This window comes from Vigna unguiculata, chromosome 1 (genome assembly GCF_037176805.1).
Source record: "Vigna unguiculata cultivar grain cowpea cultivar isolate G323 ecotype 2 chromosome 1, ASM3717680v1, whole genome shotgun sequence".
Lineage (NCBI taxonomy): Eukaryota > Viridiplantae > Streptophyta > Magnoliopsida > Fabales > Fabaceae > Vigna > Vigna unguiculata.
The window spans coordinates 24339269-24411357 of NC_140792.1; the positions used below are offsets into that span (position 1 = coordinate 24339269).

General features: G+C 35.1%; 4 protein-coding genes and 1 pseudogene across 10 annotated transcripts; 2 read left to right on the plus strand and 3 right to left on the minus strand.

Moving 5' to 3' along the window:
- The first annotated feature begins 11085 nt into the window (after positions 1 to 11085).
- ABCI11 (non-intrinsic ABC protein 14) lies at positions 11086 to 24297 on the plus strand. 7 transcript variants are annotated; one of them, XM_028086757.2, is made up of 11 exons: positions 11086 to 11245; positions 11323 to 11380; positions 11679 to 11758; positions 12054 to 12105; positions 12193 to 12326; positions 14405 to 14519; positions 14639 to 14725; positions 14890 to 14938; positions 20040 to 20124; positions 22033 to 22107; positions 23860 to 24297. In XM_028086757.2, the coding sequence occupies exons 1-11, from the start codon at positions 11172 to 11174 to the stop codon at positions 23861 to 23863; spliced, it is 813 nt and encodes a 270-aa protein (XP_027942558.1). In that variant the 5' UTR covers positions 11086 to 11171; the 3' UTR covers positions 23864 to 24297. The 7 variants fall into 7 exon arrangements, 4 of the variants coding, with proteins under 4 accessions (XP_027942558.1, XP_027942550.1, XP_085526744.1 ...); XM_028086749.2 differs by lacking the exon at positions 23860 to 24297 and adding an exon at positions 23370 to 23780; XR_003606634.2 differs by lacking the exon at positions 20040 to 20124 and having other exon boundaries at positions 23844 to 24297.
- Positions 22964 to 26256, minus strand: LOC114189284 (protein LAZY 1). The gene is made up of 5 exons (XM_028078002.2): positions 26179 to 26256; positions 26034 to 26100; positions 24677 to 25446; positions 23821 to 24115; positions 22964 to 23162 (listed from the first exon to the last, which is right to left on the minus strand). The coding sequence occupies exons 1-5, from the start codon at positions 26182 to 26184 to the stop codon at positions 23143 to 23145; spliced, it is 1158 nt and encodes a 385-aa protein (XP_027933803.2). The 5' UTR covers positions 26185 to 26256; the 3' UTR covers positions 22964 to 23142.
- Positions 26257 to 35113: 8857 nt separating this feature from the next.
- On the minus strand, positions 35114 to 36638 carry LOC146888800 (uncharacterized). The gene has a single exon (XM_085665214.1). The coding sequence runs from the start codon at positions 36513 to 36515 to the stop codon at positions 35589 to 35591; it is 927 nt and encodes a 308-aa protein (XP_085521340.1). The 5' UTR covers positions 36516 to 36638; the 3' UTR covers positions 35114 to 35588.
- Positions 36501 to 38335, minus strand: LOC114169447 (uncharacterized). The gene is made up of 3 exons (XM_085665218.1): positions 37225 to 38335; positions 36898 to 37121; positions 36501 to 36821 (listed from the first exon to the last, which is right to left on the minus strand). Exons 1-3 carry the CDS (start codon positions 38227 to 38229, stop codon positions 36560 to 36562), a joined length of 1491 nt encoding a protein of 496 aa, XP_085521344.1. The 5' UTR covers positions 38230 to 38335; the 3' UTR covers positions 36501 to 36559.
- Positions 38336 to 41185: 2850 nt separating this feature from the next.
- LOC146888801 (uncharacterized) lies at positions 41186 to 45395 on the plus strand (annotated as a pseudogene).
- Positions 45396 to 72089: the final 26694 nt, after the last annotated feature.

Here is a 72089-nt window from a genome sequence, read left to right on the forward strand (position 1 = left end):
AAGTGCAAAGCATTTGAGTGGAGGATCCATGCTTAGTTAGCAGGTAAGTGTTTACTAGGATAGAAACCTCAGAAGAAATCCTTTATTAAGAGAACTTAAAAAAAAATCAAAGTCCTCCTTAATGTCTCGTGCCTTTACTCATTGAATAAATTGCATTTAAAGACCCAACAAATGGGGAATGTGTGCGTCTAGAATATCATTGGGTGAATTTAGATTTGAGATTAAATGCTAGCTCATCATTCTGTTTTCATTTACTATTTCTTTTCATTACATTTTCTTTGCTTGAGGACAAGCAAAAGTCTAAGTTTGGGAGAATTTGATGAGCAGATAAAATATATGTGTATTCATGCATTAGTTAGTCAATTTTTATTCATTTGTGTATTATCGGACTAATTTCATCATGCATTATCTTGTTTTGGATCATACATTTGGGTTTGTTCATTGTTTTGCAAACAAGTCTGAAGGGAGTTAGCTAGATTCAAATATGGTGTGGACTGACAAGGATTTAAAGAAAAAATAAAATACAAGAAAGAAAGAGGGGGAACGGTTAGAGGAGAGAGAAACCTACCTCAGCAAAGGGGGAGAACATGGAAAAGATAAAAGGAGGATGATCGTTCATGAAAAGCTATTATTCTTCGTCATCTTTATCATTCGCTTCTCCCGTTACTTTTAGTTTTTTTTTTCATTATGCATAACTAATTTTCCTTTTTGTTGAAGGATTGATATAAGACTCTAGATTATAGGTTATACTCGTTACATTTGATGTTTTGTTAATGTTATTTATCTTAGTGCTTTGTTTATGGCTTTATTGTTTATTCTATAAGAAATTTCACAATTGAGAAATTGGAGATTGTTTACGTTTATAAATAAGACATGTTATGTTTTGTCACAATTGGGAAATTGGGCATATCTAATTAGTTTGCAATAGAAATGATTATTGATATTTCATGATTCTATTGAATTTTTGTAAACTGACCTAAGGGATTAGGGGTTTGAATTCAATGAATAGATTTTACCTACTAAGGGATTAGGGGTAAAACAACTCTGAGTAAACTCAAGTGGATGATTACATTGCTTGCATCAATTGAAAATGAGTAGAATTCTATGAGAAAGGGTATGAAATCTATCCTATGACAATTCTTATATTGATTGAAGTTTTTGTTATAATTTTATGCTTGCAATTCTATTAAATCTTATTTGCTCAAATTACGTAAATTAGGAATCTAGTATTCAACGAGTCAATCACAGAGGACGATATTTTACTACTACGTTAACGATTGGTTCACTTGTCAAACGTTTATCAGTTCACAATAAGTAAGCTTGTATTTGGTGCATACTCCCTTATTGGTATCATCAATGATGTTGTCCTTTTATTAGGTTCAATCCACTCCTTAGGTAGGTTGTTGTCTACAGTTATTTTAGTCGAATGTTTTTCCTTTTGAGATGATTGATTTACTGCACCAGATTGCATTTCCAAGAGCATATCTTCATCATCTGCATTCTTTGACCTTTGATCTTGCATCTTTGGATTAGTTTAATCAAATACCACATGCATGGACTCTTCAACAATCATTAAACTTTTGTTATATACCCTATATGTATGACTATTTGTAGCTTAACCAAGAAATATACCTTCATCCGCTTTAGCATTAAACTTGTGAAGTTGCTCTTTGCCATTATTTAAAATCAAGCATTTACAGCCAAACACTTTTAGATGATTTAAAGCAAGCCTTCTACCTTTGAAAAGCTCATAAAGGATTTTTTTAAAATTGGCCTAATCAACACACGATTTAAAACATAACAAGTTATGTTGACTGCATCAGCTCAAAAGTACTTTGGCAATGAAGTTTCATTTAACATGGTTCAAGCAAGTTCCTTAAGTAATTTATTCTTTCTTTCACATAACCCATTTTGTTGTGGAGTTCTAGGAGTTAAAAAATTATGTTTAATATCATATTTTTCACAAAAATATTCATTTGAAAAGGGACAATTAAAATCACTATAAACATAAAATAATTTGTTCACTAAAACCGTTTATGGTTATTATGATATTTTTTTAACTGTGATATTTTTACCAGATTAAAGTATGGCTTATTTCCACCCGTTAGTAATGGAGATTTGGCTCTTTTATAATTGGTTTAGTAATGGAGATTTGGCTCTTTTATAATTGGTTTTTGTTGTATAATCTTGTGCTTTTCTTTCTAATCTTTCGTATCTTTATATTTATTAACTAAGTTTTTAGTTTTTATTATTACAAAAAATCTATGAAAATTAAAAATGCTTTAATTATATAATTATAAAAATGATTTTTAGATAAAATTTAAATGTTTTATAACTATTTTTACGTATTTTATTATAGACTTAAATATACATTTTGTCCCTATTTTTGTCAAAATTATTCAATTTGGCCCCTTTGTTCGTTGTTTGGTTAATTTGGTCCTCATTTTTGTAAAATTGCATTCAATCGAGTCTTTTTGGCAAACAGTGTTAAAATTGTTAACGACACAGTGACAACGTAGAACTGTTTGGGTTACATGTCAAATTTTTGCAGTGACGTTGGCATAGTGAAATTTTATGGCTGTTGTAAGTTTAAAAGTAAGTGAAATTAAATTGGGGAAGAAATTAAGGTTTCAAGGAAAACTGTGGCTAGCAAGAAACTTGTGCACAATCCAGTTGGTGATTTTGAATTCGTGTTTGTGAGGTATGTCTCGTCACCATTCGTCTTCCTTCTCTTGCTGTAATAGTTAGGGGCAACCAAGTTGCGGTGGGTCTCATATTCGTGGTTCCAAGGGTATGGGTTTAATCCCCATTTGCAAATGTGGAGAAGTTGGAGTGCTTCGAGTGGAAAAAACTTCGAAGAATAATGGTAGACAATTTTAGGGTTGTTCTAAGTTCAAGAGTGTTGCTTCCAGTGATATGGTGTGGTGTAACTACTTCAAGTGGTGTGATGAAGAATTGTATGATGAAAGGGATGGTATTATAGCCTAGCAAAGGATGAAGACTTCTGAACTGGAGACTTTCGTGAGGGTTATGAAGAAAACGATCTAATTTTTCTTAGGATTAGTTATTGTTGTTGTTGTAATCTTTAAAGTAATGGTGCCAGTAATGTTAAAAAATTAATGTGTTTAGGTGAGGATGTTGTTTTCTGGGTGTTGGAGTTATGAATGTTAAAAAATCAGTCATTGGCTCTGCATTGTAATTTATGAATGAAGTTATGAATGTTTTTTGTGTTCTCGATGAAACATGGTTGAGTAATCTTTATTTTGTTCTGGATGCATGAATCTTGATGTTCGTTTAAGTTGTTCAATTCGATCCCAACTCTGGTTTAAAAAGGTTCAGTTAAGTCCCTATTTTCGTTTAAGTTGTTCAATTTGGTCCATATTTTAAGTTTAAAATATTCAATACAGTACCTATTTTTATGAAAATTATTGTAATGGAGTCTATAATTTTATACCACACCCTGGCAATCAGAAGTGCAAAATATAGCAAAATATAATTCAATCCATATTTTGGTAAGACAACCTGCCAAGCACAAAAGCATAAATGGCAATAACAACTCCAATATTGCAGACCAATATTCATTTAAGTGCAATCAGAACCTGTTAAGTCATGCAATTCAGCTGTGAAACAAAAGTCAAGTGCTGGACAAAAGAAGTTAACAAAAGAAGTACCAATTATTACAAAATTACATCAAAAGAGGCCTAAATACATTTGACACAAAATGTGGTCTCCTAAGTAGGCCTAATTAAAACATAGAAAAGGATCTTCAAGTTGGTCTTTGAATCTGCAATTTATGCCTTGTGCTTGGTTGCCCAGCTTGTATTGAGACTTCTTGTGGTTGTTGTGTAGGTTGTGTTGGTTGTGTGGACTGCTGACTTGATGGTAGTGGTGGTTGTTGTGTAAGTTGTGTGGACTGCTGACTTGATGGGGGTGCTGGTAGCTCTGTAGGCTATGTTTGTTGAGGGACTTGTGGACAATTACTTATGTTATGTCCCACTTCACGACAGTCCCTACATCTCTTTTGATGACCACCTTTCCTCAACTTTGTATCATTTTTCTTTAACTCCCACTATTCCAATCTCCTTTTTTTCTTTGGCCTCCCAAGTAATCTCCTTTTGAAGGGGGGTTGCACATCATTATAGGAAGTCCTCTCCCAAAGCAGCTGCTCATTGACTGGATAGATTAATGAGTGGTATGTTTCTTCATACGTGCAAATTCTGAGCCAGTGTGGTATGAACTCCTCTACATTCAAATTTAAGAACCTCATTGCAGCAAGTGCATGACAACAAGGAATACCACTGAGCATCCATTTCCTACACGTGCATTATTATGTCAATGTTGACTTTGTACTTCTCTCCAATAAGTGAAATGTGCTTGACTTCAAAAATCTTTTCTCCTGACCAACTATCAAAGCATAAAAAGTTAGCAATAAGCCTGAATGATTAATATTAATTGTGTGAAAATGACTATTTAAATACCTTAGAATCTAGTTCTTTGTTAAGGTTGATTCTTCTCGCAACTTGCTTTTAATCTTTGGGTAGATTGAACCTTTCAAAGCTTTCACCTTCTTTCGATTTTTGGCCCACATCTTCATTAAATAAATTCGGTGTCCTCTAGCATTGATATAATTGGTTCAGTCCTTGCATCAATTATGACACTGTTGAAGGCTTTGCTCATGTTGTTTACCAAAGTGTCACAGATGGTTGGATTTGTGAACCTAGATTTGGACCAAAATCTGAAAATGAAAGTGTCACACAAAGGTTAGCATCATCATAGTGTATAACAGTATTGTCAATATGGAGGATAAAAACAAACCTTGGTGGAATGGCTATGAGGTATTTGTAAGCCTCAAGATTGACTTCTTTGATATTTCTCATTTCTCTTTCCCGAGCTTGGGGATAGGTACTTACAACAACCCGCCACATTAAATTCTTTAATTTCTTCCCACTGAATTTTTTCCTAAAATTAGCATACAAATGGCGCATGCAGAATCTTTGTTCTGCTCTAGGTAACAACTCCTGTATAGCAGGCATAAGTCCCTATCAAAAGAAAAAAAATGAAATATAGATAAGTCCATAAGCATAGTGCAAACACTTTAAAATATTGATTAAATCAGTACTGAAATTTATCTTTTGTTGGTCTGACATGAAAGTGATGGACTGACATACTTCTGGCCCACCTAAGTCTTCAATCAATAGCTCTATAAACCAAGTCCGTGTCTCTTTGTTCTCTACATCAACAAGTGCATAGCATAGTGGCAACATCTAATCATTACCATCTTGACCAACAACAGTTAATAACCCACCCCCATACCTTCCTTTCAAAAAATATCCATCCAACCCAATTATTGGTCTACATGACATAAAACTATCTTTAAACGCTTTTAAACAAGTGTAGAACCTTTTGAATGTTGCTTGACCCTACACGTCTTCCACTTTCAATTTTATTGTAGATCCAAGATTGGATTTCAGCAACTCATTTGCATAATCATAAATTCTCCTAATTTTTTTTTAAATGAACCTTGGACTTGGTTTACTGTCATTGCTCTTGCCCTACGAGCCATAGACATTGACACTCTAGTATTCGATTTCATAACAGCCTTGTTATGTATTTCATAGATTTTTAAACTTGGATTTTCTCTCAAGTCTGTCTCCAAAGTCCCACTCAACCACTTAGAATTGATTATATCAATGGTAAATTCCCTACTGCAAGTATGAACATCAATAACTTTCCTTAATTACCAGTTATGATGGGAAGTCAACAACGCACAATAAGCTAACCAAGGACAGTTTCCTTAGGCCCTCATGCATCTCACCCTAATTCTACGCTTATCATTTTTAACAAATCTTATATTTCTTCCACCATGAATTGCATACGTTCTAATAGTATCTCTATAGTGTTCCTTGTCAAGGAAATATGTTCCCATTTCCCACTTATAGTCTGCCATGGATTTTGGCATCACAAACATCCCAAAAACATCTCGATTGCTATCATCATCCTCTGATTCACAATCAGTTTCTCCATCACTCAATAATTCATCTGACAGCCACTGATCATCAGAAAGCCCTCTATCAATGTGTTTTAGCACATTCCCCCTGTGTTCACATTCACTTTGATTCTCTTCTTTAGTTATACCCACTTCAACTGCCACAAAACCCACATCATTATCAGAATTATTGATGTCCCCTATTACATTCACAAGAATATAAACAAAGTCCTCATCCTCAGTCTCCGATTCATCCCAACTGTGCACCTCGGCCTCAATATCCACCTCAGTTTCAAACACCCCATCCTGACCTCCTGCACCACCCAAGTCAGCATCACCTCCACCTCCCAAATCAGCCTCATCCACACATGTACCTCCCAAATTAGCTTCAGCCTCTCCTCCACCTCTCAACAATGGTTCATCCTCACCTCCTGATCCCAACTCAGCTTCATCCTCACCTCCTAAGTCAGCCTGATTCTCACCTCCACCTCCCAAGTCATCCTCATTCTCACCTCCACCTCCCAAGTCAGCCTCATTTAGACCTCCACCTTCACCCCCCAAACCTTCACCCCCAAGAACAACCTCACTCAAACCTTCATCTCCCTACTCAGAATTAACTTCAACAATCACATTTTCCAAATTATTGTCTATATCATCATCTACAACTACTGCTTCTGACACAATATGGACCATAAACAAGTGGACTTCTCCATTACGCTTAGCAACGTTTACCATATTAATTGACCCATTATCATCATACAACAATTACAGCCGTCTATCTACAACACACCACAATTCTTTAACAGCTAAATAACTCATAGACTTAAGTGTGTCTAACACCCCAAAATACCCCCATGTGTTTGGGTCACATGACCAATCATCAATAAATCTACCCACATATAATAGCCCACCATTCTAAACAAAATGTCCACCATGGTGGACCACAACCTTTAATCTTTCGTCACACATCTAAATATTAAAAAAATGATATGCTATCAATTAAACAGGGGACCACAACTGAAAAATGAATAAATAACGGGGAACACAAGGGGACCACCAAACACATAAAATATTACCACTCCCCACTATCGAAAGTGACAATACACTACACAAATCAACCAAAAAAGTACCATTTTTTAAACAATAAACCACAAAGCTATAAAACCTACCACAAAGCTATAAAACCCACCACAAACGAAAAGATAGTACACATCAACCAAAAAAGTACCACTTTTTAAACAATAAACCACAAAGCTATAAAACCCACCGCAAACCCACTGCAAACGAAAAACACTACACAAATATTTCTCAAGCTTACCAACCTGAACCTAGTTGACGCTCCAATATCGAATGATAACCTCCCACCGCAATCTCGAAGTGCAATCTCCAATCTCCAATCGCAAATCACTCTCGAAGCGCAATTTCCCCTCTTCACGAACCCTAATTGATGAACAAGAACCCTAATTTGATGAACAAGAACCCTAATTTTCCCTTTTCTCACCAACCCTAATTTTTCCCTATCTCTCGACCACTCGAATGCCCAATTTCTCGCTGTAGTAAACCTTCAATTTCACCTTTTAATTTTTTCACTTAACCCTTGCTTTATGTTATACGCAATTCATTTTATTTTATTTTCCTAAAATATAACTAATGAAACACTATGCCAACATGTGCCAACATCACTGCAAAAAATTGACACGTAACTTAAACAGTTCCACGTTATCACTGTGTCGTTAACAATTTTAACATTGTTTGCCAAAAGGACTCGATTTACAAAAATGAGGACCAAATTGACCAAACAACGAAAATAGGGACCAAATTGAATATTTTTGACAAAATAGAGACCAAATGTATATCTAAGCCTTTATTATAACTATTTTTGTTTTAATTAACATCTACTAGTATTTGTATTATATATTTATAACATTATAAAATTCATAAAAGTATGTTATAATTTTATAAAACTTTAATCTAAATTTTAGTAATATATTTAATTAATTTCATTATAATAATTGATTTTTAATTAATTTCATTATAATACTTATTTTTTAATTAATTTCATTATAATAGTTTATTTTTAATTAATTTCATTATATATTTTATTTTTAATTAATTTCATTATAATAATTTATTTTTAAATAATTTCATTATAATAAATCATTTTTAATTAATTTTATTATACTAATAATTTTTAAAAATATTTTTATTTTATTATCATAAAAAAGTGTATGCAGTAATGACAAATGTAAAACAATTTTAAAGATGTCTAATTTCCTATGATACAATGATACTTTAACTTAGGTCATGTGTTCATGTTCAATACTTTATGATACTTTATCGATTCATATAAATGAAGTATCTAATTTATAAAGTCGTAGTTGACTAGAAGAAAATAAATATTTGTTTGAATGATGACCACTTTTAATGACAAAAAAATTAGTCATTATAGTAACCAATTTAGGTACCAATTTATAAACTAAACATTATTTGCAACTAGAATAGTTCAAAAATTTATAATTGATTTCTACATTGATGACTAAAATAGTTTCTATTATAAATTAGTTTCTAAATTCGTCAATAACATAGTTGATCCTGCTTTGTATAACACCCTATTTCATTAATAACGCTAATTAAAGGAATGTCACGCGGAATAGTATTAGAAACAAAGTCCTCGATTGTAGACACTACTCCTCAGAATTATCCAAGAGAAACTCGAATAGGAAAAGGGCACACCACGATGCCTTAACAAAGTATGAAAATATAAATCAACAGTATTTAGAATTAAAGCCCAAAGACAAGGAGTACATAGGTCATAGCCCTAAAGAAAAGCCCAAATAAGCTTAAGTCCAGTCCAAGCAGACTATGCAGCAGACTATAACACCCTGATGATTACGGGAGTTCTCACCTCTACTCACATCAACAAGTTGATGATCATTGCAAAAAGAGAAAACCACACAACAGAACATACAACAAACAAACGAAAGGGTAAGCTGGAGTATAAAATAGTTTATCATACAAATACATGCTATTTCACAAGCCAATGAACATATATCAACCAATCATGTTATGACTTGCAAACAATACACTAAGACTCAGACTCGACTCATCCGGATACATATAATTTAGTCAGATTCAGCGGATGCTTGCACTTGTGGTTGATTTCTCTGCTCACCCACGAGCTAAGTGTTACAAGTGTTACAATGTCTCAATCCCCCACACACAAGGTTAGCCCTTAATGAGTTTCGGGCCTCCTGCTACTCTCACCATAAGAGTCAGTCCTCTCTATGTGAGACTAACTGACTCCTTAGAGCATCAAGATGCAACCTTACATTGAATCCTTACCAAATTATATAGATAGGGCACCACCATGAACTCCCACTAACAAGGGGTCATGGAATTACGTCCCGACCACTGAAGCATGACCCTGAAATCTCGCCTAGAGATTTCAAGGAATTACGTACTGACCACATACCAATCATATTCAAACAACCAAGTAATATTTATCATGCATATACATCTCATGTCAACCTTTATAACCAACCCCTTTTATATTCTAGGTCAAACCCATACCAATTCATCATCCTCCATCCATGAATATAGAATTCTATCTCATATCAATACCATGCCACTTTCATAACCAACCATTTCATGTTCATTACATGCCAAGAATTATCCAAGTTCATCATTCACAACTTATACGCCCTCCCACTCACGCATATTCATTCACCTCATGCCATTATATAATAACCCAATCAATCCATGCCAAGCATCCAAGAACAGAGAAAATATCAAACCAGGACGCACTCTCGCCCAACTCTTCGCTCAGGCTGAAGGGTCTCACTTAAGCGAGAGGGTCTCTCGCTCAGGCGAGCTTCTTTCGCCTAGGCGAGAGCTCAACACACAGGAACAGTGGCTTCTACGCATTCTCACTTAGGCGAGACTCCCCTCGCCTGAGCGAGACGCTCGCTCGCTCAAAACTGAGCTGGTCACTTGAGCCTCTGTTAATCTCGCCTAGGCGAGGCAGGCTTGCTTGGGCGAGAAAACCAGTGCTCACCACTGATCTCTCGTGCAATAGTCACCCACACACCCAAACAGTTCAAGCAGGCATTCCCAACAGTTCATATTCACACACAGTCCACTCAATCACGAAATCAATGGGAAAGCAGCAAGTTTTCACGGAATATACAAAAGGATCTAGCTTCCCTTACTTGGAATGAGCTAGTATAAGACCTTGACACCGAACAGCGGAACACCACAACTCTAGGAGAAGATTACAAAGCTAGAAAAGTGAAGCAGAACAGATTCAAACGGGTTTATTAGTACGAACCCTAGTAGGAACCATGAAAAGTAAGTTGAAGGGAAAAGAGCTGAAAGCAACTTACATGAGCGAGGAAAAAGAGTTGGACCTTTGCGAAGACGAAGACGTCAAACCCTAGCAGAGGGAGATGACTGCAGCTCTTAGGACAATGGATAGTTTTCTGAAAGTGGGTAGAGTGGTTAGGGTTAGGGCATATTAGGTCTGATTCTCCTTTTTGGGTGAGCCCTTAGGCCCAATAGACTAGGGCAGCTCTTAAATGAAATGGTAGAATGTATGTGGGCCTTACATTTTGTTAAAAATATTTGTGCATATTTATATAAAAATTAAATTTGGTTTCAATTTAGAGAAAGATAAAATTGCACAATTTTTACAAAAATTGGGACTAAATTAGACAAAAATTAAAATACAAGAACCAATTTGAGAATGAGAAAATGACACCTATCATAATAGTGACACATGGCACTGTCACTGCCACGTGGCACAGTGTTAGCTTGACACGTGGCACAATATCAGTTTGACACGTGGCAAAATTTTAATTTTTTTTAAAAAAATAATAATTCAAAAATAAAAAAATTCAAAAATAAAAATAAAAAAATTCAAAAAATCCTGACACGTGACACATCATTTAATAATATTACTATACTAACGGAAATGACTTAATTGGATCAAATTTTCTAAAATAAAAACTAAATTAAGATAAAAAATAATTAAGGGATCAAATTCAAATTTTACTTCTGAAAGTATAGTTTAAGCAAAAGGATAAAATGATATATAGATTGATAACCATATTTTGAGCAGGTATCTGCACAGACCCAGCTGAACCAGAAAGACAAAACGTAACGGAAATTGTACCGGCAGCCATCGGCTATGACCACCGCTTTAAAGCCACCAATTGGGTTGCGCCCCCTCCAACCACCACCGCTTTTCCCTGTTTCCAAATCGTGTGTTTCTCCCTCTCCTCTTTCTCAATTGCATTTCGTTGCGTCTAATCCTCTCTGAGCCATATTCTTAATTGCAGGCTAAAGTTCCCAACAACTCAGCTTCCCAGAATCAACTGTAGCCACTCCTCTTTCGAAGTATGCTCCTCTCCAGTTACTCTTCGGCCTTTGTTTTACCACTAACCGTTTCCATTATTGCACTTACAAGAACTAGAATTGATTTTGTCTCTTGTGAAATTTAATTTGGTAAAAATACATGTGCATGTTTGGATTGAATTTGGGATAACCTAAAAGGCCTTTTACCCTGGAATAAGCAATTTTTTTTTTCGTTTTTCATTTGATGTATTGGAATTTGTTATTGTGCATTGGATGGATTGGGACATTATGATGGAAACTGCAGGAATGTATGTTCTGAAAAGCTTTATTTTTGCTTAAGGTTCGAGAGGTTAGCTATCAACCCCCGGGGACTCAGCTTAAACTTCTAAATTCAGTTAGCTTTTCACTTCCAGAGAAAAGGTTCGTAATTGTATGTGTCTTTGTTTCATCGTATTACTAACTTCAAAATATGGGAGAGGTCATGTAACTTTAGTTTATTTTCATCTATTTTTTATTATTTGAAAATTGAAGTGGGTCATTCAAGACATATGAAAATAAACTAAATTTACATAACTTTTCCCCCCAAAAAGTCATTGAATCCGCTCCCTCAAAATACTAAGATGATTTTCCTTAGTATGAAAGTTTTAATGATTCGTCTTCCTAGTTTTTTTATTTTTTGTATTATGTGGCAGCTTATTTCTGCCATTTGCAACAGTTTTGGCCTAATTTTTGGACAGAGTGGAAGTGGAAAAACAACCCTATTGCAGGTTATACGTTTTATCCCTTTAGTTTATGTTTCTTTTAGGTTGATGGTGGTCATAGCTCACGAAATGGCCTTGCATTTCTCCATTTAGCTTCTTGCAGGTATATGCAAACCAACCTCGGGATCTATTTACATCCAAAAGTATGGGAATGACGGAAATCCTAGTCAAACTCCAGAGCCCTTGGTGCCAGAAAGGGTTGGTATTGTCTTCCAGTTTCCTGAGAGGTATGAATATAAACTAATTGAATATAGTAAAAGGTTTTGTTAATCTCTATCTTGCATTTGTTTTAATTTTGTGTTGTAAATCTTGACCACATATCAAATATGTTGTTTGAGTGTAAGTGAATTGGCTGTTAAGGTGAGTAATTGAGTGTGAAGAAGAGGAAGAAAGGGGATATGAAGGTTAAGGTTGTGGAAAGTGTGAAGGCTAAGAAAAGCAAGAAGGCTTCGTGAGTTGGACTATGTTGTCTATCAGTGATATATGTTAGAAATTGCTGCTTGTTGCAGCTCTGTGCAAGCCTATGTGGTTTTGCTTCTTGAGTCCTTTGGTGGATTTTGGTTTTTGACTATGTTACTATGGTGGTTGTTTTTATGTTGGTTCAATCTGTGTGGTTTGATGCTAAAATTACTATAATTGAGGCTTAGAATGTTGTTAAATCGGTAAAATCAAACTGTGGCATTCTCTTAGAAAATGGACTTTAAGACTTAGCTCTAACTTATAAAACCAGTTTTATAAGGTAAGTTGCATTTACTTATATACTATAATTTGTCATATTTGTATTTGATTAGGGATCTGCAGCACACTTCCTCACACCGGCTCAAACATGAGAATAGGGGCTGAATAGCAGGTTATACGAAAGGATCTGTTTGGATACCATCTTATAGAAAAGTGGATTTTAAGGTTAATTCATCCTTTCAATGTGTGATCTCTAACAAATTTCAACAAGTACAATGTACTTAAGTTATTTAGAGATTGCATGATATTGGAACCTAAAATTTCTTTCATCAAAGTTAGTGTTTCACTTTAAACCAACTAGTTTCAAGAAAATGATAGGAGAATGCTGGAAGAAAAAAAAAAAGAAATTAGAGTTTGACTCTTGGGATACCTGCAAATTTCTTGTGGCTCAGTTCTGTAGAAACGGAAACAAGAAGCGATTAAGCTTAAACATAGATGTGTTGCAGACCAAATTCCCCAAAAAATCATGTAAAAATGAGTACCAAAACTATTTTATTTTATTGATGACTGTCTATTTGTTTGGAGAAAGTTCTGTTAATTATTGAGGATTACGAAGGACCAAAGACAGACTTATCTTATTTTCAAGACTAGTTTGTTTGCCATTATTTCAAGATAGAGGTGTTTTCCAAGTTTCTTGTTGGTGTTTAGCACATGGATTTTGTTATGATTTTTTGTCAAATATGTGGAGGGACAAAGTATCTTTTATTTATATATTTTATTTAATATATTTCTACTGTTACCATATCCTTATTTAACCTGTTATGAACATCCTTCATTGCTTTCTATTTTTCTTTATAATTCTTATAAAGTGGACTTTAAGCTTATTTTAACCGCATAAAACTGACTTAGTAATGGAGTTTGTACTCCCATATATATATATATATATATATATATATATATATATATATACTTGGATAGGCTTTTATGTCCTTTTAGAAAAACAGATTTTAAGTCTAATTTAACCTTACAATACCAACTTTGTCATGTGAGGTTTGCATCCTACATTAGTAGACAATGTGAGATCTTCAACTATGATAAATGAGTTGTCTAGTACACAAGGCTCCAACCATTGTGAGACTTGGAGAGGATCAAATTTATGCAACCTTTACCCGATGGACACCTGCGGCTTTTTTTACTAGAAGAACCATGAATTTATGACCCCAGATCTCAAGGCTAATTTACTGACTCACCATCTTCTTGTTTTTCAAATAGTAAATATTTTTGTTGATGGAGAAAAAATTTATTATATCACTGTCTAACATTAAGATGTAAATTACTACGATATTTTAGCAGATATGGCTCTTGTCCAAAAACAGGCAGCAGCAGCATAATACCTTTTGTAGCATTAGATATAACTTTCATATGTTCTTCTTCTAATTGAAATATTTTGAACTTTGAAGAATAATTATATTTATTTTAATATAAAAATATTTACGGCATTGTACCTTCTCTAATCTTTTATTCAGAATGGCATGTTGTTTAATTGTCTACAATGTACACTTTGATCATTTCATTTTTGTTGGATTGTCATTTCTAAAGTGCTACACATTTTGTTGTTGCAACGTAGGTATTTTGTGGCAGATAATGTGCTTGATGAAGTCACTTTTGGTTGGCCAAGGCAAAAGGGTAGCCATCACCTTAGGGAGAATCTTACTCTAGGGCTACAGAGGGCAATTAACTGGGTAGTTATGCCTTTGTATGTGATTATTTAATTTAATTTAATATGTGATTGATGACTTTCTTCTCCACTAACGCATTTATATATTTCATGTGCTATGTTCTTTCTTGTTTGTTACTATAGGTTGGATTAAGTGGGATATCATTGGATAAAAATCCTCACTCCCTCAGTGGTGGTTACAAACGCCGTCTTGCCTTGGCAATACAATTGGTAAGATGTTCTTTTCTAAATTCCTGCGTGCTATTGCTTCATGCTTACACCTGACTGGCTCCTCAGTAGTATATGGATGCTACCTCATTTATTACATTTTAGATGTCAATCAAGCAAGCATGAATTGGCATATGGTTAATGGTTTTTCTAAATGTACTTTTCAGGTGCAAACCCCTGATCTATTGATATTGGATGAACCTCTTGCTGGACTCGGTATGACAATGCAACATATGACTTCTTATTTTGTTTAGCTAGTTGCTATTGTACTCAATGAAGTAATTGATTTCTTCTTCCCATTAAGTCAAATTTTATTAAAAATCCAGGCTTTGTTGAAATTTTGTTTCTAAATTTTTTGTAATGCAATGCAATTGTTATTTGGGGGTGTTAAGAACCAAAAACAGAAGTCAGCAATCAAAACCAGATTCACCAATGTTACTAAACAAAATCTCAAAACCCCCAACTGCAATTGAGGACCTACTTATTAGGTCCTTGGTCTCAAATGGCATAACTAGCTACCGAGTTACAACTAGCTATAATTTAGCCCCTTTTTTCCTTCTATAATAGACTAGTAAAAGTCATTTCCCCTTTGTCTTAGTCTTGTTCTCATTCTTAACAATATATCCTTCTTTTGGAACAACCTTGTTCTCATTCTTAACTGTTAGAAGTGGGTTTAAAGCCTAACTCAACCCCACAAAACCGGCTTGTAAGGTGAGGTTTGCACCTCACTTATATATTGTGAATTGGCCTTATCTCTAGTCGATGTGGGACTTCCAACACACCCCTCACGCCGAGGTATATTCATCTCGTGCATGGGATAAGAAATTAGTGGGTGGTCTGTTAGTGGCCCGATATCGGGTGGAATGTCCAAGAAAGTTCGCTAGGATAGGCTTTAACTTGGCTCTGATACCATGTTAGAAGTGGGTTTAAAGCCTAACTCAACCCCACAAAACCGGCTTGTAAGGTGAGGTTTGCACCTCACTTATATATTGTAAATTGGCCTTATCTCTAGTCGATGTGGGACTTCCAACATTAACAATATACCCTTCTTTTGAAACAACCTTGTTCTCAAGGTTAAAATCTGTAAACTGACTAGTGAAATCCGATTCTAAACAATCTTCCCTAGTAGTTCCTTCCACGTTTTCAAACTCGCAAATTAACTAGTTAATTTCTGAGTCTATAAGTTTGGTCATTGTTCACAAGTTGATTTGTCTGGGACTCATTTTTTGACAGACTTAGAGTAGAATTGCCCAAACTTGGTTTACTCATGATAGACTCGTGAGTTTGAGATTGAGCCATTGAGTCTGTGGTTGGGCATAAAAACGACAATTGACGTCATTTTGGTTTGCCTTTTAAAAATCCGAAAACCCAATCTTGAAAACGTGTATCATACCTCCATTTTCACGCATCGTTCCCCTTCTCTGACACTGTTCCATTTCTCTTTCATCGCATTGTGGTTTTGTTTTTGATCATGGTTCTGTTTCTTATTGTAGTTCTGCTTCTCTTCTCTCATCGCATTGTGGTTTTGAGATCGTTTTATTTATGAGCTTAGTGGCGCAAGTCCTATGTGTGGTTTTTATCTATCATTTTTTCATATTATAATATTTTTTCTTTTAACTTTTTTTGGATTTTAATTTGTTATTTTATCTTTTTCTTTATTTTACTTTTTTTATCATATGTTTTTTCTTTATTTCCTATTTCTGTATTTTAAAATTCATGTTTTTAAAGTATTTCTTTTCTATTTCTTTTTTAGTTGCAAAATGTTTATAATGTCCAAAATTGTGTCTGATTGAATTTCTTTTGATCCCAATGCAAATTGCATTCTCACTTCCTAGACCTAGAAGTAAAAGTGTTGTAGGAAATAGGTCAGTTGTCAGATGGGAACCTGGAGTAGATGCCTTGGGTAGTGGATAAAAGCTAAATGTAATTATCGCTCAAAGGCATTCAATAAACGAATTTTCAGATTCAAGCATCATCTTGCCGGTACTTGATGTGATTATGAACCTTGTGCCTTAGTGTTAGAAGAAATTGAAGTTGTAATGATGAAAGTTGTAGCATAGGTTAGTGAAGCTTCAATAAAGAAAGGAAAGTTGAATAACATTAGAGAATTTGATGATGAGCAGAGTGAACAAGTGGATACTACTCAAAGTAGTAGTATGATATTCAAAAATAAAGGAAAGGAAAAATTTAGTCATGGTATTCAAGCTACTTTAAATTGGTTGTACAAAAAACATTGATCAAGACAAAAATGGTGTACAAGTTGTTGAATTTTTCTACAAAAGTGTCCTTGCATTCAGTGTTGTTAGAAATTCCGCTTTCGCAAAAACCTCCATCTTATGATGATGTTAGAGAAAACATTTGAAACAAGCAATGTAAAAAACTGATCTAATCCTTGAAGAGTAAAATGATGAGTGGAAGAGAATAGGTTGGACAATTCCGCATGATTGTTGGATAGATAAAAAGGAATGTAACTTTTTTTGGTGAATAGTCCTAAAGGAACTGCTTTTCTTTATTTATTGGATACCTCATACATCTCAATAACCACAAATGTTGGATGATGTTGTGGGATTTGTAGAGAGAATGTGGTGAAAGTAGTTATTGATAATTCTGCAAATTTTAAGGTAGCTAGAGAATTATTGATGCAAAAATGAGAGCATTTGTATTGTATCTTAACAATATCTAACACTCTTTAACAAATTTTACAGCACCCAACATTTTAAATACTTTATCAACAATTTTTGAGATTCTGAGGTATCCAATGAATAAAGAAACACACTGCTCACCAAAAAATTATAAATTGAATGTCTTTTCTTGTTTGTCCACCCATCCAACGTAATTGTGCAACTTGTTCTCTTCCAATCATCCTTGTAATCTTGAAGGAGTATATGATTTTTTCCCATTGCTTATTTCAAAAGCTTCTTTCTAACATCAATGGAGGTCTATAGCCAACACCACATCTCCCAATCATCTCACATTTTTGCAAAAGATGAATTTCTAATAACATTGAATGAAATGGACTACTGTATAAAAATTTCATCAACTTTTTCTTTATCACCTTTATTGTATAATTCATTTAGAGTAGTTTGAACACCATCAATAGATTTATCCTTTCCCTTACTTTTAAATATCTTGCTACTACTTTGACTTTGTTCACTCTCTTAATCACCATAAATTTCTTCAAGGCTATTCAACCTTCTTTTCTTCAATGAGGCATCCTTACCCTTAGTGGCAACTTTCATCATTAATGTTGTGTTTGGAATGGGGTGAGGATTTGAGGGAATGAGTTTGCGTTGATTTGTAGGTAAAGATGAAGTTATTTGGATTAAGAGAAAAATGGTTTGATTTGAGTGGAAAGTTGATGAAAGTTTGTGTATGATGTGATTGATAAAATTTAATAAATTATAATTTTTAGTAGAGTAAATTATATGATTACCATTTTACCCTTCAATGTAAATAGAAGAAATGATATTAAAATAAAATTAAAAATGTTATTAAAATTAGAAAAATATAATTTATTGATATCATTAATAACTTAAAATAAATTATTATTATTCTCAATGATAATTTAAAATAATTTATAATATAGACTATTTAATTTATATCTCCACATTTATTTAAATTTATTTTATTTTATATAATTAATTCATTTACAAAAGATATTTATTTGCATAATAATATTAATTATTATTATTATTATATAAAACTAATTATTATAATAGTTAAAATTAAAATTATATATATATATATATATATATATATATATATATATATATATATAATAATATACAGTGTTTTCAATATCCATATAATTAATATATAATTATTATATATATTTTATTATATAGTACTAATTATTATATGCACGTAACATGTAGAAACCTATGCAGGGTGTGCAGTTAGGAATCTTTCCTGCATACATTTAAGGAAAAAAGAAACTAATAAATATAATAAATGTAAGTAAATTAAATTGTTAAACGAGAGGGACAATAAAGTAATTTTAATATGATGATCTGGCTTTCCCTACCCATCTCTTTATTTCAGAGAGCGCCAAGCTCACCTGCAAATCCACACTCACAAATCAGCACAAAAAGCAAATCCAAACACATTTTCAAGTCACTTTCCATCCGCATGAATAGTACTCATGCGGATCTAAACACAGCATAAAACTTTAATTTCTTTTGGCACTGGAACAAAAGGTTCCAAATTGTATCTAGTACTAACAAGATGATGTTTGAATTTAAAAATTCCTTCATTAAATGTCTTCGAACAGTAATAACATCTCACTTTTTTCTGTTACCTAAAACATTTGTTCCATATTTCCGTCCAATATTTGTTACTTCCGAATACTTTGTTTCCATTGGAGATAACTTGATTTCTTGGAAGAGCAAGAAACAAAATGTTATGACAAGATCTAGTGCAGAAGCAGAATATAGAACTATTGTCTTAGTCACTTGTGAACTTGTTTGGTTTAAACAATTACTTAAAGAATTGCAATTTGGAGATGACACTCAAATAACACTTATATGTGACAATCAAGTTGCTCTTCATATTAATTATAGTCCTGTCTTTCATGAAAGGATAAAAAATATTGAGATTGACAATCGTTTTGTTCAAGAAAATATTGTATCTAGAGACATGAGGAGTGAGTTTGTTAACTCAAGTGATTAGTTAGGAGATATTTTTGCTAAGTCTTTATAAGGACGTAGAATTGATTATATTTGCAACAAACTTTATATGCAACAACTTGAGAGAGAGTGTTAGGTATTGTTAGTTACAATATCTTATGTTAGTTACAATATTATGTATATGGGCTTAGCCCATATTTTCTTTATTGTTTGGTATGACCATTTACTTATTAGCAAGACCATTTACTTTTATTATGATTTAAATGAAGGAAATTTAAGAGATAATGGGACAAGGGGAGGAGAGGATAAGTTAGAATTGGGGCAAAGTGTTGTTAAAAGAAATTGTTAGATCCAGGAATCGACCTAACAGTCTCTCCACAACTTAAAACGATGAAACTAATTTTGGCCTAACCTTTTCTAACCACATATTGACAAACGTCCCCTCATCTTCGACGACCTTCATTTTTAGCGACCCCAGTTGAGCTTTCTCTTCCTTTACAAACTGTTTTTTTTTTTTTTTTCTGAATTTGTCTTTTCTTATTTTCCTTTTTTCATTTTGAATACAAACTGTTATTTCCCTTTTATTCTACTTTTTCACTATCTTTATTTTCCCTATAGTCCTACTAATAGGACCCATGAGCCCATAATGATGCAAATCAAGATGTTACATCTAATAATTTCCCACTGGTCAGATTGGAAAGCACGTGCTGATGTTGTGAAGCTGTTGAAGCATTTGAAAAAGGAACTAACTGTGCTAGTTGTTAGTCATGATTTGAGGTTGTTTCAATTTACTCTACTCTATTGATTTTCATTTTCTTATTACATTTATCTGTTATGCATTTATTTAACTAATGATTTGTGAACGTGATTTATAAATTCTTTGATTTTTGCAAAGATATTGTTGTAACGTGTGTTCCAAAATGATGTCATGCATTGATGGGTAAACACATGATGTTCATTTTTACATGACTTATGTGTATCAACATAGTTGCTTGGTTTTTACGCAGTAAATTAATGTCAATCAAAGAGTTTTTAGTGGACTTGGATTTCTGACCCTTGTTTCTGTCTTGCACTATGAAAAATTGTTTTTATGTTGTTGGCTCAAATTAAGAAAAGAAACAAACAAATTCTATTCCAAAGTTTGTTTTCCAAAATTGTTTGTGAAAGGGTTTCTTGTGATGGTTATCTAATGAACACTTAGTCACAGACTAGGATGAACACATCATTGTTGACAAACTCAACCCAAAGATCAAATACATAAAATATGCAGAAAGAGACAAGTAATGAAGAAGATGCCACAATCGAGATAGATTGATAAGCCATCGAAGATTATTCTCTTCAAATTATATATTCAAAGATAAAAATTGGATGTCCTTCCCGAAGATTCTCTTCACTAGCATAAAGCTTAAGACACAAATGACTCCAAACTAATTAGAAAAGTTAAAAGATGCCTACTTATGCTATGGACCTATGATTACTAGGATGATCTAACTATTTTGGTAAGAACTTCAATTCATCTTTTAATGTTTCTAAAACTTTATGTAAGGACTTTTGGTTATAAACTCAAGAAGTTTGCTAAACGTATCAACCAGAAGTTCAGTCCTAGATATTATTGACCATAAGAGGTCATTGAACATGTAGGGGAGGCTGCATACAAGCTGAAGTTACCTGAAGATGGCATAGTACACCCGTTTTTTCATTTATCATTACTTCAACCCATTGTAGCAGTTGAAGTTAATGTGCAACCACTTCCTCAATGTTTGACTGAAAATTGGGGGATATTGACTATAAGACAAGATGAAGATTACAAGTGGGAAGTCTTGGTAAAATGGAAAGACATGCCAACTTGTGAAAATTCATGGTCATACTTGTACAAGATGAAAGAGTCATTTCTGGAATTTCACCTTGAGGACAAGGTGAATTTTATGGGAGGAGGTATTGATACGAACCAGGCCAGGTTACTAAAGTGTATGAAAAGAGAAAGTCGAAACCCATTACTTGAGGGTCCACGAGCACACACGTGATTTGAGTGTACTAACAGTTTGGCTGAGTTGGTGTGAGGAGAGAGAGTAGAGAATCCCTTAGATCTTTTCGGTTTGAGTGAGAGGTGAGGGAATATATGGGAGGGTGATTGTGCTGTACGGATGGGAATTGACTTTAGCTGAGATGGCATTGAGCTCTCTCGAGAGTCATTGCTTTTCTGTATCAGATTTCATAAAGAATAATAATATACAGTATTCTCCGTATCTCTGTTTCCTCTCTATTCTTAAGCTTCCTATAATTTCTGGTATCTATCATTATAATTTTCAATTTTGAGAAAGTGATATGCATTAGTTGTTACAAGAGGATTTCTTGCAATATTGCATTGTCACCATGCCAATTAATAGTGATATAAAGGTTTTAACACGAAGGGAGTTGCCTAAAAACTTTTAAAACTGTAAGGACTTTCTGAAAATGTTTCAAATTATTCTGGCTAAATTAAAAACTTAATAAAACTATAGTAATTTACAGAGTAATTTAATCTATATAGTTTTTAAGGATTTCTTGTCATCTTATATTTGTATCTCACTTTCTATCACCATAAATTCTGCTTATCAAGAAAGAGAGAGTGAAGTTTACGTTTCTCTTTTTATCCCAACACTGTGACTTAATGATTTTTCTTATGGAGATTTGTGTGCATTTCAGAGAATTTGCAAGTCTAGTTGATCGATCATGGAGAATGGAAATGGGTGGAAACCTTAAAGAAGAATTTCTACCATTGTAATTATGCTCAATTGCCTTTTTAATCTCCGTGACATTTTATGAGTTTTGTACCTCTATCGTCAAGGCTTGATTTATTTTCTATTGTACCTTGGATGCTTAAACTGGGAATTCTGAAAAAATAAAAATATAGTTCTATAAATAGCTTTCTTGAGATTTGATCATTGAAATGGTCTCACGGCCTCTATGAAAATTAGTTATGAGTTCAGTTCTTGCTATTCCCATTTTAAAAATTGAAAAAATAAAAATATAATTCTATAAAAAGCTTTCTTGGGATATGGACATTAATATGGTCTGGAGGTCTCTTTGACAAGTAGTAATAGCTTCAGTTCTTGCTATTCCCATTTTAAAAACTAATTAAATTTCTGCATATATATGCCTATGGCATACTTGTTTTGCCCATGTTTCAAGCCAAAGGCAAACAAGTGAGGTAATTTAGAGATATAATTGTATAAAAAGCATATAACAATTTCCACGAAAGATAACGATAGGAACTTCTATTAAGATATTCAATGGAATACTAAGTGTTTTATTTCTTTTGCCTTAATAGCTAGCTAAGGGTGGGCTCCTCAAGTAATTATTAGATAACTACAATTTTAACATTTAAAAGGTAAGTTATGATTCTTGTGTTCTAACCAGTGGCCTGCACATTCATTTCATTAGGTCTATTTGAGGGTCAGTTGAATGCTCATAAAATCCTAGTAAAGAGAGTTTGTATTGACCTCATACCAAGTCCTAGAAATCTGTTCTTGTGGTTGATGATGCATATCTTTGGTTGCAATTGATTTGTTCATTTTCATTTGCGGTACTCTTCTTTGACACGGTAAAATCAAGTAAAATTAACAAACTAGTAAAATTAAACCAAACATGTCTATTTATTGAGAAACTGTCAAGAAACACACAGATTTATTGGTTGCATGATTACTTCAAGTACAGGCATAATACAATCATTTTTTTCAAATTACCAATACTAGTTTTACAAGTCTCACTTATAGTGCAATTCATCACCACTTTAGCATAGTTTAATTCAACTTGCTACAGCTCCAGCACCAAATCTACAATATAAAAAATTATGAATGAGTAATAATACGTAATCATAATCTAATTATACTTCAGTCATGCATGTATTATGATACTTCATGATATATTAATTTGCATTCAAAAATATGCTCAGGATTAGTTTGAGATTGATTGTATGTTGCATCTTATAAAACATTTTAATCAAAATACTTATTGATAGGGTGTTTGTGTATAATTTGTAGGATGTGTGGTGGGAAAGAGGATCAATACTAGAACCCTTTTTATCTTGATAAGTGTCCAATATATGATCAAAGTAATTGGCAGTAATGCTGAAAATATTAGAGGAAATTCAGAAAAAATGCTTTGGAAGATAATACAATCAGAATTGACACACAGACCTGCCCTCCCGGCTTAAACAACAATACGGCTCTACAAAATTCTGTTATGCCTCCCCACAATTTCACATCCTCTTATTTGACAGTTTGCTTTTCTCTGTTTCACAACAATACTCAACACTCCCTTGATCCAACCTCTTGCCCCCTCTCTTTGTTTGCCTTGTCATTTGTTTATTTTGGCAATTTTTACTGTATTGTTGTTGAGATGAGACTTTTTATGAATATGTAAAATGGTGCTAATGGAAGATATTTATCAAATTTGTGTGTAAGGAATTGCATTCTAGATGTATGTACTTACACTCTGCGTCTGTTCTGATCCAGTGCTCATTATTTCCAGTTGAGCTACTGCTTATTTGCCCAAGCTGTGGTGGGTTCCAATTGATCGTACGGTGTTGGGACCACTCTCTTGATTTGGTATCTGGATGAAATTTTTTGCCTTTGTCTGGATTTGTGGGCTTCCCATTATCATATTCATGGAAGAATTCATGAGAAACATTTTGCATCTCATCTTTGTGGGATTTAATGAAATCCTTTCCGTTTATGGGGCTTTCAGGATAGACTTTTCTGTGAAACAAACGTAGAGCCTGCATACCCTGATGAATGAATCAAATAATTTATGATAACGTCATAGTATTCAATGTATTTTCAAGACATTCATATTGAAATTGAGAGTTTGCTTTCATAGCTAAATTATTCTGGCACTTTACTTATCAGGACTGACATTTGGAACATTACTCTTTGACAAAGTTATATTTAGTTTAATTCCTTACCGGAATACCTTCTGTTCAAGTTCTTTAGATATGTTTAATAAATTTCAGATGTTCATATACCTATTTTCTTCAGATTCTCCTTTATGTATGGTGTTTTACTTTATTATATATGAAAACACCCAAGCAATAAATATGTTATTTTCGTATTGATAATTTTTTGCTAATAAATCTGTGAACCTGATGGTGATTCTCATAATCTGGTTTGTATTGTTTGTGTTTGGTTTCATCCTTTTTTACATTATTCCTAGTGTAGTGAACACATTCAATTTTCATTGGCTATATGTTACTAATATGATAAAGAAATAATCAAAGGTAACAAGTGGTAGAACAACCAAGAGACTTCTTGTTAAATGTGATTCAGAAGATCTAGTATAAGAGACCAACCTTGTGGAGTTTTTTATTTGTTGAAGCACAATCAGCATCTTTCCTGGAAGTGTTGCAGCTTTCTAAAGAACTGTAGACCCTTTTCAATACCTTTCTCATAATATGCCTGGCAGCAGACTTATGTGTTTCCTTGACTTGTGTTTCACCTCTTATTCCTGTCTCTATACAATCTTGACTTGTTGCCTTTGTCCTATAAAGTAGCTCAGCTAACGATGCTCTCTTTTTACTTACTTGTTTTGTTTCTGGTAGTTCAAATGAGGACCCCAGTAAATATCCTTGCAGTGGACATACAGCTTTGTTTCTGTAATCTTCAGCTTTGGGTCCATCTGTTTCCTTTGCACTAAGTGTGATAGTGCTAACATAGCTGTTTCTTCCTGATGAATCATGAAAACTTTCTTCTCTTTCAGCCTCTAGAAATTTCTCGAGCTCATAACTTATGAGCTTGAGTTCATTTTCTGTCACCTCTTCACTTCTCATTGGTATGTTTCCCGAAGGCTTAGCAAATGTTGGTGTTCCTGGTTCATTGGTGTCTGTTTCTGTACCAAGTGTTCCAATTGTTAGGAAACCTTCAAAGAGCTGAGAGCATATTGCTGGTGTTTCTTCTTGAGACTTATCTTCTCGGCTGTCAACCAATCCAGAATAAGATATTTGATTTTCCTGATTGTGTGACTTTGAGAAACTGGGCTGATTTTTGGAGCTGAAGCATGGCTTTGTATGGGAGTATTGATTGTCAAGTGTTGGCTTCACTGTAAGGCAAGTACAAGGGTTTCCTGAAATTTGAGTCCAAAGAAATTACTAAACTTTTGAAATTAACAATTGATAAGACATATGCATGCTACATATCTTGGTGAAACATTGATTCTTGGTATTGTTCTCCTGGTATCTGGAAAGAGGACTATGGAACTTGAGAGAAAAGGGATAATAGTTAGATGAGTTAAATGTGGACAAGGGAAGTGGAGAGTAATACATGTACAAATTTTTAATTGCAGTACGTTAGTGTTTGCAACCACGTGATAAAGTGGGATGCAGAGGTTTGAAGTACAGTAGTCGTCTTGATATGTTTAAAAGACCTACTGTGCAAAACACCTTACGCTTACGCTGAATCTCTTAAAATTTTGGTAAGATTATTCATAGACTAGAGATCAGAAAAATCAACGTAATGTTCATATTGTGCTATTTCATTGACTGACAGTAACCAATCAGTCACCAAATTTAGAAGTGTTTAGGTGTGACTGGTGACAGTCTTTAGCCTTCACTGAATGCCTTAAAGATTCTTATTCCTTTTCATTCATTTCCATTAAGAAAAATAGAGGAAAATTGGAATCTAAGAGATAAGATAATAAGGACAGCTTAATACCAAATGTGAAATCCTTGAAAGGTTCTATACTATTCTGCCGAAGTTTTCGATGCACCCATTGAAATAACTGCAATAAGGAAAGTCAGGGATGAAGCTGAAGGAATGAAGAAATTTTTAATTGTCAATGGGCAGAGTTTAGACTCACCTTCATTTTGGTCTCTTTTCCTGTTTGATAACCAAATTCTCTTAGTGACTGATTATGCTGGTAGATATATATATATATATATATATATATATATATATATATATATATATATATATATATATATATATATATATATATATATATATATATATATATATATATATATATATATATATATGTGTGTGTGTGTGTGCAAAGAAAAAGATCTCTAGGATTGGCAGGTTACGATTACTAAAGTGAAAAGGCAAAAGACCTTTTCTTTGTGATTTATTATGAGTTGGAACTAGATTTATGCTAGAAGAGTCTACGTTAGATGTGCCCATAGAGAAAAACAATTAGATAGATACAACAGTGTGGTTGGCTATTCTTTTCAAAACACCATCAAATTGCTATTTGTCTATATTTGTCTCTGTATGAACTTAATGGAGTTCGACCACTGACAGATGTAAATACGTAATGCTTGATGACAAATACTGTCAATTTTGAATCATGAGGCTAAAACACTATCAGAAAAATTTACTCTACTATGGTTACAAATGTATCTAATAATACACTATTACAAATTAGGGAAAATTTAAATTTTCAGTTGTTGAGTTCTTTCAGTGACATGCTATTGTTGGAAACATTGCTGTTTAATTCGAAGGTCCTACTTCTATTAAGTGATTAATTTATTCCTGTACTCGGCAAGATGTAAACCATCTTTATTGTAGTATCAGCTATAAACCGAGAAACTTTTTCTCTGTTTAACTTGAAAAATCCACAGTCCCAGTGTTTTGAATTTTCTGACGCTGTTAGGGAACCAGTAGAACTTGCTTAGACACTTCTAATGTTAGTTAGAATTAAAACGCTAGACTTGATTCTTTGCAGGGCTAGCGTGAGAAGTTTCTGGATGAGCTAAAAGCATTAAGAAAATATCTTTTCATGTGTGCCTGATAATATATTTATGTGCTTATATCATTGTCAATATTGTTATGATGAACATATAGATAGGAGGTGCAAGTATCAGCGTAAAGAGAGGGGCAGGGGTAGATGGTCAAGTGGATAAACGTTCAATCATTATCACATCGAGCCCAAAGACAACTGTGCTAATAGCTCTTTGACTATTATTGTGTTGATTTTGAATTTTTATTAACGTTCTTTATGATGCCTTGTGGTAACTCTTGATAAAACCTTTTATGTCTCTCTAATTTCTCAGATTTCCACATATGCACATTGCAGATTGATTAAAAGTGAAGTTAAAGTCTACAAGAAGAGAAAAATATTGTTCGTATGCATTATTAAAAAATCTTATATTTCCTGTCAATTTTATTTTAAAATTTTTGTTACAAGAAATACTTATAAATTTTGTTATGAAAAAAATTTGTGAGAAATATTATCAATTTTTTGTAAAATATTTTGTATAAAATATTTTTCGCAACAAATTTTGTAAGAAATACATACGAATTTTATAATTTTGTAGAAAATAATTATCCAAAGAAATTATTATTTAAAATTCTTAGAAAAAATAATAATAAAAAGTTTTTTCTTATAAATTTTTTTAACAAATTTATAAAAAAATTTTCGTATAATATGAAAAATTTTAGTAGTGATAGTTTGACACGTGATTTTAAGAAAAATATTGAATTTTAAACCTTGGAACGAGATCATATAAGGGATGATAACCCCTAGCCCTGCACTTTGTTTGATGTGACTTGATTTCTTACATCTTTCTCAATCAAGGAGCACTTCCCGTTTCATGCTATCCGCAGTTTAATCTTTTAGGCTTTTATCCGAGCCATTTTTGTTTGTAGTTATGCCATATGAACTGCCTTTTTTGACGTACAGCATGTCGAAGAGATAATTTCTGTTCCTGAAAGTTCAGCATCACGCCTAGATAGTGATCCCAGGGGAAAAGTGTAGTAACAGCTCAGGCGTGAACACAAACTGTAGTGAAGTTTCGGCGTAAACACTATGTAGCAATGTTTACTTTTAAGATATTCATGAAAGTGCTGCAGGGTTAGCACTTTCTTTACTAAGTACAAATAATTTTTACGGCCCATTCAAAGATAAACATGTTAGGCTGTTTCTTCCTGCACCTTTACAAGTTTCTTTATCACCTCTTTTCATTGTGGAATGGATTTTTCATAGTGCACATTCCTGAATGAACAGGAGGTAGCAGAAAAAACTTGTCGGGTGCATGAAGTCAGTGTCAATATACTATAGGAACCCTAGTTTCTCTAAGGATGGTAATTTGTAATTGAATTTACTCATGAACATACTTATATTATATCTGCTTTTTTATCCAAAATTTAGAACACCCTTGGTTCAAGATGGGCCCTTTCTTTCTAGTCAATTTATTTGGCACTGAACAATAATTTTCTTGAAAATAGTACACTACAGAAGACTGGATTGCTCCTGCACAATCCAGAAAAGTGCTGAATTATTGAGTTAAGTACGACTGGCTTACTGTTGATGGGTCATTCATAATATATTCTCCTTTGGATTGGTTGATATAAAGTGTGCAGCGTCAGCATCACACTTGCTGCATCAACTACATTTGTTTGTCACATGCTTACCTGCTTTCTCAGGAATGTTGTCTCAAATCTTGTTTAACTTTAATGCTTAATCTTTTCCTTCAAGTTGTTTTCATGACCAATATTTTCTTTTAACTCTGCATGTGGAACAAGGCTAAAATACTTGACTAACAATGAGGACGTTCCCATTTTAGAAACAATTTCTTGGCATCACGACACCAGTTCACTATGTTTCAACAGGGGAATATGTCCCAAGTCCTAGCCCAATAATTGCTTAGTCAGATAGGCTTATTACTGATTCAAACAAATCCCACTAATGAGCTCAACTTTTGTGTTATGGCATCTTCAAATTTAGCAGCAAGCTGGGCAGACTAACATGAAAATTGCCATTTGCTAGTAAGGACAGAGCCAAGTCAGCCATTCAAAAAGTGATATCCAAAACAAACACTAAATCTTCAGAGTTATGGGGTCACCTTAGTCAGTGCAGCAGGGTACATGTGTGACCCATGTAAAGGATAGATGGTGACCATGTGAATTCCACGTGACAAAGAAATTCAATTTGGTTTATACTTATAATTTAAGGAACATAATCAAACCCAGTCTCTTCTTACAACCACTGACTTATCTTCTTTCCATTACAGGTTTATTTATCACCGAGTCTGTTTCACGGATTAAAAATGTATTTTTGAATATAATTTTTAATGTTATAGGATTTGAACGATTATTTTCCGGTGTTATTGATTCTTGTAAAAGTTTTACCTTCTAATTTTATTGTATTTGTCTACATTTTCATTTTTATTGCGATGAAGAAGTGATGGAAATATACGAAATTATTATTCCAAATAAGCTCACCCTAGACATAGTTGTCATTTCATGAAAATTTTATTAAAAATAAAGCAAAAAGTAAAAAAATCGAAGGATCACACCAAAATTCTATACTTTGAACTTCATATACTAGGAAAAAGGCAAATTCTTCTGCATATTAAAAAAATCATCATTAGCCAATGCTTTTACAATAAAAAAAAAGGTCTTTAAATTTTAGAAGGTTTTTTTTTTTTTTTTGAGGATTTAGCATTAACTTTCTTTAGCCTACCCCTACTAGATTTTCTTATAGTTTGGAATCGGCTCATCATTCTTTTCAATATTAGAATCTTTTCTCTGATGAAATTTATTAGCTCATTAAGAAGTTATTTTCGATTCCTCTACAAAATGAGTTTCCTATGTCAAAGGATTAAGAATTGTCACTGAACCACTATGAGTTGAATGTAATTGTTGTAAACCTTGCAAACTATTCACAATGGGAGTGACATTTTCCAAAGAAACCATACTAGCCGAAGAATCAAATTCCACTTACACGCCACTATCTATATTCTTAACAAGAGAAGATCCATTCACAACATAAATATTAACATGATTAATCACCAATGGCTCAAGCTGTGACTGAGCAACAGGTTGCACCATAAAAGACTGAATCAAAAGTCTAACATAGGCTCCATCGCAGGTTCCACCACAGACTCTACTTGATCTAAAGAGCCTTTAGTCCCATCTTGTGCACCAACCACCTTTGGACGATAATGTTGTTGAATTTTTGTGCCAACTATTTTCTCCCACCAAAAATAACATTGACAGTGTTGTAACTGTCTACAATTAGATAGATCATGACTAATCATTTTACAATTTGAACAAAATGAATGCAATTTTTCATACTTCAGATCAACAATAAACCCAAATCTTGACCTTCCACCAAAATTGATTAGGAAAATCATATAACAAATCAACATCGATTAAGATATGTGCAAAGAAATCTCGAGACTTATTCTTAGTATAATCATCCAAAGATAAATTTCACATGCTATTGATAAAATCGCTTTCAGTTGTCAATACTCTAAAGGAAGGCTATGGATACGAACCCAACATTGAATTTTTGTGAGTTTCATGGAAGCCGAGACAAAATGAAGAATGTCCAGAGATAAATTTGAAGTTCCAACAACCAAAATCCTTTGCTTGTCTTCTAAAGAAGGAAAAACAAATTCATAGAACCTTTGCCAAGTGGAATTGCCTTCCATTAACCTAAATGCTTCCAAGGCACATCAAGTTTTTCACAAAGGTCTAAATGTGTAAGCGATTTATCCATTTTTGTTAACAAAATATACTCATGCAAATGACTTTTGGAATCCTTCAAACCAGCAAGACAAACTTCTTTAGAACTATGCATGAAGACCATATCTCCCTTTATACAAGGATAAGGTAATTGGGACAAAGGAATATTACACACATTATTAAGGACATGGACAAATGTACATTTTTGTACCCACACATTTAAAGAACACAAATTTGAAGAAGATTTAAAGAAAGATAATATTTTGTGATCTTGATCCTCTAAGCTACCCTTAGGAATATGAAACCATGAAGAAGAAATAATACTTATGCTTCACACAATAGCAGACCTCCCTCTAATAAACCACTCTCTAACCCATTTGTGCAGATCCAACTGCTTCCAACATACAATCACGAACGAGCACTCCATGTGATACACGATCAGTGCTCCACACGCAAAACCCTCACCTCTATAGGCCACCACTGAATCTTACTAGCCACCCAAAGTTAATATTCATTACACATGTAATTTTTCTTTTTTTTCATATTTTTATTTTAACTATTTTAAATTTAAAAGCTATTAAATGCAATCAAACATGTTTTCAAGTATCACAACTCTTAAAGCAAAATTTATTTTCTAATATGAGAATAATACATTCTTCTTCGGTTTAAATAATGGTTCTATATTTTCGAGAGTGTTTCATTTGGAGTTGTAAAAGGGATACGGAAAAGGGAAAATGTAACATATAATAGATGCAAGGAGAATGAGTGAAAAAAAGAGAAACAAAAAGAAAATAAAGAATGTCAAATTATTATAAAAACATTATGGGTATATATATATATATATATATATATATATATATATATATATATATATATATATATATATATATATATATATATATATATATATATTCTCTTTAGGGGATGATCTTCTATATAAATATTTGTGTTAGTTTAAAAGTAAATATAAATTGAATGATGGACAATAATAACAAAAAATTGAATGAAAAATGTGATGCGTAATTTTTTTTTTGAAGAATTTTGTTAAAATTGTGTTATTAAACAATGAGTTAATTTTTTATGAAATTACTTTTTTATTATTTACGTAATATATATTTATATTTTCAAATATTTTCTCCTCATGAAAGTTTAGAGGACCTTCCTAGGAGGATCACTAAGAGCCTGATTAGAACGGAGGCCTCTAACCCATCATTTTTTTTTATTTAACATTTCTTTATGTTGATTTTTCTTTTGTTGACTTAAGTTGAATTGATCTTGTTGACTTGCCTTGAGTTGACTTGATGACCCTATTGTTTGGTTGTTTTTGTAGTTTGAGCTAGAACTACCTTGTAGTGGAGAAGAGGCTTAGACTTGGGTCTACACACACTTGGCGCCTTTTGGGAGAGCTTGGAAAGCAAGGTTGGCCTTCTCTTCTTGAAGGTTAATGCCACACATGAGAAGGTTTGGTGGCCAAACTAGGTCACTCTCCACAAGAAGATTACATCTTTGAGATGACACCTTAGAGATGACCTAGCTTTAAGCACCTTTTTTCCTTGTATTTGCATTAGGGTCCTTTAGTTTGTGTTTTTGTAAAGAGACCTGTTCCCATGGTTATAAAAGGAGCTCTTCTAAACTTGAGTTGAGCATTTGGAGTATACACTATATTTGACTAACTACCTTTTGTTAGAAAATAATTACTCAAATAATACTAATAATAATAAAAATATAAAATAATATAATAATAATAATTAGAGCAATAATAATACTGACATGTATATAAATAAATGAATATTAATAAGAGATCAACAATTATAATAATAATAAGCGATAAAAAGTAGATGAGGAAAGGAGTAGAAATAGTTTGGGTTAAGGCACGCATAGCACTATCCTTAGAGAGAAAACGTCCCTACTGCACAGGGCGAAACAAATACACATTAATATGTGTTTCAAATCATATACGTTTCTCTCCCAAGATACAATAACCCGTCAGATCGATCGAGTGTAGCGAAGGATCTCCGAACCTTATGAACACCACTGTCTTAAAGATAATATAGAGAAGAAAAGAAGAACACTCTTGAGAAAACTCTAGTGTTTATTGTTTCTATTGTTGTTATTTTGTTGTCGTTGTATTTTTCTCATGCACCTAGGTGGTATTTATAGGTAGGAAAAGGGAGACAAAGGAGTAAATAGTAATAAGAATATAGCCGTTAGTCATAAAAAAACATTAACCCATAAATTAAAGGTTTATAAACACATGAATAATAGTAAGTTTTTCATTTTAATTATTTATTTTTTAAATTATATTAAAATATTTCTAACACCTTTGTGAGAGCTCTTCTTGAGAGTGTCTTCTTCCCCTAAGTCTTATCTTAAGCCTAGAGCTCAAGTGGAAACAACCCCACCTATCTTGAGTTTGATAAACATTGTGCCCCTCAAGTGGCGTGTATCATCGATATCTGCTCCCTTTTTAGTCTTTCATCATTTTACTTCTTTTCTTCCATTTTGGCTGTTATGATGCATTCTATGTTTGGTTTCATACTTTCCTTTCCATTCTTGATTTTAGTTTCATTAATTTAACTTCTCTTATTCTTTAGAGGCCTTAAAAATGTACTTTCACATAGAGATATCCTCTTGATTATTTTAATGTACAACGAGAATCTTCTTGAAGTTTTCTTCTTGATCAACACCATATTTGTTAAAGCTAAAATATGTTTTCATCAATTTATATGTAAGGACTCTACTTTATTTTTCCTCGAGTCCTAAAATGTTAAGAAAAACGCACAACACTAATATTTCACACTTTAGTTCTACATTCTGTTTTATTTTTAAATATGCTTGTGGTGTAATATCATTGGAATCGTCTCAAGTATGATTTTAATGAAAATAACACATTCTTGATGGCAATGAAATATGACTTCAAACAATCCTTGTACAGGATTACAATTTGATTAGTTTCACTACCCAAACTCTCTACTGGATTCCTAATTTTTTTTATTAAACATTAATTAACAATTTTATCATTCAAAATATCAAACAATAAAATAAATATTAATGAACTATATTAACTAACGAGTCAAATATAACATTGGCTTTAGACCTAAATAATTCTATATTTAACAGAAATAGGAAGAAGAAGCATGATGTTCCCATGTCTTAAAAAATTCAATGTAATATTTAATATTTGAATGAATTTTTCTTAAAGTGAAGTAATAATTCTAATAAGTACTCCAACACATGATAATTTACTCAATCACTACATTAAAACATAATTAATTTAAAATTAAATATAAGGGAAGTAGATTTCAAAATTATCATTTTATAATAACAATATTTAGAAGTATTAATAATATTTATAACATTGCGTAGACTTTTCAATATAGTTTATATAGAATAGGACTTTAATTTCTTTAGGTTAAATTGTTCCATTGGTCCCAAATTTCGTATGAAAATTTGAATTTGGTCCCTTATTTGAAAAAAGTGTTAAATAGGTCCCTAATTTTGGAAAGTTGTCTCAATGAAGCCCCTTCCGTTAAAAATGCAGAAACGGCGTTAAGAGCACAGTGACGTGGAAATGGTAGACTGAAACGTGTCATTTATATTTAAATTTATTGAAAAACAGTTCAGAATTGCTATATATAACTGCAATTAATCATCCATAAACCCCTGTGTTCATCTTGTTGCGTCTGCGTGTGGGGGAAATGTCGTGTGGACAGTGTTCATCCTGCAATGGTGGCGGAAATCAAAACCTAAGTGCGTCGTTTTGTGGTGGAAGTGGGTCTACAGATTTGGGCGTGTCAGTGATGTGCTATTGTGGAGAGAAAGCAACATTGAGAACTGCAAGAACATTGAAGAACAAGGGCAAAAAATTTTGGGGCTGCCCTAAGTATAAGGTGAGTTTAGGTGAGTTACATGGAAACTTTGGTTTGAAGAAGCTGAGGATTTAACGTTTTTTTATTGAAGGTAACATTATTTTGTGAATTTGGAACAGAGTGGAAGTGATCAATGTGGTGGGTGCAATTATTTCAAATGGTTTACTGATAATGAGATCGAGGAAAAGGGTTGGAGCAGTCAGAAAATTGAAGGAATGGGTGGTGGGAAGCTGAAAATTGAAGAAATGGGTTGTGATGGGAAGCTGAGTATCAAGAACGTTGAAGAAATGGGTTGTGGTGGGAAAAAGAATGCAGAAAAGGCTGCTGCAGTGAGGTCTGTGGTGGCAGAAGAAATGGAGAAATGTATGAAGTCAATTGAAAACACTGCTGCAGTGAGGTCTGTGGTGGCAGAAGAAATGGAGAAATGTATGAAGTCAATTGAAAATAGGCTAACAATGTTGACAGTGGTAGTTGGAGTTTTGTGTGTATTGAATATCATTGTAGTGTATGTGTTGGTTACAAAAGCATGAGTCTTTTTTTTAGTTCATGTACGTGGTTTGTGTTGTTATTGTAATGTTTTATTATGAATGAAAAGTTTTCGAACCTGTAGTTTCATTATTCGCACCTCTTTTATAAATTTATAAGTAACAAAATAAGGAAAAGAGAAATAAGCTTGAGCACTTAATCTTGATAAACAAATAATGACCCCTGGTTATATTGATAAACATGTAGTGCTCCAGCACTCAAACATTCAACATCACAAAATAAATATGGTCCACCATGTAAACCTGTTACAGCACCAAAATAATGGTCCATAAATGGATTTGATGATCCACACAACAAAAACAGCAGCTGCTTTTAAGTGTTTACAAATATGGTTCAAAATAGGAGTTCAAAAAAAAAAAACTACATCAAATCTTGATCCATGTCATGGTTTCCATATGCGTCCCCTCCTTGCATTCAGCTTGGGCCTAATGGGTGTTGTATGACGTGGTGCTTGTGATGGTCTGTTTGGTTGGGCAGATGAGGGTGGGTGTTGTTGAGATGATTGAGCAGAAGGCAGTGGTTGTGGGTTTGGTTGTTGAGATGATTGAGCAGCAGCCACTGATGGTGGGTTTGGTTGTTGAGATGATTGAGTAGCAGCCAGTGATGGTGGGTTTGGTTGTTGAGATGATTGAGCAGCAGCCACTGATGGTGGGTTTTGTTGTTGGGATGATTGAGCAAAAGCCACTGGTGGTGGGGGGTTCTGTTGTTGGGATGATTGAGCAGAAGCCACTGGTGGTGGGGGGTTGTGTTGTTGAGCTGATTCAGTAGAAGGCACTGTTGTTGGTGGGTTTGGTTGATTGGATGCTTCAGATATTGTCTTCAAATGTGCCTTATATTGGGAGCACTTGCTTTTGTTGTGACCAAGTTGCCTACAAAATCCACATCTTTTTCTTAATCCAGCATTTGTCATCTGCGTTTCATCTTTCCTAAGCTCCCAATCTTGTAATCTTCTCTTCTTCTTTGGTCTTCCTGGCATAATTCTCTTCTCAGGTGGCAACAAATCAGGATATGGTGTTATATCCCATAGATTCTGACCATTGATGGGGAATATGATTGAGGAATAGGTTTCCTCGTAGGTGCTCTTCCTAAACCAAGTAGAGATGAATTCTTCTCCATTAATCCCCAAGAACTTCATTGCAGAAAGAGAATGGCAGCACGGAATCCCACTTATGCTCCATTTTCGACATGTGCATGATGCCTCGTCTATGTTAACCACAAACTTGTCCCCAATTTGTGAGACATGCCTGACCTCAAAGATTTTTTCTGCTGACCAGCTGTGTACGTGGAAGAAAAATACGTTAGAAAACATGCATGTACATGTAAAGTATTACAAGCAGACAACCAAACACAAACTTACTTAGGGATCCAATTTTTTGTCATCTTTGATTCACTTTCAAACCTGCTATAAATCTTAGGACAGATTGCACGTCTATATCTTTGACACTTTTCTCTGTTGGCTGCCCATCTATTCATCAGGTAAAGTCTGATTTCTTCAAGCATCTTGATTATTGGCTTAGTCCTTGTACTGACCAAGACACTATTAAAAGCCTCTGACATATTGTTCACTATTGTATCACATTGGGCACCAGGAGTGAATCGAGAACGTGACCAATATCTATTACACAATACACAATACATTAGTGTGATTACATAATAATCAATTAAGATGTGTTATTCAAGTGAGTTCACACCTTGGCGGAATTGCAATCAAGTATTTGAATGCCTCAACATTCAGTTCTTTAATTTTCCTCATTTCCTGCTCCCAAGCCTCTGGATGTGTGGCAGATGCAGCGCTCCACATTAGTCGTTTGAGGTTCTTACCAGGAAATCTCTTCCTGAAATTGGCATACAAATGCCTCACGCAAAATCTTTGATCTACACCAGGAAGTAGATCTTGAATAGCAGGTAACAGACCCTGCATTCACAAAAGATGGTTATATTGAAACTGAAATCACAAAAGTTAATGTTCTAATACGAAACTGAATTGAAAGGAGTTGGTCTGATATTAATGTTTGTACCTTTTGTTGGTCTGATATGAATGTGCACCCTCCACATAGTTGTTTACCACCAAGATCTTCAATCAATAGGTCTAAAAACCAAGTCCATGCCTCCTTATTCTCCACCTCAACGACAGCATAGGCAATGGGTAGGATCTGGTCATTCCCATCTCTACCTATAGCTGTTAACAACTCTCCTCCGTATTTCCCCTTCAAAAAACAACCATCTAATCCTATAATAGGCCTGCAAGACATGAAGTTGTCCTTACATGCCTTGAAACATGTATAAAACCTCTCAAAAATGGGTTCACCTTCATTTTCCTTGACCTTCAGTTTAACAGTTGATCCAGGATTTGTTTTGAGCAGCTCATGGGCGTAGTCGTACAACCTCTTATATTGGTCTTTAAAGGATCCCTCAACACTTTCTGTTGCTAATGCCCTTGCCCTGTAAGCCATACCTCTGGAAATACCAATGTTCCACTTTCTACTCACTTCATCTCGAATCTCAACTCCCTTTGTCCTTGGATTCTGTCTAACTATTTTCTCAACTTTTTTACTTAACCATTTAGCATTGATCAAACGAAGGTTAAATTCTCTACTGCAGGTATGGGTATCAACTATTTTCCTCAACTGCCAAGACTTAACTGCTTGCATATAACCACAGTAAGCAAGCCATGGGCATTTTGCCTTAGCACCCAGACACTTCACTCGCACTCTTCTCCTATCATTTTTAACTATTTTAAGACTTCTACCATTTTCCAATGCGTAGCTTCTTATGGCTTCAACAAAATCCCCCTTCTCACTAAAATACGTACCTACTTCCCATTGATATTCGCTCATGCGTTTTGGCATTACAAAGGTTCGAAATCTTCCATATCCCTCCCTTTCTTCACTGTCACCTTCATCTTCCTCAGCTTCACCAATATCACTTCCCAATTCTTCGGATACCCATTCATCGTCTGACAACCCCCTGTCCAACGTTTGCGGTCCCTGCTCACTGTATTCACTTCCCTCACTACTATCCATGTCTGTTGTATCAGTTGCCCTCCAATTCCTACTTGGGCCAGCAAAGTCTTCTCCTATACCTCCAACTTCAACTTCTATGTTACCCACCAATTCTTCATGATCATCTTCCACATCACCTTCAACATTGATATCAACTAAACCTGCAGTACCAACCTGGCTGTCGTCACTGCTATCATTAGGACCAGAATCATTCCAACTTTCAACGCCCTCCTCTAAGTCTGCTTCAACTTCCTTGTCAACATCAACTTCTTTACCTGCGTGACCACTATCATGTCCCTCGACTTCATTAACTTCAACTACTTCATCTTCCCCCTTATCATGTTCTGCATGCAACTCAACACCACCATCATGTCCCTTATTCAACTGACCTTCGTTCCCACTGTCATTTCCCTTATTCAAGTCACCTTCATGCACACTCTGAACTCCTTTTTCTCCCTCACCTTCATGCACACTCTGACCTCTTTTATCTCCCTCACCTTCATGCACACTCTGAACTCCTTTATCTCCCTCACCTTCATGCACACTCTCAGGTTCTGGCACACCATCTATAGTCTCCTTCTCACTCATAATGTCCACCATATTGATGTCATTCCCACCACCTTCAACACCATCTCCATCATGGGAAAAGTATTCCAACATCTCTATAATTTCTGGTTCACACATCTTATGTATGACAAACAGATGAACCTCACCATTTAGCCTAGCTAAGGTAACCATATTCATGGCCCCACGATCATCACACAAAATCTCCAACCTATCCTACAATACAGAACCACCTCCCACACAGTACCAAAGTTCATTCTCTCCCATATACCCCATCTCCCTCAAAATACCCACAACCTCAAAATAGCTCCAGCGGTCAGGGTCACACGAAAGTCTAGAAACCTCACCCTCGTATTTCAGTTTACCATCATTAACGAATTTCCCTCCATGGTGAAAAACGACGTCAAACTTGTCGTCCCCCATCATGCACAAAAATATATAACCACAGACACCTATATAACCACATACACCTATATAAGCACATACACATATACAATAAAGTAAAAAACATCCAAACAGAAAAGGGAAAACAATTATCAAAGGGGGGGACCACAGGGGAACACAAATTCGAACATGGTGGTGGGTCATACACCGAACTTTAATAAAGTTCCAATATTTAAACCACAAACAATCACGATCATACTTCGCTTTCCTAATAAACAATCAATTAAACGGTGCATGCTGACAGGAATGGGAACTTCGAGCTGAGATGTTTAACTCACCTGACACTTCACCGCTTCCACCGAGATCGCAATTCCAATACGAACACTATGATTTCACCTCTTCGAAAGCCAAGTTTCCAGCACAAACATCCCACACCCTCGCGATGCTTCTGTTCGAAAGCCAAGTTTCCAACACCTCTTCCTCCGATTTCAAAAAACCCTAGACGAACCCTGAATCCCAATTTCGCCCTTTCTCTTTTATTACAACCGTTTCACTTTCAGTTTTATTACACAGCTTAATTATAGCTTAATCCCAAAAATATTTTCTTACATCATTTAATAAATTATTTATTAATAACAGTAATTATTAAACCATTTCATATTTCCACGTGTACCACATTCAATATGCCACTTCACTGTTCAGTTCCGTCTACCATTTCCACGTCATTGTGCTCTTAACGCCGTTTCTGCATTTTTAACGGAAGGGGCTTCATTAAGACAACTTTCCAAAATTAGGGACCTATTTAACACTTTTTCCAAATGAGGGACCAAATTCAAATTTTCATACGAAATTTGGGACCAATGGAACAATTTAACCATTTCTTTAATACCATATCAATTTAGAAAAATAGGCCAGACTACGAATATCAAACTACTATTCCATAAAATAATAAGTTCAAAATGATTACATATTTTTAAAATGAAAATTTAGAAAAGAAAAACGTAAATTGTTTTGATATATGTACAAGATTATCAAAAGTTAAAATAATTATTGTTTAATATGAATCAAAAGGACTAATTTTAACTTATGTTCACTAATACAAAAAAGCGTTATAACATCACCCCTATAACATTTGTCCAAAAAAAGCTCAACGTTAAAAATGACTGTAGCATTTTTGTAAATTATGGGACTTTTTTAACGACTGTCATAATTTAACGTCTGCTCAAAAAAACCCTAACGTCATTTAGAAAAGGACGTCAGACTGTTGTATTCCCAACATCCCTTAACGTCGGATCCCCCCACCACCGACGACACTTAACGTCGGACCCCCACACCACCAACATTAAGTTTTACTTATCTCTGCGCGAAACGCAGAAACCCTACGTTGTTGCATTGTTTCTGCGAGCGTTTCCCGTTGGCAACCCCATTCCAACCTCCTCCAGGTGAGTTTCGAACGTTTTTCACCATCAAACTTGTTAGGATTTGATTATGGATTGATTTTACACGTTTTGAAATGAGTATTTTGTGTTTTCATCCCCGATTATTTTGCAACGTTTTCAGATTTGTCCCACTTGCTCTGTGTATTTTAGAGACCAATGCAAAATGTTGTCGAAATTTTGTGAAATTTATGATGTTTGACTTCTTTGTATACGTGTTAGAATATTATGAAAAATAATTTTTTTGAATAGGTAGGGCCTCACCTTGTGAGAGTTAAAAGTTTGAGATTGATGAAGTTTTTTACGAACATAGTATGGATCGAAGTTGGATGAATGAGCGTCACGTCAATGAAGAGTATGAAAAGGGGGTTTCTGAGTTTTTGCAATATGTTCAAGAACACACAATCTCAAGTAACGGGACATATTTTTGTCCTTGTGTTCGTTGTCTTAATCAAATATGTCACGACGTGGGCACAATACGTGATCATATATTCATCTTTGGTATAATAAGGTGTTATACACTTTGGACTTGGCAAGGAGAAGTATTAGACAAGCCAACAACGTCACGAGGAACAAATTATGTAGACGACTGGATGAATGATCATTTAGAAGATATGGTACGTGATGTTGGGGAGCGGAATTTTTGAAAAGCTCATTTATATGATTCTCTTAAGTCTGATTCAAAGGAAGAATTATACCCAGGATGCACTAACTTTACGCGACTATTAGCAAATTTGAAATTATTCAGTTTAAAAGCAAGGCATGGATGGACAGATACAAGTTTAACATAACTGTTGGAGTTGTTAAAGGAAATGCTTCCAGAAAATAACACGTTATCTATCCGTAATTACGAGGCGAAAAAAGTTTTATGTCCAATGGGTTTGGAATATCAAAAGATACATGCATGCCCAAATGAATGTGTTTTATACAGAGACGAGTTTCCTTCACTAAAGGTGTGTCCAACATGTGGTTTATCACGGTTTAAAAAGAAAATTGATGGAAATAGTGGCGATGAAGACAAAGATGGTCCACCTGCTAAGGTGATGTGGTACCTTCCTATAATACCTAGATTCAAACGACTATTTTTCATTAAAGAAGATGCAAAGAACCTGAAAGGGCACGTTGATGGAAGAAAGTGTGATAATCTTCTTCGACACCTAGCTGATTCTCCACAATGGAAGAAGATTGATGAAACATTTTTCAGAATTTGGTGCAGAGCCAAGAAACTTAAGACTTGGACTTGCTACTGATGGTATGAATCCTTATGGGAACTTAAGTAGCAAACATAGTTCATGACCAGTTTTGCTGATGATTTACAATTTATCTCCTTTGTTGTGCATGAAGAGGAAATATATGATGTTGTCTATGATGATATCGGGTCCTAGACAACCTGGAAATGACATTATGTGTACCTAAAACCGTTGATCGATGATTTGAAACTATTATGGGAAGGAGGCGTCGATGTGTATGATTCATATTCTCAAGAATCTTTTTATTTGCATGCAATGTTGTTTTGCACCATAAATGATTTTCCAGCATATGGAAACTTGAGCGGTTACAGTGTTAAAGGTCATTTTGCATGTCCCATTTGTGAAGAAAACACGAGTTGTATTCAATTGAAGCACGGTCAGAAAACTGTGTATACAAGACATCGAAAGTTCATTCCTCAAAATCATCCTTATCATAGAATGAAAAAAACATTTAATGGAAGTTTTGAGGATGAAGTTGTAGCGAGACCCCGCAATGGTGAAGAAATGTACAACCAAGTGGAAAACATTGACATTGTGTTTGGAAAACATCCAAAGTAAAAGACCACGAAGAAAAGCATTTGGAAGAAACAATCAATCTTCTTTAATCCTCCATATTGGTGTAAACTTGAGGTACGACATTGTATAAACGTGATGCATGTTGAAAAAGATGTATTTGATAGCATCATTGAGACTTTACTAAATGTAAAAGGAAAGACTAAAGATAAAGTAAAAGCATAACAAAATTTGGCTGAAATGGGCATCCATTCTGAGTTACATCCATAATCAATAGAGTAAAAGCACAACAAGATTTCTAGAAAAGAGAAGCAAACTTTTTGTGAGTGTTTAAGAAGTGTGAAGGTTCCCCAAGGTTATTCTTCAAATATTAATAGCTTTGTTTCTATGCAACATTTAAAGTTAGTAGGTTTAAAGTCTCACGATTGTCATGTGCTGATGCAACAACTTTTACCAGTAGCTTTTTGAGCCATCTCACCTACTTTTGTTAGAGGTATTCTAACACGTTTGTGTATGTTCTTCAATGCCATATGCAAGAAAGTTATTGACCCTCGAGTGTTAGATGATTTGAAAAATGAGGCATTAGACTATGATGTCAATTGGAAATGTATTTTCCACCTTCATTTTTTGATATCATGGTTCATTTGATAGTTCATCTTGTGAGGGAAATTCAAGGATGTGGGCCAATTTTCTTGAGATGGATGTACCCAACGGAGAGATACATGAAGATCTTAAAGGGATATGTCAAGAATTAGTATCGACCAGAAGCTTCAATTATAAAAGGGTACATTGTAGAAGAAGCCGTTGAATTCTGCTCAAGTTATATGCCAAGTTGTGAACTAATTAGAGTTCCTAAGACTAAACATGAAGGTAAATATGAAGGTAAGGGTGTGCGTGGAGTGAAGATTCAAAGTGTTAGTAGATAATTAGTTGATCAAGCCCATTTGTACATCTTAAACAACACTGTAGAGGTGATTCCTTACGTTACACAACATATTGATGAAACGAAATCAGCACATCCACGAATGAGTGAAAAATGGGCACTTAATGAACATAAGAAAACTTTCTTATGATGGTTTAAGAAAAAGGTTTACGCGACTCCAAATGTTTCTAAAACTCTATTGAGGCTAGCTCGTGAACCGAACACTGATGTCATTACATATGGCAGGTACTACATAAACAATCATTGTTTCTATTCAAAGATGGAAGATGACAAAAGTAGAGTTCAAAATAGTGGGGTTACACTTCAAGCTAAAGTTGTACATTTTGTCAGTTCTAAGGACAAAAATCCAATTACGGCATCCATGAGTTACTTTGGAATAATACACGAAATATAGGAAATTGACTATGTAACTTTTAAAGTGCCAGTTTTCAAGTGTAAATGGGTTGATAGTAATTCTGAATTACTAATTTGGGTGTTGGGACTGATAGAGGCCGTACTCCACCAAATTAAAACAAATTAAATGTAGTATGCGAAAGTTGAACCAAGTCGTCTCCCAACGACCAATGTTCTTGTTCAAAGCTTCAATTTCCAGATTCAAAAACAACACAATAACATAAGGGGGGGGTTTGACAGATTTAGATTGTAGAATTATGAAAATATATTTCAACAGTTTGAAAATGTTAATAGAACGAATTAAAATCAGTATTGACTCCTTGAATTTGAATGCAATTTTACTCATCACAGGTCACGTAATTAGGGTGTTTGTGTCCCCCAATTCACTCATCCAGACCCACTAAGTGAGGGTTAAATGCGTGTTTTAAAATGCAATTAAGCAATGCATACATCCATTCATCTGTGACAGTTAATCCAATTCATTAAGCATGAATGAATCAACATGAACAGCCAACCCAATCTGAAATTAAGCATTAACAGATTAAAAGTAACCATTCACCACAAAATCAAGATGAAGAGAGACAAAACACGAATTCAAAACAGAACCTCAAAGTTCAATTGCATCTCCTTCAAGAAGTCAATATATTAAATTAGAAAGCCATGAAATTCGAATTAGGGTTCACCATAAATTGTGATTCAACCATTCAAATGACTTCAAATTGGTGCAGAAAACTTAAAGCAAACGAAAATGAGCAAGGAATAACAGAGGAACAACGAAAACAGCCACCAAAACCTTAAATGCTTCAATATAAATGTTACCCAAGGTGTACAAACGTGAATACAAGTAATAGGTGTTGTCCATGACTCATAAAATATCAAAAACGAGTGGAAAACGTGAAAAATCAGCTTGTGCCTCCATGGGTCACCTTCCAAAGCTTGAAAACATAAAAAATGGAGGTTGGAGAGAATGAAGAGGAAGAAGAGTGCGACTGCATGAAGGAGAAGACCTAAATTTCGTGGTCACATCAAATCAGCCACTCATATTTACAAAATTGCCATTATGGGCTGCGGAATTACAAAAATGCCACTACTGGGCCTCACGTGTTGGCCCATTCACTCAGATGACATGGGAATGGCGTGGAAACGACGTGGCAATGATGTGGCGACTCTCTTCAACTAAATATTAATGTCCAAGTTCCAAAATTTGCTTCACCCAAATACCTAAAAATAATTAAAAACGGAAATTAGGCCAAATAATGTGAAATTAGTCCAAATTCGGAACAATGACCCAATAAAGCCCAACAGATGAAAACACACTAAAGATGAACAATTAAGCACTGAACAACTGTCAAATGGGTACACAAAGACTAGTGGAATGGAGGAAAATAATGACTCATCAGAGACAGATGACATTAACTTCACTTTGGTGGATCTTAACAATATGAGTGATACAGATGAACCATTCATTATCGCTAGTCAAGCAAAACAAATTTTTATGTCATTGATCCAGCCAATCAGAAATGGTCAGTTGTATTAGAAGGAAGAAACATGCACATAAATGATGATGAAGTTTGTCTAGACATACTTGAGACAACGTCTTTTTCATCAAGAACGATTCAAGTCAAGGTTGATGATGTAACTGATGACATCCATGCTATTCGAAGTGATCACAATGAAGGCATATGGGAGAACACAATACCTTGATAGGTGTTTATTTAATAATATTTTCACATTTACAATTTTTTTTTTATTTTTCTTGTTGTTTTCATATAATAGAGGTTATTGAGTATATTTTCGTTGTTAACATTTCTTAACGATATTTTTCATGTATGACAAGCTCCGGATCAGAGAAAGAGGGACCTGGTAGATTTGTGACTCGGTTATCGGATGTCACAAATCAACGAGAGAGGATGTCATCCACATTGATCCTCGATCGGGTGAACCTAGTGCCCCATGGGAAAAAAAGTATCGTAGCTACATAGGAATGCTGACCAAAACGAAAGTTTCTATTGCAATTGCATGTTGGGATGACGTCGTAGAGGTGAAGAAGAACCTCCTATGGCAAGATCTTGTGGTATGTTTACTTAAACCAGCCATAGTATTTTTTTATGTTATTGTTAGCATAACATGTTTTATGTTTTAAACAACACAAATTTGAGATTACTCTAAACACTAAGCGAATTAGAAAGAAAGTTTTATCTCACATAGCCATTAGATGGAGGGACTTCAAAGTAAGGCTCACACATCTATATGTGTTTGGAGACAGACAACATGATACTCCTTGTGCTAAGTACAAAATCTCTGAGGAGGAGTGGATGCAATTTTGTTCATGTAGAGAGTCTGGAGATTAGCAGGTTTGTTTGTTAAATTTGTTTATAGTGACACTAGTCATACATTTGTGTATTAAAACTATTAAATAATGTTATGTGTGACAGGAAAAAAGGACAGCAACCCAACAAAGATAAAGGCTTAATGATACACCACACGTACTCTCTCGAGGTGGCTATGCATTATTGGAGAAAAAATTGAAAAATTCTTGTCCACAGTCTCTGGGACTTGAGTCCCCTGACCTAGTAGATGCAATTCCTAGGTACGAGATGTGGAAGGCTGTTCGGACTAAGTCCGATGGGCAAATGACATCACAATCAGCTCAAATCATATCTCAAAAAATAGTAAGTACAAACCCTATTTGACTATCATAGTTCATGTGTTTTCTCCTTTTGATTAAACTTTCTTTAGTGGTGCAGGATGAATTAATTAAGTAAGAGACTCAAGGTTTGTTTGTTGGCCATGGTCGGGACGATATACTCACAACGACAATTGGAAGACCAGAGCACCCAGGATGTGTGTGTGGTGTTGAAGGTTGATGAAGGATTATCTTGTTCCTTTTTAAGATTATTGAATATGGTGTGAGTTGATTAAGAAAGCTAAGCGAAATCCCCACTGGACATTAAGATAGCAAGCTATCTAGATGTGAAGGTTCCTTTCACAAAGCTCAAGAGAAGAAGATGATGGATTGATTCAAAACAAAAAGGAAATGGAAAGCGCATAAACCATAGAAAACCAAGAACCATTAAAGGAAGAAGAAAACATAAAATGGAAAGGAAAGAAATGGTAAAAATGTGAGAAGCACGCCACTACAAGGCTAGGCTAGAAGCCATGACAACCTTGAAGATGAGTGGATGTGTGCCGCCACTTGCTATGCAAGATAAGGCTTAAAAGCATTCACTCCCAAGGGAGGAAACTCTCACAAATGGTTGAGACACAAGAGTGTTTTTACTTCAAAATGTTCAACCCTTTTACATGTCTAGGAGCACCCCTTATATAGAAGAGTTTAGGGGCCTCTAAGCAAATAAAAGATACCTAAGGATGTCTCTACAAAAACCTAACTCTAGCTTCTAGAAACTAGGTCAAATAAGGTTACAAAAATGAGAGACAAAAGAGCCATCTATGGTGTGTGCAAGGCTAATTTCGTTCTAGCACAAAAGGAGACAAAGAATGTGTCTCATATGTCTCCAAAAAGTGGCCAAAGTGTGCTAAAAACAAAGGAGACCAAAGGTACATAGGTACACTTGCTTCATGACTTTTACTTTATGCTTTATGCCTTTGCTTTACTCTCTCCTCCACATCATTTATGCTCCCCAATCACCATGCGCCACCTAGCATTGCTTTCTTACTCCTAATTAACCTACAAAGCAAATAAACATAGATTAGCATGTTGGCTTAAGTCAAGTCAACTATAGTCAACAAGTCAAACCTAGTCAAAGGTTAACAACTCAACTAAAGTTGATTCAACTAAGTCAACTTAGGGAATCAAAAATAACAAACACAAATGAAAGGGATGAAGGATTAGTGAACTTCCTTTCTAAACATGCTTAGTCTTCTTAAGCATGTGCCTCCATCCTTGGTTGGGGTCAATCCTTCATCATCCTCTCCTCCTTGGAGAGAATTTGACCACAAATTCTTGAAGCCTTTGTAGATGGAGCTTGACTTAATTTGGGTGAGGTTTTGCGCCTCCCTTTTATGAGCTCTTGTTCCATCTTTTCTAAGGGTACTACCCCTAGCTTTGGTTAGGCCATCCCTCTTTTCTAGACCACTCTTCTTCTCATGCTTGTGCATTGGGTCTTCCTTTTGAGCCTTGCAAGAGAAGGAAGAATGGTGATTTTCATCTTGCTTTGGAAATCTTTTTTTAGAGGCAAGTACCACTTTGGAGGTAACTTGCTCTTTTTCTTTTTCATCTTTTCTCTTATCTTTCACTTTATTTTGGTCCTCATTTTCTTGATTGGGTGAGAGAGGTAAGAGTGTGAACTTCTTGCCTTGGAAGGAGAAAGCATAGGTGTTAGCATGGCCATCATAAAAGACTTTTCTATCAAATTGCCATGACCTACCTAACAAAATATGAGTTTCTTCCATAGGCACAACATCACATAACACCTCATCTTTAAAATTTCCAATTGAAAAGTTAATGAGGACTTGTTGAGTTACTTTAATGTCTTCTTTCTTAAGCCATGATAGCTTGTAGGGCTTGGCATGAAGGATAGTTTTCAAGCCAAGCTTGTCCACAACCCTTGTGCTAGCCACATTTACACAACTTCCATTATCTATGAGGAGGGGACATAGTTTGTCTTTAATATGACACCTTGAATGAAAAAGGTTTTGTCTTTGAGAAGGGTCAAGTTCCTTGGAAACTTGTCTTAGTTGGTGTCTTATCATTAACAATCCACCTTCAAGGGGTTTAATCCTTTCACTTGAAGAAGAAGTGTGGGAAGAAGTACTTTTTGGGGAAGGGGGAGAAGAATGTTCACTCTCTACTTTTTTTTTAAGGTTTAAGGCCATGGTTCTTTTGGTGGGACAATTTGAAGCTATGTGCCCATATCCCAAACACTTAAAACATTTTATAGAACTTGTCCTTGTACCTTGAGAAGAATTAGGAGTTTCATTAGAAGGCTTAAACGAATTAGTCCTAGGAGGTGGGTCTTTGGAACTCTTGAGTGGTGATTTATAATGTTTTCTTTCTTTATCTTTCCAAGTACTAGAATAGTAGTCATTGTATGAACCACTCCTCTTGGCCTCTTTTTTCTTTTGCAATTGAGTTTCAACTTTGATGGCCAAATGTAAAACTTTGTCAAGAGAGGAGTACTCATATAACTCTACTAAATCTTGTATGTCCATCCTTAACCCACTCACAAATCTAGCTACCTTTTCCTCTTCACTTTCAAATTGGAGTCCTACTTTTAGAAGCATGGACTCCATTAACTTGTAATATTCATCCACACACATGGACCCTTGTTGAAGACTTTGGAGCTTCAAAAGAGTCTCCCTCCTATAGTAGGAAGGAACAAATCTAGCGCGCATCAAATTTTTAAGGTCCTTCCAAGAAGTCGCGAGTGACTCTTGGTTAATATTGTCCATACATAATTGATGCCACCAAGTCATGGCATAATCCTCAAACTCTAAGACTACCAAATCTACTTGCTTTTGATGACTAACTACATGAATGGTAAAAATTTGGTCCACTTTTTGTTCCCACTCAATATAGATGTTTGGGTCATTTTCTCCTTTGAACTTAGGAATCCTTGGAGTTTGCTTCTCTTGTGATGGTTTGCGCCTAGAATGCCCTCTTTTCCTAGCCTCTCTTTCTTGCTCCTTAGCTTCAAGCCTTTGAATGTGCTCTTGGATTCTTAGGTCACTTTGCTCCTTGTCCTTTCTCAATTGTTCAAAGGCCTCCTTCCTAGACAACTCCAAATCCCGAAGCAATCTCATCAATGTATTATTTTTGTTTGGTGTAGGTGCATTTGATGAACTTGCCATGATTCCTACAACAAAAACACTCAAATCGGAGACAAATAAATGGATTAGAGGTTAGACAACATGAAAATCGAGACCAAATCCAACCCAAAATGTAACCCAAGTGTTTAGATCACTCTCCCGAAGTAACAAGGCAAGGCTAGCACTCAAAATCCACCAAAGGAGTGAAGCAAACACTTTTCAAAACTTGTTCAAAACCTTTCAAATGCAATACAAGTGATTCGACCACAACATCCCAATAGTTTCAAGAAAAGAAAACTACTAAGACAAAACAAAGAACACCTAGTGACAAGCAAGAAAAGCACAAAAACAAGGAAAGCTAAACTCTAAAGAAGAAAAGTTTGAGACAAAACTTTTAACAAGACTAAAACAATGAAAAACACTTTTAAGGACTCTATGGAAAGCATTTGAACAAGCCAAGATTATACCTCAAATTATGCATACACCAAGAAAGATCATAACCAAGTTAAAGCATGGAACTAATTTGCCAATATCACCCAAAATCCAAGTATAAAATTTGGTAGCATAACACCTAGTAAAAATGGCCAAATGGATTCACCAAGCAACACATTAGCTCTCGGCCAAACTGTTTTTGGTCATGAAAATATTTTTTTCTTTTCAAAACTAGGTACTTAAGATGATGAGAAGGATATTTTAGGGTGTCTTGAACACTTAATTCCTTAAAAATTAGGTCAAAATCAATTTCAAGGAGCATGCTACAACAAAAGGCATAGATCTCATGCAATAGCTCAAATACTTAGAAACAAGAATAAGAAAACTCAAAGAAGCATATGACATATGACTCAAGCAAAAGTTAGACACATTTAAAGACTCAACATGACATACACAAAAACACAAACATGTAGCTATCATGCATTTAAACTCATGGATTTGAGGCTCAAAGACTAAGCATCCAAATACATGTTATCCAACCACATTTAGGAGTAAGAAGAGTAACAAAAACAGTAGCCAAAACTGCCCAACATAACCTGAAAAACGTTGATTCGCGGTGATCTCGGCAGCTCTGACCTTTGCTCACTATTTCAATCATAACTCTCTCCACAAAACTCCAAATGCATTGGTTCTTTTTTTGTTAGAAACTAGACTAACAGAGCTTTCTTTTGACATCAAGAACGTAATTTTTGGATCACTGAGCAGGTGCAGTTTAATCTTTTAAAATCATGAACAGTTTCTGCCAGCATGGTTTTTGTGTGCAATGGAAGTGGATTTGAACCATACAAAGATAGCTACAACAAGACGAGGTTAGCACATGAAAAACACCATATTCAAGATAACCTAGGCTCTAGATACCAAATGATGAAGGATTATCTTGTTCCTTTTTAAGATTATTGAATATGGTGTGAGTTGATTAAGAAAGCTAAGCGAAATCCCCACTGGACATTAAGATAGCAAGCTATCTAGATGTGAAGGTTCCTTTCACAAAGCTCAAGAGAAGAAGATGATGGATTGATTCAAAACAAAAAGGAAATGGAAAGCGCATAAACCATAGAAAACCAAGAACCATTAAAGGAAGAAGAAAACATAAAATGGAAAGGAAAGAAATGGTAAAAATGTGAGAAGCACGCCACTACAAGGCTAGGCTAGAAGCCATGACAACCTTGAAGATGAGTGGATGTGTGCCGCCACTTGCTATGCAAGATAAGGCTTAAAAGCATTCACTCCCAAGGGAGGAAACTCTCACAAATGGTTGAGACACAAGAGTGTTTTTACTTCAAAATGTTCAACCCTTTTACATGTCTAGGAGCACCCCTTATATAGAAGAGTTTAGGGGCCTCTAAGCAAATAAAAGATACCTAAGGATGTCTCTACAAAAACCTAACTCTAGCTTCTAGAAACTAGGTCAAATAAGGTTACAAAAATGAGAGACAAAAGAGCCATCTATGGTGTGTGCAAGGCTAATTTCGTTCTAGCACAAAAGGAGACAAAGAATGTGTCTCATATGTCTCCAAAAAGTGGCCAAAGTGTGCTAAAAACAAAGGAGACCAAAGGTACATAGGTACACTTGCTTCATGACTTTTACTTTATGCTTTATGCCTTTGCTTTACTCTCTCCTCCACATCATTTATGCTCCCCAATCACCATGCGCCACCTAGCATTGCTTTCTTACTCCTAATTAACCTACAAAGCAAATAAACATAGATTAGCATGTTGGCTTAAGTCAAGTCAACTATAGTCAACAAGTCAAACCTAGTCAAAGGTTAACAACTCAACTAAAGTTGATTCAACTAAGTCAACTTAGGGAATCAAAAATAACAAACACAAATGAAAGGGATGAAGGATTAGTGAACTTCCTTTCTAAACATGCTTAGTCTTCTTAAGCATGTGCCTCCATCCTTGGTTGGGGTCAATCCTTCATCAAAGGTTCCATTGGTCTTCGAGATTACTTTGGTCCTCCACAAAGAAGTAATGAATCATTGAGTCAAGAGGCCTTGAGGAAGATGGAGCAACAAATGGAGGAAAGATTCAACTAACGCATGGGAATTATGGAGCAACGTTTTATAGAACAACTTCAACAACAACAACAACAACAAATACAAAGAACACTTGAAGAAAAGCTTCAGCCTCTGCAGCAATAGAACATGGAATTACCCACTCAAGCTCCAATAGGACAACGTGTGAGTACAAAAGGCTCATACTCTGGTGCAGATCATACTGACTACACAAGTCAGTATGAGCTATTGGTTGATGAAGACCCCTCGCGCGTAGTGGCCATAGGGTATTTGTAATGTCAACTTATGACTTTGATATGTGATTATTTTATTTGTGATGTTTAGTGTAACAAGCAAGAAGATTCATGGGAATGTGGATATTATGTCATGTCTTGGATAAGAACAATCATTCAAGCTGCAATTATAGATGAATGGATAGAGGTAAATTTTACTTCTGTCTTGTCTAGCTAATTGCACGTAATTTCACCGAACAAGTTGTAACCACAACATGTTTAATCCATCCTAAACTAACTTTATCGAATTCAGTAGTCCCTCGGTTAGTTTGGTCCTAAACTAAAATCTATAATCAAAACTCAGTTCATATCTAAGTTAGGTCACTAGGTGATGCCCTTCTCTCGGTTGTCTTAACATGTATGTTAATGGAGTGTCTTGGAGTAGAAGCATGAAGTTAAGGTTAAAAGTTGTAAGTGTTTGGTTTAGCTATGTAAATTTTTCTAGAGAGAAGTGAGGTCGACTTCTAGGGAAGGAAACTAGAGTAGTCTATAAACTAATATAGGATGACTTCAAAAGACAAATAGAAGGTGCACAATTTTTGCAACATCTCATTACAAGTCTCAAACTAGATTTACAAGAGGAGAGGGCCTTCATTTATAGGCCAAGAAACCCTAGGATGTATACAAAAAGAGAGGGAAAAATTAAAACTCAAACTCTCAAATTTGGAGCCAAAGGAGCCATGCTTCTAGTGTGAATTGCCAAGTGGCATGATCATGCTTTCCTTATGGCATACGCTCACAAGGGAGGAGCACTCTTGACCTTAACTTCAATTTAGCATCCCTAGGGTTCCTCAAGGTCCAAGCCAGCCCAAGGAAGCCCTAATTATGCCACACAGTTAAAGTTTAAATCTTAGGCCTAAAACTACACTACTAAGTCCAAAGCCCAAAACAAGGCCCAATATAAGGCCCATAAATCCTACACTACTTGGCCTAAAGTAAATTTATTCTACTTATTTACAGTTAATTTTGGCCCATGAGAATAAGACTTTGGGCAGCTCAGATGAAGCTCACTTTTCTTGTATGTGTTTAACAATAACTCTTATGCTTGATCCCTTAATTAGGAGTTTGCCATCATCCCTTCCCATTTGGAAAGGATTTGTCCTTAAATTTATAGGTTTTGCCTTATCATTTGTTCTAGCTACAAAAGGAATAAGATATCTGACATTAAAATTAACATTCACTTCATAGCCAAGAGGTAGATCTAGCCTATATGCATTATTGTTGACTCTTTTGAGAACTTAAAAGGGACCATCTCCTCGGGGATTGGGTTTGGACTTCCTCTCTTTTAGAAATCTACTTTTCTCAAGTGAAGCCATATCCCATCACCTTCTGCAAATATCATCTCTATCTTCCCCTTGTTGTTATGTCTAGTTCATCTCTTTTTTCCCCTTGTTGTTATGTCCAATTCATCTCTCTTTTTGTTGTTGTATTTGGTGTTTTACCCTCTCATGCAGTTTCTTAACGAAATCTAACGTAGTTACCCTTTCTTTATGACTAAATTCACTAGGATTAGTTAGAGGTATCAAGTCCAATGGAGTGAGAGGATTAAACCCATGCACAACTTCAAATGGAGAGACTTTGGTAGTCCTTATAACTACCCCACGCAAATTCTATGTGGGGGAGATACTCATCCTAAGATTTGTGGTTTCCTTTTAGGGTTGCCTTTAACATAATGGATAGAGATCTATTAACTACTTTTGTTTGCCCATCAGTTTGAAGGTGACAAGAACTTTAGAAATTAAGCTTTGTTCTTAGCCTAGACCAAAGTGTTTTCTAAAAATGGCTTAGGAACTTAGAATTTTTATCAAATGCTATAGTTCTTGGTAACCCATGAAGTTTGACCACAACTCTAAAGAAAAGTTTTGCTATGCTGCTTGCATCATCTACTTTGTGATTAAGTATAAAATGGACCATTTTGCTAAAATGAATACCACAAAGATAGTGTCAAATCCCTTTTGGGTCTTGGGTATACCAAGGATGAAATCCATGCTAATATCTTTCCAAAGGGATAGTTTTAGACTTAGCTTGTAACCATGCAATGCACCTATGATAATGTCTTTGGACTTCCTTTCTCATATGGGGCTAAAAGAATTTCTTTTAAAGCATACTCAGAGTTTTATCAACTCCAAAATGGCCCTTCACATGTTTCTTTCACTAGAATTTTTCTACAAGATCCTTGGGGTATACAAAGTTTTCCTTCTTTAAACAAAAACTCCTTAGAAACATAAAATCCTCCTCGTGTTCTCTTTTGGCAACTAGACAAGATGGAGGAGAAATCAAGTTCTTACTCAAAAAATTAGATATGTGATCAAATGTAAGAATCTAGGCTCCGAAGTTTGAAAACAAGTTGTGCATCCTAGACAAGGCATTTGCCACAACATTACTTTTGCCCTTCTTGTATTTTATCACATAAGGAAATTATTATGAAAACTCCATCTATTTTGCATGTCACTTATTCAATTTGTGATGGTCCTTCAAATACTTAAGCAGCTCATGGTGAATATGAATGACAAACTCCTTAGATACCAAGTAGTGTTCCAAAGTTTGAAGGGATCACAACAAAGCATACAACTCATTATCATAAGGGGGTAGTTGAGGGAGGCACTATGAAGTTTTTCACTAAAGTAAGCAATGGGTTGGCCTCCTTGCAACAACACAACACCTATGCCTACACCAAATGCATCACATTCTAGCTCAAAGGTTTTGGAAAGTTAGGTAAAGCTACAATAGGTGCATTAATGAGTTTTTCTTTGAGCTACTAAAGAGAAAGCTCGTTTTTTCCCTAAAAAAATGTGACATAATTTTTCGTTATCCCATACCCATCTCTGGAGAAAAAATTCATCGTCATCCCCATACCCAAACCAATGGATATCACATTTTTTTCTCATCCTCATCTCCACCGAGTCACGTGTATATACTCATACCCATACTCGTACCAATTTTCTTACTATTTCAATGTCAGTTAATTAATTTTTATAAAAATAAAAAATAACGGAAAGAAGACATAATAATATCAAAGATTCAATATTAAAATGATGGTTGTTTCTTCAATATCATATATTTAGAAATAAATTATAATTGTACACATTTCAAATTAGAATACCAAATAAAATTTCATAAGAGTCAAAACATTTATTAAATTTGCAAACATTAATGAAACCTAGTTGATAAATTTTAAAACTATATTTAAAAAAATAAAAAATAAAACAAATATTCAATTTAAAAAACATTTTAAATATCTGTTTACTTCAATTTTTAAAATTCTAATGAAATCTCTTTTTTATACACTAATAAAAATTTTAATACATCACTTGATCAAAATCACACAAAGAACAAAAGTTAAACTACTAATAATAGAATTTTAACATAGATCTTTAATCTTTTGAACTTCAATATATGTTGGATAGTGATAAAAATCCATGGCAATTACCTTAAATTATTATATTATAGAAAATAATTACTTAGAAAATAAAAATAATTAAATAAAAAATATCTTAAAGATACGAATCTCTCATGACAAGCCAAATAATAAGAAAAAATAAAAAATAAAAAGTGTGTAATATATATATATATATATATATATATATATGTATATATATATATGTATATATATATATATACATATATATATATATATATATATATATATATTACTTAATAGACTGTGAGTATTCTAAAAATTTAAGTGGGAACGAGGATATAGCGGGGATGAGTATTATGGCGGATATGGGGATGGGGATGGGGCAAATATGTACATCATCATTCCCATCTTCATACCCATTTGAAAAAGACAAGTATTCCCCATACCCATACTACAAACTTTCTTATGCAATCCCTCAGAACATGATTCAAGAGCCTCATAAAAGTGTTAGGTGCATTAGTAAGGCCAAAAGGCATCACCAACCACTCATATAATCCAAACTTGTTCTTCAAAATGGTTTTCACTCATCTACCTCTTTAATTCTTATTTGGTGAGAACCACTCTTTAGATCAATTTTAGAAAATATGGTGAACTCATGCAATTCAGCAAGCATATCATCAACCCGAGGCATTGGGTGCCTATATTTTATGGTGATATTTTAGTGGCTCTATAATCATAACACTTTTTCTACTTTCCATCTTTCTTGGGCACCAACAAAACTAGCACAAAACAAGGGATAAAACTCTTTTGAACCCAACCTTTCTCGAACGACTCTTGAATATGAGATTTTATCTCCTTTGTCTTTTATGGATTTATTTTGCATACATGTCTATTGGGTAGACTAGCTCCATGAATAAAATCTATTTGATGTTCTATACCCTTCAAAGATGGAGTTCCACTAGGTCTTCTTTAGGGAATACATCATCAAATTCTCTTAAAAGTTTTTTTAACTCAAGAGACAAAACCTTAGGTTATAAAGAAGTGGTAGTGCATGTGAGTGTTCCTATACAAAAAAAAAAATGAGGTATCGAGGTTGTTCAGTAAGAAGAACTCTTTTTATTAACTTTTCTAACAAAATGTTCTCTTTTTGAATGACCTCATGGGAAGGAACACCAAGCCCCCACACCTTAGATTCATCTTTAATACTTCTTTAGGGTTTTGTGGACTTTTTTCTTCTTTTCTCTCTTTATCTTTTTTCTTTTCATTCGTACTTGGTCTTCTATCACTTGGATTGGTGTTAGAGGATGAAACACAAATTTATGCTCTCTATGAGAGAAGGTGATCTCATTGGTAAGGTAATTGTGCATGGTTTTCTTGTCAAATTGTCAAGGCCTTCTCAATAAGACATGACAAACTTCCATAGGTATTATGCCACAAAACATATAATCCTCAAATTTGCCTATGGAAATTTTAACCTTCACTTGTTGGTTCATTGTGTTGTTTCCATCTTACTAAGCTAATGAAGTTTAAAAGGTTTGGGATGGGGCAAGACAGTCAAGGCCAACTTTTTGACCAACTTAGAGCTACAACAATTACAACAACACCCATTGTCTACAATGAGAGAACATGTATTTTCTTGAATTTTTCATCTTATATGAAAGATGTTGTCTCTTTGTGACGATAGTTGTTGACTAGGTTGATTGTTGAGAACCCTTATTGTAAGACCCAAAAATTGTAAATAATTAAATAAATAATTATTTAATAAATGTCGGTAGTGGGAACATTTATGGCATTTAATGCTGGTTTTTATGACGTGGAATAGTACTACCTTACATGGTTAAAGGTACATAGTTATTATGAGGGGACTTGGATTTGAGTTATATGTATGCCCTTTATGTGTTATTTTAATTGTTTACTATTTTAATAATATGTTTGATCATGATGAGTGATAATAAAGTCCTAGATTTATAAGAATTATCACAAAACATGAATTGGTTGAATTGGTTGTGCACTTGCTTTGAAATTAGATGGTTGTGTGTTTAAGTCTTGGATTATGCGAAATAAGATTTCTTTTTGCTAAAATTATTTTTGGCATGGATGAGAAGGGTCAGAAACCCTAGCCGTCTAAGGGCAGCTGGAAGGGGTTGGTAAACCATCTTAGGAGGGTCATTGAATAACCATTAAATTAATTTTAATGTAATTTTCGTTTTACTATCATTAAGATTAATCAAGGCATGGTTAAAAGGCCAATTAAGGGTGAGATAGTGGTTTTGTTGAGGTTGTCGTTGGTGCATATTGTGAGGAGAGAATTTTCAGAGTAAATCACGGTGCTTTAGTGAGTGAGAATGAGGGTTGAACTGTGGGTGAGAAAAGGAAGGTTTGTGGATCAAAAAGCTAACTCAAGCAATTCCAATTGGAGCAAGGAGTACCAAGTTAGGGGAGCTGGATTAAGTGAATTTAATTCATACTATTTTTAATTCGTGGTCTATGTACAATTGAATGCCTACATTGTGCCTGTCATGTATCATTTCGCATTTCAGGGTTTTGTATGAATGGCCTGGCAATGATGAACATCCGTCAGGCGACGCGGGCAATGGTGGCTCGATCTTGATGTTTTAGGGTTTCTAGAGTATTTTCATTCAAGGAAAATGGATTCTTATTTAATAATGGAAAGTTGGATGGTGATAATTGTAATATTTCGGTGTGAATTGAGGTAATTGAATGGAATTGGCATGAATATGTTATAAGGTTTGGAGAATTAGGAAATTCTAAGTTGGGAATAATTGATGTGTGAATTATCTTAAGGAAATTATATGTGCGCCATAAACTTGATGTTAGGCATCATAGGAAACCTGATTTGTTATTAAACTATGGAGATATACCTAGAATCGTAGTTGGGAAATTTATGAGGGTCTTCGTAGGCGTAAAAGGTTTTGGGATTTTACCTAGAAAGGTATGCACCGCTTGGCGACATGGGGTCTACCGCCAAGTGCCAACATAGTGAAAATTGCATTACATGGCTATGCGGTGCAATTGTTGGGGTTGGGGTCTGTTGGAGTCAAAATGGAGTATGAAAAATGGATTGGTGATACATTTTAGTTAGGATATGATAGGGATGAATATTTGAGGTTAATTGAGGTTTGGAGGAGGAGTGATGCAAAGGTGACATGGATGAGGCTAAGTTGAATCAGGATTATGAATAGTAGTTGCATAACTTAAGGTAGGATTAGTTACTCTTGAGAGTTGCCTACGTGATGGTAATTAAAGGTTGGACTGTAGTTGTCACGTTACATGAGATTATACCAATAATTAACTAATTGATGCATAGAAGATCAGATTTGAGGATTTGAAAGCAGTGTGGATCGAGCCTAGTTCAGCTTATGGTATTTTGGGGAGTGTTGAGGTAGGAAAAAGATGGGTTAGAAATTGTGCAGGACTGTGAGAAACCAATACAATTTGCTATGTTGGTGTGGCGCCTGGCGATGAGGCTTGCACTGCTAGGCGATAACTACAATTCCAGAGGCTACTAAAGCACTTAGCGTTTGGTGACGTGGATGATCCTGCCAAGTGACAACTTGAAGGAAGTGAGCATTGCAGCTTGTGGCGCTTAGTGGCTTGCGACTTTCGCCAGGTTGTCTGCATCTGGCTTTCGCCTGGCGGTTCTAGAGTAGTGTCAAGCGATAATGCAGTGGTAGAGGATTGTGTGCTTTGGATGTGCGTGTTCTACGGGGCTTGGGTGATACCTTAAGGATGACCTTTGCTGGAACATTCTTAGAGTTGTGTATCGAAATGGTATCCCTTGAGTTATGGCTCGAGATGGAGGATGAACATTGGACATTCCTTGAGTTGTGGCTCAAAATGGTGTGTGTTACCGGTGTGAGTGTGCGAGTTGTGTCTCATACAGAGGGTCTCCACTCGATTGAGCAATCACAGGTTGTGGCCAATGATGTGTTAATCTTGTGTCGAGATTACGAATTGTGGTTTGTATTTGGAACTCCATGTTCTGTTTATATTCCTCAATACTCATACTTCTTTTTTGGAGTTAATTGAGATTATCCACTAGCTCTCTATGATAGTAGGAGGGAATGTGTCTCCACTTATGGGCACTCTTCAATTCATTCCAATTTTGCACTAAGGTGGCATTGTTAATTCTTCTCTCCCTCTCTAGGATGTCCACCAATACATGGCATATCCCTGAAAACTAAGGGTGGCTAATAGCACTTTTCTCTCCTCACTCACTTGATGACAAGCTGATGAGTCCACAAGTGCTCCTATTTACCAAGCTTAAGAACACTTCTTTAAGGCTAGTAAGTGTCATTTTTAGTATTTTAGGGCATTTATAATGTAGATCATAGCTAGGTCGTGAGTTGTATTTTCTCTTAATTACTAAGTTTTAGGATTTATTTAGTGATAATCTAGAGTAGAGTAGTGTTGTCTTATGTTTTCTTAGTGTTAATTGATGTACAGTAGATTATAATTGATAAATAAGTAGATCCTTTAATTTTTTTTTCCTTGTCTTTGCATTTGCTTAAGCATTTTAGCATTTTTAGTTTAGTTTTAGTTTAATTCTAGCATAGTTATAGTAGTTCATTTAGTTTGATTTGTTGTTTTAAAGTAGGTTTTATTTCTTTAATTTTGTTATAACATTCATATATTACGTAGCTTTTCTTAGTTCAAATTGCATGCTAATTTTAGAAATTAGACATAAAACATCACAGTTAGTTGCTGCCAAGATTAGGGTTCAAATTGCCACGTTGAAAACTTAGAGAGTACGCTAGAAGAAAACCAAGATCCATTTGAACCTAAGTGAGGTTGCATTAGTTGTTGAGCATATGGCTTTATGACCCACAAAAGGTTGAACTTGTGAATTGCACTTGTTGTAGCCAGTGAATAAGTCTAATGGCCCATTTAAATAGTTGCAACAACCTCCTACAACCAGTGAAAGAGAAGATAGCTTCAACTTGAAGACTTGTTACTTGCTGAGTAGAGAAAAGAATTTGCACTGAGAAGTGAGGATTGCCTTGAAAGTTACCTACTATAGGAGTTTTGCTGACTTGTAATAGTAGGTTAGGTAAGTTAATGGGTAACCAGCTATAAAAAGGGAAATCTAAACTTAGAATAGTAGTTCTGGAATATTGGTGAAGGCAAAAGCTTGTGCATGAAGAAAAATCCTTGAGAAGCTCATGGAAGGGTACAAGTAAACACATTTCACAGCAATTTTCCTCCATTCATGATAGGTTGGATCTATTAGAGAATAGAACCCCACCAAGAGGAGGAGGAGGAGGAGGGCCACAAAGGAATAAAGGGAGAATAGAATGAGTAAGGTTAAATGTGCCACCTTTCAAGGGGAGGAGTGATCTTGAAGCTTACATGGAGTGGGAGCTCAAAATTGAGCATGTATTTTCTTGCAATAATTATAGTGAGGAGTAAAAGGTAAGATTTAATTATATGCTTTAATTTGGTGGAACAAGTTGCAAAAAGAGAGGATTAGAGATGAGAAGCCTATGGTGGACACTTGAGCTGAGATGAAAAGGGTCATAAGGAAGCGGTATGTACCTTCTAACTTCTAGAGGGACTTAAAATTGAAACTACAAAGACTTTGTCAAGAAAGCAAGGGAGTGGAGGAGTATTACAAGTAGATGCAAAATTCTTATCATCCAAGCCAAAATTTAAGAAGATCTTGAGGTAACTATGAAATGTTTCCTTAATGGATTAAATCATGATATTAGAGATGTTATTGAGTTATAGGAGTTTGTGGAGATGGAGGATCTTTTGCATGAGGTTATACAGGTAGAACAACAAATTAAAAGAAAGAGTACAACAAGAAAGAGTTTTACCAATTTCAATTCTTCAAACTGGAGGGATAGAGTAAAGAAAGAAGGTGTTGCCTCCTCTAGCAATTCAGCGCTTTCTAACGAAGGAAAAACACTTCAAAAGAAACATGAACATCCGCCAAAGAGGACCAGAGAAGTGAAATGTTTTAAATGTTTGGGCATGGGACATTATACCTATGAGTGTCCTACAAAGAAGGTTGTTCTTCTTAAGGATAATGGGGAGTACACAAGTCATTCTGAAGATAGTGGTGAAGTGGAAGAAAAAAGTGATAGAGAATTGAAAGCTAATGAAGGAGAGTTGTACATGATTAAGAAGATGTTGGGAAGTTAAGTGAAGACCGAGGAGGCATCTCAAAGGGAGAATATTTTTCATTCAAGATGTTTAGTTAATGGTCATGTATGCTTGATAATCATTGATGGAGGAAGTTGTACCAATGTGGTGAGTTCAAAATTAGTGTCAAAGATGAACATGGACAGTAAACCACATCCTTGGCCATACAAACTTCAATGGCTTAGTGAAGGAGAAGAAGTCCAAGTGAAACAATAAGCTAAAGTATCTCTCTCCATTGGGAAATTTAAGATAAGATCTTATGTGATGTGGTTTCCATGGAGGTCGGCCATATTCTTTTGGGAAGACCGTGGCAGTATGACATCAAAGCCATTCATGATGGCTTCACTAACAAAATTTCATTCATGTATCATGATAAAAAAAAAGTGGTTCTCAAACCCTTGTCTCCTAAAGAGGTGTGTGAGGATCAAATAAAAATGAAAGAAAAGTTAGCAAATGAGAGAAAGAGTGAAACACTTGAAAGGAAAAAAAAGAGTGAAAAACTTGAGAGGAAAATGAGAGAAAATGAAACACTTGAGAGCAAGCAATTTTATTTAGCAAGAGAAAGGGAGGTAAAGAGGGTGCTTTGCACAAGGTAGACCCACTACTTATTATTTTGTCAAAATTAGATTTTAAATGGTAACCAATTTGGCAAATTTTAATTGCCCTCTAGTATTAAGTCTCTTTTGCAGGATTATAAAAATGTGTTTCCAGGAAGTGTCCCTAATTGTTTGCCACCTTTGAGAGGAATTGAGCATCACATTAATCTCATTCTGGGAGCTTATATGCCGAGTAGGCCAGCTTATAGGAGCAACCCACAAGAGACTAAAGAGATTGAAAAATAAGTTACTGAACTCATGAGTAAAGGTTGGGTGAGGGATAGCATGAGTCCATGTGTTGTACATGTGATTGTGGTTCCCAAAAAGGATAGCTCATGAATGATGTGTTCTGATTGTAGAGCCATAAACAACATCACCATCAAGTATAGGCATCCAATTCCAAGGTTAAATGATCTTCTTGATGAACTTTATGGTGTATGTATGTTTTCTAAAATTGATATTAAAAGTGGCTATAATTAGATTAGGATTAGAGAAGGTGATGAATGGAAAACTGCCTTTAAAATTAAATATGGATTGTATGAGTGGTTGGTTATGCCCTTTGGTTTGACAAATGCACCTAGTACTTTTATGACATTAATGAATCATGTTTTAAGAGAGTTTATTGGTAAATTTTGTGTGGTGTACTTTGATGATATTTTGATCTATAGCACTAGTCTTGAGTTGCATGTGGAGCATTTGCAATCTATTTGGAAAGTGCTTAGAAAAGAAAATTTGTATGCCAATTTGAAAAAATGCATTTGTTATTCTGACCATGTGGTATTTTTAGGTTTTGTTGTGAGTGCTAACAGTGTAAAAGTTGATGAGGAAAAGGTCAAGGCCATTCAAGAATGGCCTACACCTAAGACCATGAGTGAGGTAAGGGGTTTTCATGGTTTAGCAAGTTTCTACAGGAGATTTGTTAAGGATTTTAGTACCTTGGTTGCACCTCTAAATGAAATTGTTAAAAAGAATGTGGGTTTTAAATGGGGAGAGAAACAAGAGGAGGCTTTTGCTGCCCTTAAGCATAAGCTAACTAATGCACATATTCTTGTCATGCCTAATTTTGCAAAATATTTTGAAATTGAGTGTGATGCATCAAATGTGGGTATTGGGGCTATTTTGCTACAAGATGGACATCCAATTGCTTATTTTAGCGAAAAGTTAAGTGGGGTTGCCTTTAACTATTCTACTTATGATAAGGAATTGTATGCTTTGGTTAGAGCTTTAAAGACTTGGAAACACTATTTGTTACCCAAAGAATTTGTCATTTACAGGGATCATGAGTCCTTAAAATACTTGAAAGGACAAGGTAAGCTTAATAAGAGTCATGCTAAATGGGTAGAGTTTTTGGAAAAATTTCCATAGGTCATCAAGTATAAAAAGGGGAAAGGAAATATAGTGGATGATGCCCTTTCTAGAAGGCATGTATTGCTTTCTATGCTTGAAACTAAACTATTTGGTCTTGAATCTTTGAAAGACATGTATAAGGATGATTTGGATTTTGCTTAAATATTTGTTGCATGTGAAAAGTTTTCTGAAAACGGTTACTATAGTCATAATTGATTCTTGTTTAAAGCAAATAAATTGTGTGTGCCTAAGTGTTCCATTAGAGAGTTACTTGTGACTGAATCACATAAGAGGGGGTTGATGGGTCATTTTGGGGGTTCAAAAGACTTGGGACATTTTGCAAGAGCATTTCTTTTGGCCTCATATGAAACGTGATATGCATAAGGTTTGTGATCACTGCATTGTATATAAAAAGGATAAATCTAAGGTTAATCCTCATGGATTATATACTCCTTTGCCTGTTCCTAAATATCCTTGGACTAACATTTCTATGGACTTTGTTATGGGGCTGCCTAAAACAAAGAATGAAAAGGATTTTGTTTTTATGGTTGTTGACAGGTTCTCTAAAATGGCACATTTCATACCTTGCAAGAAGGTTGATGATGCTTGTCATATGGCTGACTTATTTTTCAACGAAATAGTGAGACTTCATGGACTACCAGGGAGCATTGTTAGTGATAGGGATACAAAATTCCTTAGTTACTTTTAGGGGACCTTAGGGGTAAGGTTGGTACTAAATTGTTATTTTCTACTACTTGTCACCCACAAACTGATGGCCAAACTGAGGTAGTTAATAGAACATTAGGTACATTACTTAGGATTGTTCTAAAGAAAAATCTTAAGTGCTGGGAAGCATGTTTGCCTCATGTTGAGTTTGTTTATAATAGGGTTGTCCATAGCAAAACTAATTATTCATCTTTTGAGATTGTATATGGATATAACAATTTAACTACTCTTGATTTGTTGCCTATGCCTAACATTTCCATGATTAAGCATAAAGAAGCACATGATAAAGCTGACTATGTGAAGAAGTTACATGAGCAAGTAAGGGTCAAATTGAAAAGAAAAAGGAAAGTTATGCAAGGCAAGCTAACAAAGGTAGAAAGAATGTTGTCTTCCAACCTGGAGATTGGGTTTGGGTGCACATGAGAAAGGAAAGGTTTCCAGAACAAAGGAAATCAAAGCTTCAACTAAGGGGGAATGGTCCATTCCAAGTGCTTTAAAGAATCAATGACAATGCTTACAAAATTGATATGCCTGGTGAGTATAATTTTAGTTCCACCTTCAAGGTGTCTGGCTTATCTCTTTTTTATGTAGACGGAGAATCTAATTTGAGGACAAATCCTTCTCAAGAGGGAGAGAATGATGGAGATGTGACAATGAGCAAGGACAAGGATCCACTTGAAGAACTTGGAGGACGTATGACAAAGGCTAGAGCAAGGAAAGCAAAAGAAGCTCTATAGCAAGTGTTGTTCATATTATTTGAATGCAAGCCTAAGTTTCAAGGAGAAAAGGCCAAGGTTTTGAATTGCATCATGGCCCAAATGGAACAGGGCTAATATACCAATTTGTTGCAGTTTCTTAAGTTATTAGTTTGTTTAAATAAAGGGCCCAATGCTTTGTAAAATTGGTTAACCAAATTATGTTTTGGTTTAACTAATTAATGGGCTTTAGTTCTGCTTTATTTTCAAGTTGTAATAAAGGCCCATTTGGCAACTTAAGAACCAGTCTTTAGAAGACCAAGAGGACCTTTGTTGAATGCTTTTGGATGACTTTTGGCTGCCACAAATGCAGTTACAATCAGTTATTAAGTAGTGGATCATTATTAGCTTGAGCATATTATTATTAGCTTAAATTAGATATAATTGCAATTAATGGGTCTTTTGTAATTATGATGGTTAAGGCTCCTATATAAGTTGTTCTATTTTTATGAATGAAAACAAGTTGAGTTTTGTTCAGAAACTATCTTTTCTATCTATTAGTGAGAGTGGTTCTAGTAAGTTCTTGAGTCATTCAAGAACCCTTGGTTGTATCAAGGGACTTTTCTATCCTTTGTGTGTTGCCTCCTTTAGAAAGAGTGATTCTTTCCTTCCACATTTTTATTCACCTCTTATTTCTTTCTTCTTCACCATATTTTCATAAAGAAAACCCAATTCTGCCCAGAATTATCTCGTGGTCATAACTCTCATTCCACTCATCCAAAATCATTGATTTTTAAGCCTAAACTAAAGTTCAGAATGTGAACTTTCACGACGTTTTGGAGTCATCTCAATTGATAAAAAAACCTCAGATTCATACTATAACCACGATGATTCAAAACAACTTTTAATCGAAGTCCAAAAACTCCCTAAGTAAGAATTATTGGATTATCACTTCTTTAATAAATAGATAAAATATAATCAAAAAAAAAATCAAGGAAAGGTTTGTCCTTTGCTCAAAATAAAGACAAACTAGAGAAGCTTGAAAGAATCAAAAAATTTCAATTTATTTTTAGAACTCTTTGAAAAGATCAAGATATCAATGATTCTAAATTATTGTCCAAACTAAAATTTCAGCCACTCTCTTGTTTACCTTTTCAATAATTTTCCAAGTTTCCTACAAGGTTCTAATCCTAAAGATCCTAAGGCAACCCTTGTGCAAATGAGTTTCACATCAATTCACCACTATTTTAAGTGTTCTTGGAGATTAATCTACCACTAGTCTACAAAGTTAGCTAGAGGAGGTTGATTTTCAAATTTCTTTTCCTTTTTGTGACTTTCTTTTCTGAGTTTGTGATCTAGGAACTACATAGCTAGTAATAGGATATGAATTCAATATCTTTTGTAAACTTTGTGATGTAATTCCATGCATTGTTTCATCCTTTTCTGATTCATTATTTTACAACAGTAAGATTCTCTTCATTTTAATCTTGAACCCGCCCTTGTTCTTGCAAATATTAATTCATAGTATATGCATAGTCAATATTGTGATTAATGAGCACATAGTGGCCACAATTTCATTCAAGATGTACAAAATGACTCTTGAAAAGTTGAGGCAAGGATGAATTTGAAATTAAAAATGAACTTGAATTGTGATTGGACATTGTTTTGTCAATGCACTGTTCCATTCATGATTTTCGATTTCTATGTTCATTAGACATAATCTACCCAAATAAACAATTCTCAAAGTCTCAAAACAAGGAAAAAGAAACTATCAACCAACCAATCAAGTTACCTTTGCATTATCGCAGACCGTGGGATCAAATCATTTTTCTACACTACAAAACCCAAATTTCCCTACAGTTCCACATCACAGATAATTCTCCAATGCCACCAAAATTTATACAATTTATGAAAAAAAAAGTTATCACAACACACAAAAAATTATGCCTAAGCTTTTCACCTTCCTAGGTGCACCACAAAATTACCAAAGAGAAAATTAAATTAACCACACTTAACAACATACAATAACATCCATACATTTACTGCATTCAAGAAAATAAATTATAATTAATTTATAAAATATAAACCACACCAAAGACTCACATAAACACTTTCAAATAAAAAAAATATTTAAAATATAAACACTACTAATGCACACATCAAGAATCAAACGATTAACCCCCAACCCATGACAAGGTTCTAACCAATTGTGCTACAACTCATTTCTATAAAATTTATTTCTTTATATAATATCCCACCTCCAATTACCACCTTTGAAATACTAATTATTTTTCCAAGGTCTTACACTATACATCATCTTTCCCATGTAAATCAGGGAGATCTACCCTAGCTTTTTATGGGTATGCTTTCTTCTAATTTTTGTTGGTAGAAGAGGAGGTTGATAAAAATTGATCACAATTCTACTATCCTTCTCAAAAGTGGTTTCTTCAGTCTCGAAGCACCTACTTGAGTTGCTCTTACTTTTGACCTTTTGTTGTATTATTTCATCTATATGTCTCAAAATCTGGAGTTCCTCGTTAAGAATAGTAAGTTAAGCCTCTCTTTTAATCTTTTCCTATTCCTTTTGTTTGGCCTTTTGCTTTCTTCATATTTATATGTGTCTGGCCATGGCTCTTGTGGTTGGTCCTTTGGTTAGGGGTTTACCAACACCAAGTAACCTAACCAATGAACACCGCTAACTTTAGATGAATTTTTATTGTCCGTTAGCTCATTATCAAAGCAAAAAAAATACCCAACTCATAAAATATTAAATGCTTTATTACAAAGTTAGAAAGTTACAATTATGGGATGTTACATTTTCACCATAATTATAGAAATTTAGTCTTCTAAATTTCCATTGACTGACGATGATAACTTTCTCTAATATTTTCTTTTAGTTATCAAGTATTTCTTTATTGTAAAGGACCTTCAATACCAGAATATGCTTGCCTTTTAACTATTTGATCTTCTTGTTTGTAGTATGCACAAGTATTGTTTCAAAGGAAAGTTTTAGGAACTCACTTAATCTTTCATACCATGATCTAGGAGCTTGTTTAATCCATATAAAGCCTTTTTTAATTTGAATATATGATTTGGGAATTCAAAATACCTTGGAGGTTGTTCTACATAGACTTTCTTTTTAATGAACCCATTCAAGAAAACACTATTTACATCCATAATAAAAAGCTTAAAGTTCAGCATTCTACAATAGCTAGCAAAATTTTAATGGCCTCTAGTCTTGCTACTAGTGCATAGGTTTCATCATAATCAATTCCCTCTTCTCGACTACAACCTTTTGCCACCAATTTATCTTTGTTCTTGACAATAGAACTAAAATCATCCAACTTATTTTTTAAAACCCATTTAGTTCCAATAACTTATTAAGCTTGCACTAGTGCAAAAATGGCTTATAACGTCACCTATTTCACGTCTGTCCAAGAAAAACCCCAATGTTAAAAATGATCAGTGGCATTTTTGTAAATAAAACATCAAAATTGACGTCGACTACAAGACTAACCGAAGTTAATTCAAAAAATAACATTAGCCCTTCCACCTCTAACGTCGTGTAACGTCGGACGCCTAGCGACAAACGTTGAGTAACGTCGATGCTCCCAGCGACAAACGTTGAGTAACATCGATGCTCCCAGCGACAAACGTTGAGTAACATCGATGCTCCCAGCGACAAACGTTGAGTAACGTTCGTGCATACAGGGTCTGACGTCAAATTCAAGTTTAAACAAACGTGAAACCCTTTTCTTGTTCCTATTCCTTCACACTCTCCTTCTTCCACAGTGACCCAACGGCGACGACGAGTTTTCCACCACCGCAAAAGGTGATTTTTAGTTCGTTTAATTTGAATGAAACTTGATTGGCACCTTTGGTTTATGTAAGACCCGGGAAAATTAAATAGTTATTTAATTAATTATTTAACTAGGACAGGTAATGAGAACATTTAAAGTAATAAATGTGAGGAGTTATGATGTGGCAAAGTGCTAGCTCATGTGGTTGAGAGCACTTTAGTTTGTGTGAGAGGACTTGGGTTCGAGTCCTATGTATGTCAATTATGTGTTATTTTAATTATTCATTTTTGTTACATATTGAATGCGTGACGTGATGGTAAAATTGCTAAATCTGTATGAGTTATCATAAAGGTGAATTAGTTGAACTGGTTGCACTTTTGACTTGGTGACTGATTGGTGGTGGGGTTCGAGTCTTGCCAAGAACCAAAATAGATGTTTCATTTTTTTTGAATTACTTTTATTTTTGCATGGCATTGGAGAGGCATAGGAAAACCGTAGCTGCAGAGGAAGGTATTCGAATGGTTGAAAACTTTATGCCAAGGGTAGTTGTCTAGTCATTAGGCACCTGAAAAACTCATTTTTGATTATAGTGGGAAGAGGGCACTTAAAAGGGATATAATTGTGAGAGAGAGAGAGAAAAAGAGAGAGAGCTGGAAACTGAGAGTGAATTGGGCAGCGGCGTTCTGTGGTTAGGCACAAACAGTGGAAAGAATTGAGGGTGGAAGATAGTGTGAGAGTGCAAGAGAAGACTCAAGGGAGGTTCGGGGTAGTGAAAACATCAAGGATTCGAGTGAAGAGCGAGAAATCCAGGTAAGGGGAGTTGTTTTTGTGTGCTATTAATAGTATACACTCTGTTGTGCCTTGTACAATCGTAATTCCATGGATTATCTGACTGGTATGCGCTGTTTTTCGTGATTTCTGGGTTCTGCCCAGAAACCGCCTGGCGGGCATGCATGAGCCGCCAGGCGGTTCATCTGTCTGTGTATAATTTTGGGTTCTGTTGCTTAAACCGCCTGGCAGGGATGAATATCCGCCAGGCGGCGCGTCAGTGTTTGCGCTTGCTGTTGACTTGCGCTCTGTGCAGGGTCATTGAGACTTCTATTTATGATTTTATGTATTGAATGTATGGACTGATTAGAATTGGGGTCTGATGGTTCTTGAGAATACCTTTATAAGTTAATATGAATGGAGTGGGGCTATTGGAATGGTAGAACCCGAGTTGAGATATTAGGGTTCATGGTGGGTACGGATTTGAGGACAGTACGTCAAGGGAAATTGGGTCAGTAAATTAAGTATGATTTATGGTGTGACATTGTCTGGGTAGTATAAGTTGGATTTTGGCCAACTTGGCTCATTGCAGGTGCAGCAACCTGGATATTTCCCTGGGTTCTGGTATGCCGCCTGGCGGCGTCTAGCTTACCGCAAGGTGATGACGGGGGCAATGGCGTAATGCGTGTTGTTTTCGAGTGGTCGTGAGAGGAGAGGCTAAGAGGGATATAGGTAATTACAAGAGGACATAGTAAGGATTAATATGCTTAGGTAAGAGAGCATGGGAGTGGAGAGTGGTTGATAGTATATTCATACGATGGGTTGTTGAGAGTTGAGTTATTTAAAGGAATAAATCGAATAACATTAGTCAATGGATCAAGATTTGAAAGCTTAGAATTCTGTATAATTGTTGTTAAATATCCTTGATGGTGTGTTGTGGGTTTTATGTGTTTTGGAGACTTGTGAGCTTAGATGTAAGTCATGTGATTATGTAATGTTAAGTGGAACAAGATGCATGGCAGTACAGCGTGAGATAAGTATGATGAGAAGAGGGTTGATAATGTTTCTGAACTGAGTGCTTGTGATAGAGAATGGAGTGTGTTGTTACTGCAGTAGTGGTTAACCGTGATAGAGTAACGAGAGAGAGTGCCTAAATGTTTCTATTTTAGGTACAGGAGCTATACTTGGGAGGGGATAGTGCTGGAAATCAATAACTCTGATAGAACAAGTGTACAGTATCTTCTAAAGCATTCTAGAATTGCATAATTAACCACTTTGGGTGCTAAAACCAGTAGCAGGGAGCTACTGGTATGGTGCCTGGCGGTCCACTGAATACCGCCAGGCGGTAGCCTTAGTAGGAGAGAGTTATACCTTGAGTGGCGCCTGGCGACACGGCATGTTCCGCCAAGCGGTGGCGGTCAGACAGTGGCGTTGGAAGGGCTCTGACGCCTGGCGGGGAGCTGGTACCGCCAGGCGGTCTGGAACAGTTTCGCCTGGCGGCGTGTGGGCCGAGCCAGGCGGAAATGTTGTTGTTCTTGCTTTCTGGGTGTGTTGCTTTTAATTTACGATGATGCTTTGCTTGGATCGGGAGATGCTGTGTCATGAGCGGGTAGGTTCATGGATGGTGGAGGACATGTGATGATATGAGCGGGGAGGTTCATATCCAGTTACTCTCACGTGGGGATACGAGCGAGGTAGGTTCGTATGTTTCGTGCTCACGTTGAGAGATGCCACGTGCGGGGAGGTACGGGGCTGGTGAATCACATGTGTTGGACTACGGGCGGGTAGGTCCACAGAGCAGGACTACGAGCGGGGAGGTTCGTAGAGGCAGGACCACGAGCGAGCAAGTTCGTGTGAGCATCATGTTCCCGAGTCCAAGGCTAACAAATTGTATGATTTGAAGACTAATAAGTCTTGGGGTTAAGGTCTTGGCCAAGAACTATATATAATGAATAAGATGGGTATAAGATTTATCTTATGTTTTATATGCTTGTTATTTTATTTTCTCAGCTCACCCTTTCTGTTTGTGTGTGGCAATGATCATGTAATTCGTTACACGGGAGCAGATGTTGATATAGGTGGTGCTGAGGATGTTCAGATGGCGGAGTGAGGGCTAGCATGGGATTAGAGCTAGGATTTTCTCTTACATGTATTACTTTACGTTTTTATTATGAACACGAATAATGGGAACGTGTAACATTTGACTAATTATGTTATAAGTTTTGGCGCGTGCTTTCATGAAATTAATTTTTTCCGCGTTGGGATTTTTATCGAGACGACAATTAATATAATTATTTCTTTTATTATTTATTTTTCAGTAATATTCCCTAGGGATGTTACAGTTTACATTTTTTAATGTTTTCAATGATCGTTTTGGCTAGGATTCGCG

Coding starts and splice junctions, on each gene's coding strand:
- LOC114189284 (XM_028078002.2), bottom strand. Junction 25,447..26,033: donor TTTCAAGGATTTCACATTTG/GTATTAAGCTGT, acceptor CTCAAATTTCAG/GAAACCCTTGTACTTGCCTT. Junction 24,116..24,676: donor CAAATAAAAAACTCCACAAG/GTTGGTCTCTTA, acceptor TTCATTCATCAG/GGTATGCAGGCTCTACGTTT.
- ABCI11 (XM_028086749.2), top strand. CDS start 11,172: ATGACCACCGCTTTAAAGCCACCAATTGGGTTGCGCCCCCTCCAACCA. Junction 11,246..11,322: donor CTTTTCCCTGTTTCCAAATC/GTGTGTTTCTCC, acceptor TCTTAATTGCAG/GCTAAAGTTCCCAACAACTC. Junction 11,381..11,678: donor GTAGCCACTCCTCTTTCGAA/GTATGCTCCTCT, acceptor TTTTTGCTTAAG/GTTCGAGAGGTTAGCTATCA.
- LOC114169447 (XM_085665218.1), bottom strand. CDS start 38,229: ATGGATAGTAGTGAGGGAAGTGAATACAGTGAGCAGGGACCGCAAACG. Junction 37,122..37,224: donor TCATATCAGACCAACAAAAG/GTACAAACATTA, acceptor TTGTGAATGCAG/GGTCTGTTACCTGCTATTCA. Junction 36,822..36,897: donor TTGATTGCAATTCCGCCAAG/GTGTGAACTCAC, acceptor ATTGTGTAATAG/ATATTGGTCACGTTCTCGAT.
- LOC146888800 (XM_085665214.1), bottom strand. CDS start 36,515: ATGTTTTCTAACGTATTTTTCTTCCACGTACACAGCTGGTCAGCAGAA.